We start from the raw sequence: 71,870 nt of genomic DNA, 5'->3' as shown, positions 1-71,870 counted from the left end.
TTAAAAATATATTTTATTGATTTTTTACAGAAAGGAAGGGAGAGGGAAAGAGAGTTAGAAACATCGATGAGAGAGAAGCATCGATCAGCTGCCTCCTGCACACTCCCCACCGGGGATGTGTCTGCAACCAAGGTACATGCCCTTGACTGGAATCGAACCCAGGACCCTTAAGTCCGCAGGCCGACGCTCTATCCACTGAGCCAAACCAGCCAGGACTACGAGGGTAATTTTGCAGGATAGATTTTGTTGTTGTTTCTGTTCTTTATAAAGAGAGAATAATGCCCTCGCTGGTTTGGCTCAGTGGATAGAGCGTCGGCCTGCAGACCGGAGGGTCCCAGGTTGGATTCCAGTCAAGGGCCCATGCCTGGGTTTTGGGCTCGGTCCAACGTGCAGAAGGCAGCCGATCCATGATTCCCTCTCATCATTGATGCTTCTGTCTCTCTCTTCCTCTCCCTTCTTCTCTGAAATCAATAAAAATGTATTAAAAAAATAAAAATAAAAATAAAGAGAGAATGAGGAGGATGAGGCACCCTTTGCTCCGGGCGGCTGAACGAAGGACAAGCACGGTGCGGAGGCGCCCGGACCTGCCACATTCTTGGAGACAGAAAACAGGATGGTGGTCTGACCTGGTGCGGGTCACTGTTTACCAGGTCAGAGTTTCCGTTTTGCAAGACGACAGCCTTGGAGGCTGGTTGCACAATAAGGTGAGTGTAGTGAACACTGCTGGTCAAACACTAACCGGGGGTCCTCAAACTGTTTAAACAGGGGGCCAGCTCACTGTCCCTCAGACCGTTGGAGGCCGGACTATAGTTTAAAAAAAAACAAACTATGACCAAATTCCTATGCACACTGCACATATCTTATTTTGAAGTAAAAAAACAAAACGGGAATAGATACAGTATTTGTATTTGCATGTGGCCTGGGGGCCGTAGTGTGAGGGCCCCTGCACTGAACGGCTCGGCCGCCTGGCCTTGGAGGGAGCCTGACCCCGGCCCCTGTGGAGCCGCAGGCCCTGGTTCTCCGTGCACAGCCCCTCGTCTCAGCCGCCTCCTGCAGAGCCACTTCCGGGGTGAGCAGGTGAAACGCAGCAAGAAGACGGGCCACGCCTGATCACCTCTGCAGGCTGCCGGCCCCGGGCTGGGCCAGGCCGGGCTGGGCCGGGCGAGTGTCTCTTCGAAAGGCTCCCCCTCAAGCAGGACTAGGAGCCTGTGGAGCCGAGGCCTTTGCGGGCCCCCCTGCATCGCCCTGGTGTCAGGTTTTGGCCGGAGCCTCTCCCCGAAACCACTAGCCATTTCTTTTAGCCACCCTGGGGCCTCGCCCGTGCATTGGACCAAATGGAAATAATGAAAAAACTTTTTGCAGCAAAAAAAAAAAAAAAAAAAAAAAAAAGTTGCCCTCGCCAGTATTGCTCAATGGACAGAGCACCGGCCTGCTGCCTGAAGGGTCCCGGGTTCCATCAATGTGTCTCTCTCACATCGATGTTTCTCTCTCTGTGTCTCTGCCCCTTCCTTACACTTTCTCTAAAAAAAAAAAAAAAAAAACAATGAACAAATATCCTTAGGTTAGGATTAACAACAAAAGGTTAAGATGGTAAATTTTATGTTATGTGTATTTTACCATGATTTAAAATTTTTTGCTTTTATTTTAACTCCTATTTATAGATTTGTTTTTATTGAATGCTTTTAGGGAGAGAAGAAAGGAGAGAGAGGGGTGGGGAGAGAAAGAGAGAGAAAAAAACATCCACTTGTCCCACTGACTCACGCATCCATTGGTTGATTCCTGTATGTGCCCTGACCGGGGATCGAACCCACAGCCTTGGCGTGTCAGGACGATGCTCTAACCAACCGAGTACCCAGCCGGGGCTCATTCATGTGTTTTGATTTCCAATTACAGTTGACATTCCATATGGCCGTGTGTTAGTTTCAGGTGTACAGCCCAGTGGTGAGAAAACCAGGTACCTTACAGAGGGGTCCCCCCACCCGCCTCCTTCCAGTCCCCAGCTGGCCCCATACGCAGCTACCACCCTGTCACTGACTGCGTTCCCTGTCCTGCACTTTACAGCCCTGTGACTATTCTGGAGCGACCAATTTGTGCTGCTCAATCCCTTGACTACAATTTAAGATTTTTACAAAATGAGATGAGCCCCAAGAGGAAAGTGCAGAACAGTAATAATACGTGGAGACCATCAACTAACCCCGGGCCCCGGAGCGGCAGCTCGCTCTCGGCCGAGGTTAAGGGAAGGAGTGGCCTCGCGACACGCCTGCAGGCCTGGGGAAGTTCACGAAGAGCTGCCGTTCCTGGCTTGCGCATTTCGGACAGCTGCAGCCGTCGCCTGCTGCCCCAGAAGCTGTTCCCTTGCGGGGGACAGTCACCCAGAATTTGTTTGCCTTTCTTAGCAAAACGGTCCCCAAAGATGGTTTTCAACAGGCAGACGTTCTCCCAGAGAAACCTCCCATCAGTTTTCCCGTCGAACAAACCCCAGGGGACCCCCGTCGGGACAGTCCAGTTGCTCTCAGTGAGGAATCGGAGGGGGGGGGGGGGGGGGGGTGGTGGTGGTGGTGGTGGTGGTGGATTTCAGCATCTGGCCAAGAGCGTTTGACTTGTCAACATTTTCCCCACTGTTTTAATTCATCCTTTTTACTTAAGTTTTCATTTCCTGATTTGAGAGAGCGAGAGAAAGGGAGACAGAAGAGAGAGAAACATTGACTTGGCGTTCCACTTATGCATTCATTGGTTGCTTCTTTTAAAAAATATATTTTTTTAATTGATTTCAGAAAGGAAGGGAGAGAGACAGGGATAGAAACATCAATGATGAGAGAGAATTGTTGATCAGCTGCCTCCTGCACACCCCCCATTGGGGATCGAGCTTACAACCCGGGCATGTACCCTGACTAGGAATCAAACCTTGACCTCCTGGTTCATAGGTCAAAAAGCTCAACCACTGAACCACACTGGCTGGGCCACTGGTTGCTTCTTGTGTGTGCCCTGACCGGGGATCGAACCCCCAACCTTGGCATATGGGGACGGCGCTCCAACCAACTAAGTTACTGGCCGGGGCTAATTCATTCTTTATATACAGCTTTGTTTAAATAAGACCCATTGGTTTTCTCCTGTTGACATCCCCCCCCTCCCCTCCCCCTGCCCTCGCTAAGTACACATGATGAGCATAATTGTAACTCCCGTGGGGAGAAAAAAGGGGACATCTGTAATACTTTCAACAATGGGAACAAATTAAAAATAAATAAGGAGGGGAGAAAGGGGGGAAATGGGAGAGATCTGTAATGCTATCAACAATAAAAATATATATAAAAAATCTAAATATGAATAAATAAACACATAGTGGTCCGAAAACCATTTTTGTTGTTGTTGTTGTTATTTGAAGAGTAAGTATGCCTTCCTGTCCAGTCCAGTGCGTTTTCATTTGAATACGATGCGAGTGAGAGGACGCAGCTCTGGGCCCTGCGCATCTCCCTCTCGCCGGAGCCCCGGGTTCGAGCAGCTGCTGCTGTAACAGGCTCTTCTGGTTGAAATCTTCTTAAACAAAACAGTGATATGCTTACTAGCAACGTCTGTGTTCAAAAAAGACGAACCCGGGGCTCGTCCTAGACCAGCGATGGCGAACCTTTTGAGCTCGGCGTGCCAGCGTTTTGAAAAACCCTAACTTAACTCTGTTGATCTTTGCAACCATCGTCAAACAAAGACTTATATTTTTGATATGTATTTTATATATTTAAATGCCACTGAACAAAGAAAAATCAACCAAAAAAATGAGTTCGCATGTCACCTCGGACACGCGTGTCATAGGTTCGCCATCACTGGCCTAGACCGTGTGCTGTCCTTGCCTGCCCCGTGGCCCCTGCGTCCATGTTAGTGAGCGCACACTCTAGGGGAGGAAGGCCCGAAACCAGTTCTTCCACATTGCTCAGTGGAACCGCGCTCATCACCAGGAAGCGCCCTCCGGCCCTGACAGTAACTCACAGGTCTTGTCTCCCGGCATGAAGGAGCCCACCCCACCGCCTGCCTTATTCTCTGGCTGATCCACAAATGGTGTTTTCCTTTTGCTGTTAGTCTCCATCTTCCTTCTGCTTTCAATTTCCTATTTGGAAGAGGCCCGCTTCTTAGAATAAGACAAAAAATGCCTCCTGCAGCCGTTCCCCTTACATTTTTGGCTGTCATGCTTCTCTCCCTTGCCATTAGGATTTCGTCGAATAGTGCTGTAGTTATTTTCCTATTTTAAGCCCCTGCCTGTCTTCTTTCTTAAAAAATAAAACTGATTGATTTGAGAGAGAGAACGGAAGCGGGGAGAGAGAAAGAGATAGAGAAACATCCATGTGTTGCTGCACTTAGTTATGCATTCATTGGTTGCTTCCTATATGTGCCCTGACAGGGGATCGAACCTGCAACTTTGGGGTATCGGGATGGTGCGCTAACCCCCTGAGCTACTCTGCCAGGACTCATCCCCTCCTACTGGGTGGGGATGAGAAACTATAATCAGATTTCTGTTCCACTTCACTCCAGCAGGCTCCCCCTGAAGTGGTCTAAGCCAGGCCCCTGCCTCAGGGCCTTTGCGCTGGCTGTGCCCTGGGCTGGGAAGCCTTCCCTCCCTGGGGAGATCTTCCCTGACCTCTGGCCTAAGACATCGCCCCTGGCTTTACTCTCTCTCCCATGACCCCGAGGTAGCCTGCACCTCAGGACGGCCACTCCAGTCGCCATCCTGTGTATCTGGTGACCACCCACCTCCTCCGCTAGAAGTGAACTTCCAGGTGGTGAGCCAAGACCTCACTCCCAGGCCTCAGAGGCTCCCCAAGGCTCCATGAAAACGTGGGCAACCAATCATGAAGGAAACGCACTGAATGAAACTCTCTCCCTCGCTCTCCGGGCCAAGCCTCTGCCTGCTGGTTTCTATCCGCAGTTCCAGCTCCAAGCACTGAGTCTGGCAAACTGGAGGCCCCCCCGCCCATGGTTACGACACGAGCAAATGCACGAACGTACGAGTGGCTCGACAGAAAATGCAGGATCTCTGCAGCTTGCTGGAGCTTTGTGGTTTCTCACAGGGTGTGAGGGCAGCAGCCAGCTTTGCTTTCCTTGACAAAGCCCGGCTGGTGAAATGCTGTGCGTGAGGCGTTCAGGGGGGAGGGGGGAGGGCTGTCCACTGGCCCCTTCCCCAGCCCGCCCAGCCCCCAGCCCAGTTGTTCTCCGAGATTAGCTGTGTTCAGTCATCAAAAGCTTTCTCACCGTCCCTGCAGGGGCTGGCTTTGCCTGTTGCCATGGAAATGGGAGCCGGGCTGTGGAAATGGAGACAGAACCGCAGAGGGTGGAATTTCCTGGGCTCTGAGGGTGAACGTATGTGGGCTCAGAAAGGTCCCCGCACAGGCGAGGCCTGGGCATCCCACACGCGGCCACTGGCCCCGGGCTGCTGAGCACCTGGGATGTGGCTGGTTCCACTGGGGACGCGTTGTCATTGCAGAATGCGCACTGGGCTTCCAGGAGTTGCCGCCAACAGAGGTGTCCGTCTGAATCCCTCGTTAACACGTCTTGTGTTGCTTCGTGCCACTTACTTTACTATTATTGGGTGTGTGGTCACTGGAGAGTGTAGAATTAGGTAAGGGACTGGCAGTTGTGGCTGTTACATTAGACTCTTTTTATGGATTTGAGAGAGAGGAAGGAATGGGGAGAAGGAGAGAGGGAGAGAGGGAGAGAGAGAGGGGGGAGAGAGGGAAAGAGAGAGAGAGAAAGAATGTGAATTTGTTGTTCCACTTACCTATGCATTCATTGGCTGATTCTTGTACGTGCCCTGACCGGGGACTGAACCTGAAACCTTGATGTATAGGGATGAGTGATAACCAACTCCGCTCCCTGCCAGGGCCACATTCGCCTATTTTTATTGAACAGCCTCTTCTAGAGCATGTGGGAGTGAATGAATGAATGAATGATCCTTGATCAAAACGAAGACTGCGGCCTGGCCAGCCTGGCTCAGAGGCTGAGTATCAACCTATGAACTAGGAGGTCACAGTTTAATTCCTGGTCAGTGCACATGGAATGTTTCTCTCTCTCTCTCTCTCTCTCTCTCTCTTCCTCTCTGAAATCAATAAAAACACATTTTTTTAAAAAAAGAAATTCCTTTGATTGTATAAGATGCGACTATTTCACCCCGCCGATTACTAAACCTCATTTGAGATAGTGGTTCTCACGTCCGTTCACGTCAGCAAATTTCACGTTCTTTCATTCCTCGCTGTTGATGGGTAGACTGTCTTGAATAAGGCGTCTCCCGCCCATGATTGCAAACACCTTCTCTTGTGTGATACTGTGTGGGGCTCAGAACAGAGCTCTCCCGCCGCGGGCAGTCACACCCCCCCTCCCTGCGCCCAGAGATTCTTCAGGAAGGCCCCCCCCCCCCCCCCCCGTCGCTCCATGTTGCAGGAGGGGTTCTGGCCAGCCCGGCATGCAGTTGGGAGACACATGTCTAACTAATTGGAAACGTGTGGTCCCGGAAAAGAAGCAATTCGGGGTGGCTTCCTGGGCCAACCATCAGATTGCGTTTCAGGTCAAAGACGCTCTGTGGTTAGTGAGCCCCGCGCTGGGCTGCGAACCACACGGCGCGGACTTGCCTCCCCCGCAGGAAGCCTCGGACTTTCTTGGAAAGAATTCAGCCTTGGCCTCTGTTTCGAAGACACGAGTTTCCAAATCATGAACGTACTGCACACTGGCGATCCCCTCTCCGGGCTGTTCTCGTCTGTGTTCTCTCTTAGCTTTCGTTTTTTGTTTGTTTGTTTGTTTGGGGGGTTGGGGGTGAAACTCTGGCTTCCCCGTGTTCTGAGACACTGGGTGCCTGTTTCGGGGGTCCCGGCCCCAAACTGGTGCCTGTGTGTGCGCACTGGCCATGCGAGCGTGCGCAGCCATCTGGTTCCGGATACGCTCGGTTGAACCAAATTACTCGGGGCACTAAATCACGGCCGTGTCAAGACCAAGAATTGCAGGTCCGTGCCTTTGGGCACACACGTGGAGGCAGGTCTGTCCAAAGGAATCATCTGCATCTTCCTACGGGCGGAATGTGAGAGAGTCCAAACATCCCACAAATCAATCTTAGCAGCAGCCCCTCCCCCAGCGGGCGCCCCCACCGTCCCCAGGGCTGCCTCTGCAGACACTCTAGACAACCCATCACGGTGGGGAACTGAGTCTTTGCTTAGGGGGTGGAAGGGATCCATCGGTGTGATTTAAAAGGGTGGGAGGGCAAGATCCAATCACCCTTTCCTCCCAGGCCTGTTACGTCTGGGGGACGGGACGTCTTTATATTTATGTGCATACAGGTGTGTCCACATACAGAATCTCCGATGATCAGTCAGAGACAAAGGAGGTGGCCAGAGCTCTGGGCTTCAGGGATCACATTTTTCTTCCCTGATCCGACAGCCCAATGAAAATCTATTGGCTCCTTTTTGCTGCATTTTCTAGTCTTTCCTTCTGTGCACATCGCAGCGTACAGCTGTCCGTGAAATGGGCATGGTCCTTCATTCCCCATGGAACGTCTTTTCGGTTTACTCCATGAGCATTTCCACCTCATGAAACAGACTTTCAAACATGGCTTCATCTGGAAAGACGGAAAGAGTTTGCCATCCTCCCCCCCCCCCCCCCTTTTCTATCAGGTCATTTTATTGTGGAAAATAAAGACATTGAACATGAGCGTACACTCTTATTAAATGTTTTAAGTTATTGATTGATTTTGGGTGTGTGTGTGTGTGTGTGTGAGGGGGCGGGGGGGGGACACAATGCTTTGTTTGGATCAACCCCTTAGCATATGGGGTGATGTTTTAACCATCTGAGCTGCCCGGCCAGGGAGAAGGGTAATATCTTTGACACACTGGGTTAAGTGAACTCTAGTATTAAAATTAATTCCACCATCTCTTTTTATGACAAAAAGAGAATAAAGAGAGTGAGTAGCCACAGCTGTTAGCAAACTGGGGCTCCTCCGACACGGCCTGGGTCGCTGCAGGAAGGATTTGGGCCCAACCTCAACACGCAGGGGAGGCTCAGATGGCAGCGACCTCTCCCCCGGGAGCCGCCTAGTCCTTGAGAAGAAGTCTGAATGTCAACATCTGGCCCCGCTGCCAGATAAAACCTCAGTTCAACAACCCGCCGCGGAATGCGCCCTGATTAACGAGCTACACGCTGGACTGCAGTCCAAGCAACATATAGACCTGCCATCCGGCCCGGGAAGGGCCCGGCTTTCTCGGAAAGAGCACAACCCACCAGTGTTCCTCCATTTCCGCCCGCGAGAAGCAGCCAACACTGGCCGTCTGTTCCGCAGGCTGCGGACCTGCCGCCATCACTCACCGCCCCCCATCACTCACCGCCCCCCATCACTCACCGCCCCCCTCCCCGCTCGGCCCCTGGGCCAGTCGTCAGGCTTGGTCGGGAGGGTGTGCGGAGGGCGGCTGTGGGTGAACGTTGGACACTGTGCTGCACCGCGCCAGCCTATGCCCACGGAAGAAAACTCTGAAATACATTCGGAGAGACACTAAGTAGATAAGAATTCACTGTTTTATTTTTTAATGACGACTTTATTGAGGTATCATTCATGCCATGCAATTCGCCCATTTCAAGTGTACGATTTCAATGGTTTTTAGCATATTCAGAGTCGTGGGACCATTACCCAAACCAATTTCAGGGCATATGCATCACCCCAGGAAGGAATTCTGTGCCTCCCAGCAGCCTCTCCCCATCTCCTCCCAACTCCCCTGACCCTATGCAACATACGAACCTACTTTTTGTCTCCGTAGGTTTTCCTATTCTGAACCACACAAAGTGTGACTCTTTTTAAAAATATATTGTGTATTGATTTGAGAGAGAGAGGAAGGGAGAGAGAAAGAGAACCATTGATTAGCTGCCTCCTGCGCACCCTCTACCGGGGATCTAGCCCACAACCTGGCACGTGCCCTGACCGGAAATCGAGCGGGTGACTTCTTGGTGCACGGGACACACCACCTGAGCAATATATATGACTTTCCTTTTTTTTTGGGGGGGGGGGGGGGTTCCTAAACGCAATTATTTTTTTAAATATTTTTCAATTACTGTTGACATTCAATATTATTTTAGTTCCAGGTGCACAGCATACTGGCTAGACATTTACATGATCCATGAAGTGATCCCCCCAAGAAGTCTTGTACCCACCTGGCACCATACATAGTTATTACAACAATATTGATTACATTCCCTATGCTGTCTTTACATCCTCTTTCACGTAGCTTGATGTTTTCTAGTTCATCCACGTTGCAACATGTATCAGTACTTCATTCCTCTTCATAGCTAAATAACATTCCATTGTATGGACAGGCCAGTTGTCTTTTCAGTTAGCACAAATACTTAATCTTGCCACTCAAATGGTATCAAGAAGCCAACTTGCATGTACTATCTACCAGCATCTTCCCACTTTCTCTTCCTGAATAACAACAAGGTCTTTCACATCCCTTTGAGGGTCTGCCTGAGTAAAATTTCATTTATAAAACACAAAACAGCCGAACCGGTTTGGCTCAGTGGATGGAGCGTCGGCCTGCGGACTGAAGGGTCCCGGGTTCGATTCCGGTCAGGGGCATGTGCCTTGGTTGCAGGCACGTCCCCAGTGGGGGGCGTGCAGGAGGCAGCTGATCGATCTCTCTCATCGATGTTTCTGGCTCTCTGTCCCTCTCCCTTCTTCTCTGTAAAAAATCAGTAAAAAAATAAAAAATAAAAAAAACACAAAACAACAGAAAACTTTAACACTGAAGGTGTGGTGCTATTGTTTTGATAATATTATTTTTATTTGTAAAGCAATGTGAACGATTATTGTAGACAGACCACATTTTATTTGTCAGTTTATAAGTTGATGAGTATTTGGGTGGTTTCCAGACTGTTATGAATAATGCTGCGATCAACATCCAACCTTCCTATCACCACTTCAAGATTTTTTTCCTCAGGTATTTGCAGACCCAAAATCTTGTCCTTTTTTCTTTTCATGCTTGTCAATTACATAAACATCAAATGACTTGCCCGGCCAGTGTGGCTCAGCTGGTTGGGTGGCGTCCTGTGGACCAGGAGCTCGCCAGTTCGATTCCAGGCAGGGCACAGGCCTGGGTTGTGGGCTCCATCCCTGTGGGGGGGGGGGGGGGGGCACGCAGGAGGCAGCCGATCAATGATTCTCTCTCATCGTTGATGTTTCTCTCTCCCTTCCTCTCTCTGAAATAAAAACATATATTTTTAGAAAAGATAAAGTGACTTCTCCCGTGGATTTGCTGTACCCTTTTGGGATTACCATGAGATGGACAGGCTTTCACCTTTCCTTGCGTCTGACTTTCCCGTCTGCGTTCCGATGTACGCACATTTCTCCATTTGGACGTTCCCCTCTTTCTTGGGGACTAATTACAAACTGAATCGGCGTAGAATGCCTTTGAATGGCTGCACATATGGCAACCATTTCCCCCTCTGTCCACATCTGTCATTTATATTTCCCTCCACTCCGTGTGCAAATGTCCAACTGCTATGGAGTCACCTGTGTCAGCACTTTTGTTTATGCGCCTTAACTTCAGCATTACTGTTGGCATTGCCTCGGCCACCCCAAGATCACACCAGTAGTCACCTGCGCTGTCTTTCGATGAGAGAGGCAAGGACACCACCACTGGCCCTTCTCCAACCTAAACACTGCCCTCCCACCCCGAGCAGAGTCAGTCTCTCTCCCCGCCCCCCCCCCCCCACTCTCTCTAAAAATCAATGGAAAAAAATATCCTGGGGTGAGGATTAACAACAACAAAAATGAAAAGCGGGTCAGAAGGGAACGACATCTCTGACTGGACACCCACGTCCCTGGGAACAAGCGGAGTGTCAGCCAACAGAGCCCTCAGTTCAGTGCCCCCCGTGGAACCCCAGGCCGGGCTCCAAGCAGCGGAGACGCCGCCATCTAAACTCTTCTCCCAAACGGCACAGACCTGGCCACAGCCGTGGGGACCTCTACCTGCAAACCACGCACAGACTCATCCTGCTTGTGTCTGCAGGTCACATGTCCTGCCCTGTCAGCAATCACTTCGGGGCGGTGAGGTTGTTTGGGGGGAAGGGGAGTGGAAATCCTTCCCTTTTCTTTTCTTTTCTTTTTTAAAATATATTTTTATGATTTCAGAGAGGAAGGGAGAGGGAGAAGGAGATAGAAACATCAATGATGAGAGAGGACCACTGATCAGCTGCCTCCTGCCTGGCCCCTATTGGGGATCGAGGAACATGCCCTTGACGGGAATCAAACCCGGGACCCTTCAGTCCATAGGCCGATGCTCTATTCACTGAGCCAACCAGCCAGGGCCCTTCCCTTTCCTTATTTCCTGGTTCTCTAACGTTCAGCTTTGATTCCAGAATACACTAAGGAGCTAAGTTTCTGTAATTAGTGCACAACAAAAAATGAATCAAAACATGCGACGCAATAATATACAGATGACGGGCCATAGAATTGATTTTATTAACCAGTCACCCCAATAAATTTTTTCAAGCCAAAGAACTTATTTTTATTGCTTCCCCCTTTGTGCCTGTTTAAATTAAGTCCACACACACAGACACCTCTCCTCGCAGGGGTTGTGCGCCTTTCTGCGTAACCACTGTCCGTGCTGCTATCTAACTATTATACCTGTTTTGAATAATAGTTAATAACCTTGTGGAAACACGGCCTCACAGCAAATAATTCACCGCCTCTTATTATGGGTTGAATAGTTTCCCCCCAAATTCATATGCTGAAGTCCTCACTCCCCGTCAGTATCCCAGAAGGTAATGACTTGGAGATGGGTTGTTGTTGTTTTATTGTTGACATTAGAGAGAGAGAGAAAGGGAGAGAAACATTGATGTGAGAGCAAAACATCCATCGGCTGCCTCCTACACGCCCAAACCCGGGGATGGAGCCCGAAACCTTGGCACATTGGGATGAGGCTCCAACCAGCGGAGCTGCCCGGCCAAGGCGGAGGTGGGTTCTTCACGGAGGCAGCCGAGCTAAAAGGAGGTCACTAGGGTGAGTCCTAACCCAGTAGGGTTGGTGTCCCTGTAAGAGGAGGAAATCTGGGCACAGACATGAACAGAGGGACGACGAAGTGAAGACACAGGGAAAAGACCACCGTTCACAAGCCCGGGGCAGAGGCCTGGAACACATTATTCCCTCACAGCCCGCGGAAGCAGCTAACCCCGCCGACCCCGTGACCTCAGACTTGCAGCCTCCAGGCCTGGGAGGCCGTGCGTTTCTGTGGCCCTTTGTTTCAGCAGGCCTTGCAATAAATACGCTTCCCCGACCAGAGTGCGCCCCCCCCCCCCCCCACCCCCCAATGCCCTCCTACGAATTCTGGAGCTTATTTAAGCTGACGAGGAACTGAATCTTTATCTAAAGAGCAACTGAATCCATTGACATGTTTTAACCCAAGAAGTCAACATGGGTGCCTTATCTTTCTTTCTTTTTCTTTTTCTTTTTTCATTTGTTGATTTGAGAGAAAGATAGAGAGAAACATCAATTTGTTGTCCCACTCATTTATGCATTCATTGGTTGATTCTTGTATGTGCCCTGACCGGGGATCAAACCCACAACCTTGGCCTATCGGAACGACACTAGCCAACTGAGCTACCTGGCCAGGGCTGGGTGTCTTTTCTTTTTAAAGAAAAGCCCACGTTGGCACCAATGCGGATGAAAAGCCAGGACTTATGGATGGAGAAGGACAGTTGAAGACACGATATTTTGCTGGATCACCGGAGAGGGAGGAGGGAGACCCAGACGAGGAGGGGCAGAGCGAAGATGGGAGACAGGTCTGACCCAGGAGATGCACAGGAGGCCCTGGGAACGGATGGGGTGTGGCAGGTGGGAAGCGAGGACTCAGGACCTGTGATGGTCAGTTTTATGCGTCCAGTGGGCTCGTCTCTGGTCCCAGGTCATTCAGTCAGACTCACTCGGGTGTTGCTCTGAGGGCATTTTGTAGATATGGTGGTAAGTGCCTATAACCAGTAAGAAGATTTCCCTTGAGTCTGTGGGTGGGCCTCATCTGATCGCTTGAAGGCCTGGAGAGCAAACACTGAGGTTTCCCTCCAGAAGAAGAAATTCTAGCTCTGGCCGGTGTGGCTCAGCTGGCTGAGCATCATCCCATGCACCGAAAGGCCATCGGTCTGATTCCCGGGGCTGGACATGGACCCAGGTTGTGGGTTAGACCCCTGGTTAGGATGCATGCGGGAGGCAACCGATCGATGTTTCTCTCTCATCAATGTCTGTCTGTCTGTCTCTCTCTCTCTCCCCCTCCCTACTTCCTTCCCCATCCCTCTCTCTCTAAAACACATTTTTTAAAGAAAGAAGAAGAAATTCTGCCTCAAGACTGCAACATCCACTCCTGCCTGAGTTTCCAGCTGGCTGGCGGGCCGGTCCCACAGATCTAAGACTTGCCAGACCCACAATCATGGGAGCCAATTCCTTAAAATGAGTTCCTTAAAAAAACAAAACCTAAACAGATATAGATAGGTAGATAGATAGATGTAGATACTATATCTATATAAATCTACACACACACTAAACTTGTATTCGTTTGCTTGGGTTGCCTGATAAAGTTTAAGCCACAGGCGGGGTGACTTACACAACAGAAATGAATTTTCTCCCAGCTCTAGAAGTCTGAGATCGAGGGGTTGGCAGGGGTTGCTTCTCCTGAGGCCTCTCCTTGCCTTGCAGATGGCCGAGTTCGCCCTGTGTCCTCACATGGTCATCCCCCTGTGTGTGTCTGTGTCCAAATTTTCTCTTACAAGGACACCAGTCATGTTGGACGAGGGCCTGCCCGTAGGAACTTATTTTACCTTAACTGCCCCTTTCAAGGCTCTGTCTCCAAATACTGTTGCATTCTAAGGACCCCAACATATGAATCTTGGAGGGACGCAGCTCTGTCCACATGCTATGGGTTCTGCGTCTCCCCGAGAACTCTGACCCGGCCTGGAACGTACGCCATTTCTGCATTAGTGAGCCAGGTGGGCAGCCTCCCTCCGTGAGAAAGGGGAGGATTTGAAAGTGTAATGGGTTCCACTCAGCTGGGCAGAAACCCCCTTAGGAACAGGAAACAGCCTTGGTCTATCTCGGTGAATGGAAAATGTTTTTCTAGCATTTCACTCTTCAGAGAAAAACAACAGAACGCCCAGCCTCCACACAGCTCCGTCTCTGGGCCTCATTAATTCCCTAGAAAGAACCGGTGGAAATGGAATTACTGGGTCAATGGGGATGCAAGGGCCCCGTGACTTGCTGGTATTCCTGAATGTTATTCCAAGTCAGGCGGCTCAGCCATAATCCCTGCTTCTTTGCGGCTGAGTTTCTAGTCAGTCATTTTCACTGCATACACAGGCCCAAACATTTTTACCTGAAATTGAGGCTATCTATATTTTTTCTGTTTATCATCCAATTTTTATTTTTTACTCATGAGGATGTCCCCGTGACATAAAATATTTCTTGAGAATTTTTATTGCATTTGCAAAAGGAGAGAAATTCGTAATTTTATCCTAATTATAACTGTGCTAAGTTCTTGTTTGATAGAACATTCTTGTATTTTACAGTTTCATTTAGGAGTATTTGTTCTCACAAACATGCTGTGATAGTCCCCTTCTGTCTACATCTTTGTGCATTTGGGCTGCATTAATTAATAGTCAATCCATTGCAGCATTGTTTACAATAGCCAAGATGCGGAAGCAACCTAATGCCCGTTGATAGACGAACGAATAAAGATGTGGTACCTATATACATCGGAATACTACTGAGCCACAAAAAATAATGAAATCTTACCATTTGCAACAACATAGATGGACTTAAGAGTGTACGTACTTTGCTAAATGAAATAAGTCAGATAGACCAAGACAAATACCATATGATTTCACTTATGTGTAGAATCTAGAAAACAAAATAAACAAACAAGCAAAAGAGAAACAAACTCCTAGATACAGAGAACAAACTGATGGCCATCCGATGGGAGTAGGTTGGGGGAACTGGGTGAAAAAGGTGAAAGGGATTAAGAAGAACAAATTGGTAATTATAGATTACCGGTCACAGGGCTGTAAAGTACAGCACAGGGAACCTTATATAATAAAAGGGTAATATGCAAATTGTCCCCTCGACTGGGAGTTCGACCAGGGGGCAGGGTCAGTCCGCCAGCCACCCGGGGCCCCTCCACCTGGGCGGCCCTACCCCCAATCTGCCCCCACACCCCGATGGGGGTGGGGCTGGCCCGCGGCCCCTCCCCCCGGCCGGCCCCACTCCCAATAGGCCCCCCATTCCTATCAGGGTTGGGGCTGGGTGGCCAACCTCCTGTGTCCCCCTCCCCCGGCCCACCTGGCCGATTGGCTCCAATTGGGGCAGGCAGCTAGACCCCACCCGTGCATGAATTCGTGTACCAGGCCTCTAGTATAGTCAATAATATTGGAATAACTACCTATGGAGCCAGGTTGAGAGATCAGACTTATCAGGGGAATCACTTCTTAAGATATATAAGCGTCTAATCACTATGTTGTACGCCTGAAACTAATATAACATTGTATGTCAACGGTAGTTAAAAAAATAAATGGCGCCCTGGCTGGCATGGCTCAGTGGTTAGAGCATGGGCCAGTGCACTGGAGGGTCTGGGTTCCGTTCCCATCAAGGGCACGTAATGCCCACAGACAGATGAATGAATAAAGAAGATGTGGTGCCTATATACATCGGAATACTCCTGAGCCACAAAAAATAATGAAATCTTACCATTTGCAACAACATAGATGGACTTAAGAGTGTACGTACTACGTTAAATGAAATAAGTCAGATAGACCAAGACAAATACCATATGATTTCACTTATGTGTAGAATCTAGAAAACAAAATAAACAAACAAGCAAAAGAGAAACAAACTCCTAGATACAGAGAACAAACTGGGTTTCAGGCTCAATTCCCGGCCTGGTCAGGGCACATTTGGGAGACAATCGATTGATGTGTCTCTCTCACATTGATGTTTCTCTCCACGCCCCACCCCCCACAACACCCCTTTCCACTCTTAAAAATCAATGGGAAATATGACCTTGGTGAGGCTCAACAAGAATAAATGTAAAAAAAAAAAAATCAATTCATTGAATGGGATTCGCAGAAAGACTAACGCAGACACAGGCAGGAAGGTGGTCGGCAGAGGATGGAGGGCGAGGCCAACATTTTTTTTTTTTTTAAGCAGAAAACCTGCTCTGCTCACTTTTTAAAAAAATATTTTTTATTGATTTCAGAGAGGAAGAGAGCGGGATAGAGAAAGAAAAACATCCATGATGAGAGAGAATCATGGATCGGCTGCCTCCTGCACGCCCCCTACCGGGGATCGAGCCCGCAACCCGGGCATGTGCGCTTGGCCGGGAATCGAACCCGGGACCCTTCAGTCCGCAGGCCGACGCTCTACCCACTGAGCCACACCGGCCGGGGCGAGGCCAACCTTTTAAATGGGGATAGAAAAGCGCAGTCAGACCGAAGCCAGTTTACACAGCCCACACCCGAGACACACTGTGCCGGGGTCGCCACAGGACCGCCGTCTGGGTCCATGCCGGACCCGCGTCCCCCGGGGGTTCCCTGACGTCATATTGAACTGAAGACTCCCCATCATCTGGTGACGGGGCCACCACAGCTGGAAGGTCCTGGCGCATCGCAGGACCACGCTGTGCCCCCCCCCCACCCCAGCCCACGGATGGCAACACCACAGGCCACATGCCTGGCGGCCTCGCCTGCCCGGGGAGCTGGCACGGACTCCTCCCCTTTCCTAACCGGGAGCACAACCTGCCGCCCCCCCGCCTGCGGTGCCTTTTCTCATCGCGATCGCAAGACGCCTGTCAGTCAAAACCGTTAGGAAAATCGGAAGAAAAAGCGAGTTTCTTACTTACAGACCCGTGAGTGCAGGAGGCACGCCAGGCACACGGCGAGGTTGCCGGGGAGACAGAGGGAGCACGCGCGCGACGCAGGACGCACGGGACACGACGCACGCGCACCACGCACACGCACGACACACGAGACACGACGCACGCGCACCACGCCACGCACCACGCACGACGCATGAGACACGACGCACGCGCATCACGCACGACGCATGAGACACGACGCACGCACACCACGCACACGCACGACACACGAGACACCACGCACGCGCACCACGCACGCGCACCACGCCACGCACCACGCACGACGCATGAGACACAACGCACGCGCACCACGCACGACGCATGAGACACGACACACGCACACCACGCCACGCACGACGCATGCGCACCACGCACGTGCACCACGCCACGCACGACGCATGAGACACAACGCACGCACACCACGCAACCCACGACGCAACCACGCCACGCACGACGCATGATGCATGAGACACGACGCACGCACAACACGCCCCACGCATGCGCACCACCCCTGTTTTCTATTTCTATTGAACACCAACCCATTTGTAGCCACCAGAACCCCCCTTGCGCTGTCTGCTCACCGCAAAGCAAACAAACAAACAAAAAAAAGTGATGATTGCAACAGTCGTGCCTGTGGAACATCGCACGGGAGCACATGGCACCAGGCACCATCCCTAACAGCGAAGATGGACGCATCTGACTCCGTGCATAGTGGACACAGAGGGAAAAAATATAGATGTGCCACCCAAAATAAATAAATAAATGAACAAATGCACCATCATGAAAAAATTCTGTGATTGATGCACAGAGAGTGCAAACAGGTCCCAACAGACCGAGGCTGTAGAATGAAGGGTTGGCCGAAAGTTGGGAAGAAGCTCATGAATCGAAGAGAAAATGCAAAAAATATATATATATATATGCAAAAGCCATCGCACGTGTAAGCCGACACACTTGTATGAAAAGAAAAAGGAGCCGGGCCGGTGTGGCTCAGTGGTTGAGCATCGACCTATGAACCAGGAGGTCTCGGGTTCGATTCCGGTCAAGGGCACATCCCCAGTAGGGAGTGTGCAGGAGGCGGCTGATCGATGTTTCTCTCTCATCGATGTTTCTAACTCTCTCTCCCTCTCCCTTCCTCTCTGTAAAAAAATCAATAAAATATTTTTTTTATAAAAAAAGGAAATCTAGCTTTAAAAAAAGAAAGAAAGAAACGAGCCCTGGCCGGTATGGCTCAGTGGATAGAGCCTCAGCCTGCAGACTGGAGGATCCCGGGTTCGATTCCGGCCAAGGGCATGTACCTCGTTTGCAGGGACCATCCGGGAGGCAACCAGTCGATGTGTCTCTCTTACTTAGGTGTTTCAGTCTCTCCCTCTCCCTTCCACTCTCCCTAAAAATCAATGGAAAACATATACTCGAGTGAGGATTTAAAAAGAAGAAGAAAGAAAGAAAACAAACGAAAAAAGAGATGTCGTTTTCCACCACGCAGACAGAAAAGGATGAAAAAGAATGAATATGTGGTTGTTAGGGTCGCCGAAGGGGGAACGCCCGAGGCCAGAGCGGTGAGGGATGATGCATTTATTAGGTCATCTGGAGCCCAGATGGGCTGAGCCCCCAAATGGCGCCAGTCCCCAAAGACGGGGAGTCGGCGGTTTTAAGGGGCTCGAGGCGGCCTTTTCTGCACAGAGAAATCTCTGTGCAGGTCCGGATCCTGGGAAGGTCCGGAGGGGAGAGATAATGGTCTCAGCTGGTGGAATGTGGTCTCAGCGAAACGGAATGTCCTGTCCGTTGTGAAGTGGCCTGAAGGTCGGTTCCCAAGGGGAGGGGTATCAGATCAATGATCTGATCAGACCTGACAGTGGTGTGGGTCAGGTCAGGGTCAGGGTGGGGGACCGGGTGCATTTGCAGGCTGGTGGGGAAAGTGTGGGTGGGGGTGACAATTGTGATTCCTATTCTATTTTAAATATATTTTATTGATTTTTTACAGAGAGGAAGGGAGAGAGATACAGAGTTAGAAACATCGATGAGAGAGAAACACTGATCAGCTGCCTCCTGCACACTCCCCACTGGAGATGTGCCTGCAACCCAGGTACATGCCCTTGACCGGAATCGAACCTGGGACCATTCAGTCCGCAGGCCGACGCTCTATCCACTGAGCCAAACCGGTTACGGTTGTGATTCCTATTTTAGTATTAAGTTTAGAGCCACGTTTCGTCTGGGAACTTTTTTTATTTTTATTTTTTTTAATATATCTCTATTGGTTTCAGAGAGGGAAGGAGAGGGAGAGAGAGATAGAAACATCAATGATGAGAGAGAATCATGGATCGGCTGCCTCCTGCAAGCCCTCCTACTGGGGATGGAGCCCACAACTCGGGCATATGCCCTTGGCTGGAATCGAACCCGGGACCCTTCAGTCCGCAGGCCGACACTCTATCCACTGAGCCAAACTGGCCAGGGCTATGATGTTTAACTTTGCACATTTTATTTTTTTAAATATATTTTATTCATTTTTCACAGAGAGGAAGGGAGAGGGATAGAGAGCTAGAAACATCAATGAGAGAGGAACATCGATCAGCTGCCTCCAGCACACTCCCCACTGGGGATGTGCCCGCAACCAAGGTACATGCCCTCGACCGGAATCGAACCTGGGACTCTTCCGTCCACAGGCCGACGCTCTAGCCACTGAGCCACACCAGCCAGGGTGAACTTTTCTTTTTTTAAAATCGAAGCTGGAAGACAACATGCCAACAGGTTCGTTCTGGCAGGACGCGCCCAGGTGGGGTCCTGCGGGGGAACAGATGGGAAGCGAGCGACAGAGGAGGCGGTGGGACCATGTGTCCGTGTCCAGAACAGCTGAAGGGAGCTGTGCGTTCCCTGTCGTCCGTGGTTCTCCAGGGGGGGGACTCCTTGCCTCTCCCAGCTGAGGGGATGGGGCGCCATGTGCTCAGCGGCGTTTGACTGTCACCGCTGGGGGAAGCGGGCGCCGAGGCATCTGGCAGGTGGGGGGGGGGGGGGACACGGCTTGCCATCCTACATCCACAAATGTCCAACCCCTGGGCTGCACGCCTGAAACTGACATGACGGAGAATGTCAACTGCAATTGGGGAAAAAAAAAAAAAAAAAGAATTGCCAACAAGAAAAATCATACACTTCCTGGGACAGCCTCTTCCCCCTCCCTCCTCCTCCCTCTCCCCCCAGAAAAATAGTAACGGGCCCAACATGTCAACTTCTGCTCCTGGATCTATGTCCCAGTAAGGGGGACACCCCTTTATTCCCACAAGGACTCAAATACCAAAATGACGTAACCCGGCCAGTGTTGCTCAGTGGTTAACGCGTGGACCTGTCAACCAGGAGGTCACAGTTCGATTCCCGGTCAAGGCACATGCCCCGGTTGCGGGCTCGATAATAGGGGGTGTGCAGGAGGCAGCCGATCTATGATTCTCACTCATCATTGATGTTTCTCTCTCTCCCTCTCCCTTCCTCTCTGAAATCAATAAAAGAATATTTTTAAAATATATTTTTTTGACTTTTTTACAGAGAGGAAGGGAGAGGGATAGAGAGTTAGAAACATTGATGAGAGAGAAACATCGATCAGCTGCCTCCTGCACACCCCCCACTGGGGATGTGCCCGCAACCCAGGTCCATGCCCTTGACCGGAATCGAACCTGGGACCCTTCAGTCCGCAGGCCGACGCTCTATCCACTGAGCCAAACCAGTTAGGGCAATAAAAAAAAATTTTTTTTAAAGAAAGGACAGCTGAGTGTATCCTTACAGATAGACCCTATGCGAGCACGCAGCCCTGGCAGAACGCCCCCCCCCCCCCCATCCTCCCATCCCTCCCAACCCCTCTCAGCTTTATTCTGCAGGCCTTAGAGCAGGGGTCCTCAAACTACAGCCCGCGGGCCACATGCAAATACAAATATTGTATTTGTTCCTGTTTTGTTTTTTTACTTCAAAATAAGATATGTGCAGTGTGCATAGGAATTTGTTCATAGTTTTTTTTTTTAAACTATAGTCCGGCCCTCCAACGGTCTGAGGGACAGTGAACTGGGCCCCTGTTTAAACAGTTTGAGGACCCCTGATTTAGATCAGCGGTTCTCAACCTGTGGGTCACGACCCCTTTGGGGGTCAAACGACCCTTTCACCGGGGTCGCCTACGACCGTCGGAAAACACATCTAGAATTCCATATTGCTTTTGTGATTAATCACGATGCTTTCATGATGTGCAATGTGTACCAATGAAAAGACACCCTGAGTATCAGATATTTACATGACGATTCATAACAGTAGCAACATGACAGTGATGAAGTAGCAACAAGAATAATTTTATGGCCCTGGCCGGTGTGGCTCAGTGGATAGAGCCTCAGCCTGCGGACTGAAGGGTCCCAGGTTCGATTCCCGCCAAGGGCATGGACCTTGGCTGCGGGCACATCCCCAGTGGGGGGTGTGCAGGAGGCAGCTGATCGCTGTTTCTCTCTCATCGATGTTTCTAACTCTCTCTCCCTCTCCCTTCCTCTCTGTAAACAATCAATAAAATATATTTTTTAAAAAGAATAATTTTATGGTTGGGTCACAACATGAGGAGCTGTATTGAAGGGTCGCGGCATGAGGAAGGTTGAGAACCACGGCCTTAGAGCTTCTTTCCCCTGTAAGTTGACAGCGTCCTGGGGGTTTCTCCAATTCCTATCACAACCTCATGAGCAAGGAGCCGGGGATGAGGACCCTTGAGGCTGCAAACCAACGTGGACACACACGGTTCATTCCCACCGAGAGGAGTCTAATCCCACCCCCACCCCCATCTGCAGGCAGGGGCGGGGGCGGGAGGGGCTCAATCATGCATTCTTTCCACAAGCTGGTATCAGGCACCCACGAGACTCACCTGGCATTTTGCACAAACAGACACACGCACACACTGACACCAGGGCCTGGAAAATTCCAGCCTCTGCAGCGGAGCCATCCCCAGCCCCCTCTCCCTTCTTGCTCAAGCTGCAGTTTCTATGGCAACGGCCTTGAGAGCAGGTAATTGCTCTGGAAGGAAGCGGGTTGCCTGGGGGTGGGGGAGCCTCAGCCCCCCTCCCCACCCATCCCCCCTGCGTGCCCCTCAGAACGCGGGGAACTTTGCAAAAAAGTCACCCAAGGGGCCGTGAGGGCCTCCTGGCACCGGTGACATTCGCATGATGGTTTCTTCCACATGCTCCTGGGTTTGTTCTTTTATTCCACAAAATGTGGATCCGCCAGTGGCAGCCGGTGATGCAGGAAAAAAAAGAAAAATGAGGGGGGGAAAACAGGACAGGCGGGCTCTTTGCTCTCAGAGTTGAGATGGGAGCGAGATGTGTTCCTTGGAAGGAGATGTTTTGAGATTCGTCGGGCACATGTTTATGGGAGGATCAGTGCCCGACGGGGGTCGTGCTGGGTGGGCACAGGGGACACATCAGAAAGGAAGGAAGGAAGGAAGCCGAGCCAGCGTGGCTCAGTGGGTAGAGCCCCGGCCTGTGGCCCGAAGGGTCCCCCTGGTGTGATTGGGGTCAAGGGCATGTGCCTCGGTTGCAGGCTGGATCCCCAGTCCTTGTGGGGGCACCTGGGGGAGGCCACCAATCGATGTTTCTGTCTCCCCCCCCGCCTTCCTCTCTCTCTGAAAATTAACGGGAAAATGTCCTTTTGTGAGGAAAACAAAAACCAAACAAAAAAATGGGTAAAACCACTGGCAACCCAATGAGAATCACAGAAATGAGCATTTTTCTTTCTTTCTCTTTATTGATTTGAGTGAGGGAAGGGGGAGGGAGAGAGAGAGAGAGAGAGAGAATCTCATCTATTTGCCGTCCTATTCATTGATGCGTTCACTGGTGATTCTTAGTTATGCGCCCTGACTAGGGCTTGAACCCGCAACCTGGGCGAATCAGGATGATGCTCCAACCCACTGAGCAACCCGGCCAGGGCTGGAAATGACATATTTCCTATGTCCATTGCATTTACAAGAAATGAACGTTTTTTAAATTAAATCTTTATTGTTCAGATTATTACATTGGTTCCTCTTTTTCCGCCCCCCCCCCACAACTCCCCTCCACCCAGCTCCCACCCCACCCTCCGCCCTCACTCCCCACCCACTGTCCTCATCCATAGGTGCACGATTTTTGTCCAGTCTCTTCCCACATCTCCCACACCCCTTTTCCCCCCAAGAATAGTCAGTCTATTCCCTTTCTATGTCCCTGATTCTATTATAATCAACAGTTCATTCTGTTCCTCAGATTATTATGTATTCCCTTGATTTTTAGATTCATTTGTTGATAGATGTGTATTTGTTGTTCATAATTTCTATCTTTACCTTTTTCTTCTTCTTAAAGGATACCTTTCAGCATTTCGTATAATACTGGTTTGGTGGTGATGAACTCCTTTAGCTTTTCCTTATCTGTGAAGCTCTTTCCCTGGCCTTCAATTCTGAATGATAGCTTTGCTGGATAAAGTAATCTTGGTTGAAGAAGTGAATTTTTTAAAAAGCACATGGAGTGTGTGTGGTGGATGGGGGGGCATACACTACAAAATCCATACGTGGGTATTGAGATAAAATGGATATGTTCCAAAAATAGTAAAAATGTCCCGATCTCTTAGAAGAAGAAGAAGAAGAAGAAGAAGAAGAAGAAGAAGAAGAAGAAGAAGAAGAAGAAGAAGAAGAAGAAGAAGAAGAAGAAGAAGAAGAAGAAGAAGAAGAAGAAGAAGAAGAAGAAGAAGAAGAAGAAGAAGAAGAAGAAGAAGGCCACCAAGCTGGCGAGTCCTTGTTCCCCATCGTCCGGCGAGCAAGGATGGAGCACACAGGCGAGCCTCTGTGCGGGCCATGGCTGCCTCTCCCCCCTGTCAACCAGGAGGTTATTCTCGGCTGCGACCTTCCCAGCAAGTCCTGTTTGTCCCTGGGCTTCAGAACTGGGGCCGAGGCCGCCCCCTTTGACCCAGCAAATTCACCTCCGGGCCCGGGCCCCCTCCTCAAACATTCACAGAGGGACAGGGGTCAAGGCGGCCGTGCAGGGAGCGGTCAGTGGCCCGGGAGACCTGAGGGGTTTTGCAAAACAAACATGTTTTTTTGCTCCGTCAAGAAGCTTTGAAGACTCATCTGAACCAGGTCACATTCCTGGCCCAGGCGCCCAGCACACCATCCGGGCGCCCCAGGGGCCCGGCCCTGCGTCCAGGCCCGGGTCCCTGCTGCCCCTGATAGACATTCCGCCGGGGCCCCCAGGACTCCGTGGAGATGAAAATCAGAGGACGTGTCTGCTCTGGCCGCGCATCTGCTGCTGGAATCACCGGGAGAATATGCACCCCGGGCTGTTTTTGAAGGCAACTGGACAGTCTCCAGGAGTGCTGACGGCTGCCTAGCTGCCTACGTGCGCCGGGGAAGAAGCCTTCACGGGGGGGAGCTGAGGGCAGGGGGGCCAGGGGACACGTTTAAGAATGTTTTCTGGGCCCCGGCCGGTGTGGCTCAGCAGAGCAAACTCACCCACACAAACATACCGGAAAAGAATCATTTCTTTTTCTTTCTTTTTTTTAAAAAAAATAAGCCTAAGTATTATGACTTTTTAAAAAATATATATTTTATGGAATTTTTACCGAGAGGAAGGGAGAGGGAGAGTTAGAAACATCCATCAGCCGCCTCCCGCACACCTCCTACTGGGGATGTGCCCACAACCAAGGTACATGCCCTTGACCAGAACCGAACCCGGGACCCTTCAGACCGAGGCAGACGCTCTATCCACTGAGCCACACTGGTCAGGGCAACTTTTTTTTTTTTTTAATATATTTTTTATTGATTTCAGAGAGGAAGGGAGAAGGAGAGACAGAAACATCAGTGATGAGAGAGAATCATGGATCGGCTGCCTCCTGCACGCCCCACACGGGGGGGATCGAGCCTGCAACCTGGGCGTGTGCTCTGAGCAGGAATCGAACCCGGACCCTTCAGTCTTCAGGACCACTGTTCAGTGGCCCCCAACCTTTTTCTGGCCACACCCCACCTAAGCATCTCTAACATCCTGATGCCCCCGCCCCATGACATATAACTCGTATTATTCACAAAGTGAGTTCTAAACGGCCATGAACTTGGTCTAAACAAGCCTCCAGAGAACATGGCACCCGTGAAAGAGAAAAATAAAAGGAGAGGACAGCGGAAGGACTGAGGGAGAAATTAGTAAGAACTTGTTTAAAAAAATATGAGGTGGCCCTGACTGTTATGGCTCAGTGGATAGAGCATCAGCCTGTGGACTGAGGGGTCCCAGGTTCGGTTCTGGTCAAGGGCATGTGCCTTGGTTGCGGGCACATCCCCGGTGGTGGGTGTGCAGGAGGCAGCTGATCGATGTTTCTAACTCTCTATCCCTCTCCCTTCCTCTCTGTAAAAAAAAAAAAAAAAAAAATCAATAAAATATATATTTTTTTAAAAATATGAAGTGATAGGAACAAATAGCAAATAAAGTTTCAAGACATGTCATAGAGAACTGAAATGCATACATATGTCCCAATGTATATGTATATACTGAGGCCTCCATAACCGTAAGAAATGCAGAGAATGACCTGTTAGTAACTCATTCTCGAACGGCCCCACCTTGGGAATCACTGGCTGAAGCCTTGGCCTGCGGACGGAAGGGTCCCGGGTTCGACTCCAGTCAAGGGCCTGGCCCCCGGCTGCCGGCTGGATCCCTGCCCCTCCTTTCCACTCTCTCTAAAAACCAATTTAAAAATAACCCCGGGTGAGGAGTAACAACAACAATTTAAAAAGAAAGAAAGAAGAAAGAAAGAAAGAAAGAAAGAAAGAAAGAAAGAAAGAAAGAAAGAAAGAGAATGTTCATTGTGATGTTCATTCATTGGACAAATCCTTCTTCAGCGTCCAGGCCTGCGACGGCCCCGGAGACACCCCGTGTTGCTTTTAACAGCGAGAAAAAAGGAAAGAAAAGACACCCCAGGCCGGTGGTTAGAGCTTTGTTCCCAGACTGGGGGTTCCACCTCTTCGGGCCACATGGCTTCATCCCCGGTCAGATGTGTGCGGGAGGCACCCCTGCACCTCTCTCTCTCTCCCTCTCTCTCTCTCTCTCTCTCTCTCTCTCATCCTCTAAAATCCATTAAAACACGTGTAAGAAAGAAAGGATCAGCCAATGAATGCATCACTAAGAGGATCAACAAATCCGTGTCTCTCCTCCACTCTCCCCCCCCCCCTCCCTTTCTCTCTCTAAAATCAATAAAACGAAAATACTGAAAGGGGGAAAAAGACACAAAAGACACAGCCTATAAATACCCACCAATGAGAAAAGGGGGGGAATTAATTTTAATGTGAAGCCTGTTTCTGCAGTGGAACATGAGGAGCGGTTTAATGGAGAGAGAGAGAGAGAGAGAGAGAGAGAGAGAGAGAGAGAGAGAGAGAGAGATTGGGAACACGTGGCAGAAAGAGGGGCTGAGATAAGACCCCCCCCACACACACCCCGTTTCTCTCAGCCCCCCGACTCCCCGTCCAATCATTTTGGTTTCGAGCCAGAATTCGGGCGGCACGTGTGCGGTTCTCCCCGGAACCCCCAGCCGCCGGGGGAGGCCATTCTGGGGGTTCACACAGATTTGGGGAGGGCGGCGGGGGGGGGGGTCCCCACAGACTCCCGGGAGCACCTGCTTGGCGCTCGGCCACCGGTTCGGACCCCCGCCCGGTCTCAGGGAGGAAACTGGAAATTTCCAGTCTCCGCAGACCTGCCTTCTGGGGGGCCCCCCTCTCCTTCCCGCTCCTGGCGGGAGCGGCCGGTGGTTGCCATGGCGACGGCGGGAGCGTGCCTCTGCCTCCCACGTGGCGCTGAGCTGAGCGGAGCAGAGCGCCCCCCACACACGGCCCGAGCCTGGGTGGCGGCCGGGAAGGGGGGGCTGGGGAGGGGGTCTCCCTGCACCCCCGCCTTCTGTGCATCCCCTCACGGGGGTCCCAGCGCCCCCCGAGAACCGTGAACGGGGGTTTGAGCTTTTCAAGCCCCGGGAGCTCGCTCGGTGCAGGATCAGGCCGCCCGGGCTGCTGCTCCGCCCGAGGCCAGGGCCGCGCGGCTGAGAACAGACACGAAACAAACCCACAAAATAAAACAAAAAACAGCCCGGCTCGTGGCCCGCGGCTCAGGGGCGCAGCGCCCCGCTCTGCACCGGGAGGCCGGGGTTCGAGGCCCGGGCAGGGCTCAGGCCCATGCTGAGGTTTCTCTCTCTCTCTCTCTCCCCCCCCCTCCCCTTGCACATTTTAAAGAAAACAAATCAAAGCAACACAGAAACAGACCCTCGTGGCTAAGGCACCCGTGCATCTGGCCCGGGCGAGGAATCATTGGACACAGGGGGGGCCCCCCCGGGCTCCCCGCTCCGGGTGGCAGAGGAGGGGGGGGCCGGGGGAGGGGGGACCAGCCGAGGCCTGGAGGGGGGCTGCTGGGGACTTTGCAGGGGGGTCCAGCGGCCCCGAGGGGCCAGCGCGGACAGGAGGTGGGCGGGAGGTCAGGGGGAGGGAGGGAGGTCAGGGGGAGAAAGTACTGGATTTTAAACATAAACCAGCAAACAAACCAGCATCAGACACAGTGGCGGTTGCGACACAGCCCGGGATGTACAGCTCGGCACGGGGAACGCAGCCTGTCATAGTGTCATAACCGTGTATGTATGGGGGGGGGGGGGGGGCTGGGGGTGTAGGACTCACCTGGGGATCACAGTGCAACATGTGTAATTGTCTAGTCACCACGGTGCACCCCTGGAAATAACATGCTATTGGATGTTCATTGCAATTGGAAAATAAAATTTAAAAAAAAGAAATGGTAAAAATAAAATAAATAATTTAAAAAAAAAAAAAAGAAGAAAGGGTAGCTCAGCCAGTGTGGCTCAGTGGTTGGGCTATGAACCAGAAGGGCAGGGTTCGATTCCCAGTCAGGGCACATGCCCGGGGGCTGCAGGCTCCATCCTCCCAGTGTGGGGGGATCCATGATTCTCTCTCATCATGGATGTGTGTATCTCTCCCCCTCTCCCTTTCTGTCTGAAATCAATAAAATATATATATTGTTTAAAAAGAAATGGTATTGAGAAAAAAAATGAAGGGAAGATAATCCTTGCACCGAGCAAGAGTGAAAGAAGGTGGAGGAGAGAGAGAGAGAGAGAGAGAGAGAGAGAGAGAGAGAGAGACCCTAGCCAGTGTGGCTCAGTGAATAGAACATCGGCCTGAAGACTGAAGGGTTCCGGGTTCGATTCCTGGTCAGGGCACATGCCCGGGTTGCAGGCTCGATCCCGCAGTGTGGGGTGAGCAGGAGGCAGCCGATCAATGATTCTCTCTCATCACTGATGTTTCTATCTCTCCTTCTCCCTTCCTCTCTGAAATCAAAAAGTAAATTTAAAAAAAAGAACAAGTCATAATACTTAGGCTTATTTCTTTTACAAAAAAGAAAGAGAAATGATTCTTTTTCGATATGTTTGTGTGGGTGAGTTTACAAGCACCGCTCCAGACAGCAGGGCTACGAAAGCATAAGGATTTTCCTGGACAAGCACCTCAGTCTACACCCCTCACACCACGCTCCTTGGCTTTTCACGTCCATTCCCAGGCCTGCAGAGTCTCCGATGGGGGCTCCCCATAAATGCCCTCGAGGCTCCCCGGGAAAGTCACTGGACCTCGCAATGTGAGGTCAGGCGGTTAACCCGGGAGCAGAGGGAGACCCCTCTGAGGCTGCTGGGGGGGGGGGGGGGGGGGGGCTGGTCCCCAGCGTCCATGGTTTGGAAATGAGCAGGTGGGCTCCGTTCCCCTGCTTCTCATCGGGCCCTTCCCTTCTGTGAGGGCCAGACAGCGAAGAGACGGGGGACCAGCTACAGTGAGACGCAGTAACCATGTTCTTAAGAGAGGAAGCACATTCGAACCTGGCCAGTGTGGCTCAGTGGATAGAGCGCCGGCCTGCGGACTGAAGGGTCCCAGGTTCCATTCTGGCCAAGGGCAACGTACATGCCCTGTTTGCGGGCTCGATCCCCGGTGAGGGGGATGTGCAGGAGGCAGCCGATCCATGATGATTCTCTCTCATCAAGGATGTTTCTGACTCTCTCTCCCTCCCCCTTCCTCTCTGCAATCATTAAAAAAATATATATTTTTTTAAAAAAAGAAAGAAAGACTAAGTGAAATAAGCCAGTCAATGAAAGAAAAGTACCACCTGATCTCACTCATTTATGGATAATAAAGACCATTATAAACGGATGAACAAAAATAGATACAGAGGCAGAGCTGCCTGGAACAGACTGTCAAACTGCAGCGGGAAGGCCGGGGAGTGTTGGGGGGCAGGAGTGGGGTGGGGGGGGTAAGAGATCAACCGAAGGGCCGAAACCGGTTTGGCTCAGTGGATAGAGCGTCGGCCTGCGGACTGAAGGGTCCCGGGTTCGATTCCGGTCAAGGGCATGTACCTGGGTTGCGGGCACATCCCTAGTAGGAGGTGTGCAGGAGGCGGCTGATCGATGTTTCTCTCTCATTGATGTTTCTAACTCTCTATCTCTCTCCCTTCCTCTCTGTAAAAAATCAATAAAATATATTTTTTTAAAAAAAGAGAGATCAACCGAAGGACTTATATGCATGCATATGAGCATAACCAATGGACATAAGACACTGGGGGTAGGGGCGGCCAGGGGATTGTCAAGGGCAGGGGAAAAAAGGAGACATATGTAATACCCTTTGTAATACTTTAAGCAATAAAACAAAATTTAAAAAAAAAGAAAGAAAGAAAGAAAGAAAGCACATTCTCTCTCACCCCGGCTGGGAGCTGTGCGCCCCGGGGACACGGGGGCCCGGCGCCCGCATGGAATGCGGTCCACCCTCCTGCCTCCAGGACTGCCTGTCATGATGGAAAGATTGACAATCTCCTGGCCTGGCCGACACAAGCCCGGCCCCGGAGGCACCCTCACCACCCTCACCACCCGCAGCCCCTGTGGCCTGTAATCTGGTCTCAGCCCCGGAGGCACCCTGTCCTCCCTGACCACCACCCCCCGCCCAGCCCGCATGACTTGTAACTCGTGCTGATGATTCCCTTGCCTGCTTTCCGTGCCTGCCATTCCTACCTGCCCAGTAACCTTTGTTCTTCTACCCGAGACCAGGAACTGAGTCATGGGGCCAGGCAGCCCGGAGCCGTGGGCTCTGTCCTGGGTCACGTCCCCAGTTAGCAGCCGTGTAGGTGGCTTTGAGCTCAGAGATCGGGAGAGACCCCCGAGGTGGGCTGGGTGCTGGCATTCTCGGAGCCTGTCCCAAGGGCCATGAGGTTGGGGAGAAATTCATTTCCTCCCACCCCCCACCCGCCCCAACCTGACTTCTCATTTGAACTCTGGCTGCACGACCCCCCGAAACAGTGCAGTGTGTCTGGCCGTAGAGGGGAGACGGTGTGTGCAAACGCTCTGACCCGCACGGGCAGGGGAGGCCTGGTTCCCCCGCCACAAACACAGAAGAACACAGAGGAAGGATGTGTGGCCCGGCCGGCCGGCGTGGCTCCATGGCTGAGCATTGACCTACGAACCAGGAGGTCAGGGCACGGGCCCAGGTTGCAGCTCGATCCCTAGTAGCGGGCGTGCAGCAGGCAGCCAGTCAATGATCCCCTCATCGTGGGTGTTTCTATCTCTCTCTCCCTCTCCCTTCCTCTCTGAAATCAATAAAAATAAATTTAAAAAAAGAAAAGAAAAGATTCATGAATCGGACTGTTTCTGACTGTCTCTCTCGGTCTCTATGTCTCTCTGTCTCTCTCTGTCTCTCTCTGTCTCTCTCTGTCTCTCTCTCTCTCTCTCTCTCTCTCTGCAATTCTGTAGCCTTCCCCCCATTCCCGCCAACTGCAGTTTCCATGGCAACAGGCTGAGCGGGGCTTTGTCCTACACCAGGTGAGAGGCAGGCCGTGGGGAGAACAGCCTACAGGCTGGACAGCAAGGTCAGCGGGTGTGGGGGGCTCGGGCCTGCGGGTCGTGCACTGTCCCCCGTCCACCCAGAGGCCCTCGGACGGGGCCTTTCCTGCAGCTGAGCTGCTGCTCCCCTGGCCTTGCTCTGTTAGACTCGCCCGTCTCCCACAGCACGGGAGGCAGGGTCAGGGACTGTATCATTCATTCCCTCTTTCACTCGTTCACTCATTCACTCACTCATTCATTCCTTCACTCATTCATTCCTTCTGTCACTCATTCATTCATTCTGTCACTCATTCACTCACTCATTCATTCCTTCACTCATTCATTCATTCTGTCACTCATTCATTCATTCTGTCACTCATTCATCCATTCATTCACTCATTCATTCCATCACTCACTCATTAATTCCTTCACTCATTCCTTCACTCACTCGTTCATTCATTCCTTCACTCATTCATTCATTCCTTCACTCATTCATTCATTCTGTCACTCATTCATTCATTCTGTCACTCATTCATTCATTCATTCACTCATTCATTCCATCACTCACTCATCCATTCCTTCACTCATTCCTTCACTCTTTAACTCATGCCTTCACTCGCTCATTCATTAATTCCTTCACTCATTCCTTCACTCACTCGTTCATTCATCCTTCACTCACTCATTCCGTCCCTCATTTATTCATTCACGAACCATTGATTTGACCCAACAGTGATGGCAGGTCCCCTTCTAGGAGATGAGGAGGTAGCTGTGCTTTTCAACAAGGATTGGGGGGCGGGCAGTTTTGCTCCCCAAGGAGGAGTTTGAAAATATTTTTTAAAATATATTTTTATTGCCAAAACCGGTTTGGCTCAGTGGATAGAGCGTCGGCCTGGGGACTCAAAGGTCCCAGGTTCGATACCGGTCAAGGGCATATACCTTGGTTGCAGGCACATCCCCAGTAGGAGGTGTGCAGGAGGCAGCTGGTTGATGTTTCTCTCTCATCGATGTTTCTAACTCTCTATCCCTCTCCCTTCCTCTCTGTAAAATATCAATAAAAATATATTTTAAATAAATAAATAAATAAAATATATTTTTATTGATTTCAGAGAGGAAGGGAGAGGGAGAGAGAGATAGAAACACCCATGATGGGAGAGAATCATGGATCGGCTGCCTCCTGCACGCTCCCCACTGGGAAGCCAGCCCGCAACCTGGGCGTGTGCCCTGACCGGGAATCGAACTGTGACCTCCTTCCTGGTTCATAGGTCGACGCTCGACCACTGAGTCACGCTGACCGGATTCTTCTTTTTTAAAGAATAGCTTATTGCACGGCCGGCGTGGCTCAGTGGTTGAGCGTCAACCTATGAACCAGGAAGGAGGTCACAGTTCGATTCCCGGTCAGGGCACACGCCCAGGTTGCGGGCTGGATCCCCAGTGTGGGGCGTGCAGGAGGCAGCCGATCCATGATTCTCTCTCATCATGGATGTTTCTACCTCTCCCTTCCTCCCTGAAATCAATAAAAAGAAGAAAAAAGGTGAACAAGAACAAGAAGAAAGGGGTGTGGGGGAGAAAGTGATTGGGATGAAAGGGATGGGTGGTCGGAGACCTCACTCAGGTTGTGCTAACTGAGGAGGAGAGAGATGAAGTGATGGGGAGAGAACATTCCGGGGAGAGGGCACAGCATGTGCAAAGGCCCTGGGGTAGAAACACGCTGTGTGCACTCAGAGAAACACAAGGAGGCCCCAGTGGCTGGAGAGGTATTCGGAGGGATAAGGAAGAGAAGGGGTGTGTATGGGGGGGGCGGGGTGAGTATCAACAAGGGCCTCGTAAGATGGTAAGAACCTTGGGACTTATAGTTTAAGGATTAAAGTGACTCCTATACCAGCCGAGCGTTTAGTCTGTGCCGGGCTTTCTCCAGGCCCTGGGGGTCTCCAGGCCGCAGAGCAGGTGTGACCGTTGCTTTCTCACAGCCCAAGGCCACAGGAGAGGGGCAAAGAGCTGGCGCCATCAGAGTCAACTTCCAGAAGAACAAACATTTACTCGGTGACCTCGGTGGGCGGTGGGGCCCCTGGGGCAGGGGCTGGGCCAGGGACAGAGCAGGGGGCCAGGGACAGGGCAGGGGGCCGGCCTGAGGGTGACAGCCGAGGAGAGAGGCAGACGTGGACCTACTGTGCGTGGTGGAGCGAGTCCCAGGATGAAGAGGCCTGTTATGTGCACACCAGGCACGTCAGTGTCGCCTCTAAGTCCTCATCCTTCTGGTCCTGGGGAACGCGTCGCCCACCCACGGCCCTGACGGCGCAAGAAGGATTGTTCCTTGCGAAGTTTTGTTGGATGTAAATACAGTAAAAGCTGCTTCTGTTTTGTTTTTGTTTTTAAAGAGTAGTTTGTAGCCCTGACCAGTGTGGCTCAGTGGCTAGAGCGTCGGCCTGCGGACTGAAGGGTCTCGGGTTCGATTCCGGTCAAGGGCATGTGCCTTGGGTGCGGGCACATCCTCAGTAGGAGGTGTGCAGGAGGCAACTGGTCGCTGTTTCTAACTCTCTATCCCTCTCCCTTCCTCTCTGTAAAAAATCAATAAAAAACATATATATTTTAAAAAGATAGTTTGTTGACTTTTAGAGAGAGAGAGGAAGGGAGAGAGAGAGAGAGAGAAACATGGACCAGCTGCCTCCTGCACGCCCCCACCAGGGATGGAGCCCACAACCTGGGCAGGTGCCTTGAGTGCGAATCGAACTGAGCCCCACAGGCCGGGCTGAGGGAAAACCTTCCCAGAAGGAATAAAATCAGCCCTAACCGGTGTGGCTCAGTGGATAGAGCATTGGCCTGCGGACTGAAAGGTCCCGGGTTCGATTCCGATCAAGGGCATGGTCCTTGGTTGCGGGCACATCCCCAGTAGGGAGTGTGCAGGAGGCAGCTGATCGATGTTTCTAACTCTCTATCCCTCTCCCTTCCTCTCTGTAAAAAATCAATAAAATATATATATATTTTTAAAAAGGAATAAAATCATGGCTGCTCTCCTCTTTAGCACATCGATTGCTAAAAGCCCCTGAGATTCGAGTCAAGTACAGCTTTGCGGGGGGACTTGCTGATCTAACAGTGATCCTACCTGTGGACCTCAAAGCACCCCTTTTATTTTATTATGTTTTTATTGATCTCAGAGAGAGGAAGGGAGAGGGAGAAAGAGAGAGAGAAACATCAGTGATGAGAGAGAATCAGGGATCGGCTGCCTCCTGCACGCCCCCCGACTGGGGATGGAGCCCGCAACCTGGGCCTGTGCCCTTGACCGGGAATCGAACCGTGACCTCCTGGTTCATAGGCCGACATTCACTCACTGAGCCAGGCCAGCCGGGCAAGCACCCCCTTTTAAAGGAGTCCTTCATCCGCTCACTCATGGACGAATTCCTTGTCGACGCAGCGGTTCTCAACCTGTGGGTCGCGACCCCTTTGGCGGTCGGACGACCCTTTCACAGGGGTCGCCTAAGACCATCCTGCATATCAGATATTTACATGACGATTCATCACAGTAGCGACATGACAGTGATGAAGTAGCCACGAAAATAATTCTATGGTTGGGTCACCACAGGAGGAACTGTATTTAAAGGCCCAGAAGGTTGAGAACCGCTGCAACCCCATGACCTTCGGTCCCATGGGTGTCAGCGGGCGCTTCCTTTCGGGGCGTTGGCAGAGGTGGGGTCTCTGGGCTTTGGACGGGGGGGGCGGGGGGGGGGGCGTCCTGCTTTAACCCTCGTTCTCAGCAACCAGAGGCCCTGTCATTGCACAGCCCAGCCCTCCCCTCCCCGCAGCTGCCTCTGAAAACTTGTTTGTGGACATTCCTTGAGGGCCAGGATGAAGCTGCCTTTGGGGGAAGTAGAATTTTTTAATTTTATTTTTTTTTTTAAATTTTTTTAGAGACAAAAGGACAAAGAGAGAGAGAGAGACATGGATGTTCGAGAGAAACCTGGATCAGTTGCCTCCCAAACACGTCCCCACACTGGGAATCGAACCCACAACCCGGGCATGTGCCCTGACCGGGAATCGAACCCATGACCTCTTGGTTCATAGGTCAACGCCCAACCACTGAGCCATGCTGGCCGAGCCCCCGTGCATTTTCATATGAAAAGTGGACTCGAGCCCGGCCAGTGTGGCTCAGCGGCTGAGCATGGACCTATGAACCAGGAGGCCCGGGTTCTAGGCTCAGTACCCGGTGTGGGGCGTGCAGGAGGCAGCTGATGAGCGAGTCTCTCTCCTCCTTGATGCTTCTCTCTCTCTCTCTCCCTCTCCCTTCTTCTCTCTGAAATCAATACAAATATTTTTAACCCTCCCCCAGGGATATTTTCCCATTGATTTTGAGGGAGAGTGGAAGAGAAAGGGAAAGACAGAGAGAAACATCCATGTGAGAGAAACACATCGATCGGTTGCCTCCCGCAGGAGCCCTGACCAGGGCCCGGGCCCGGGAGGCGCCCGAGACCCAGGTACGTGCCCTTGACCCGGATCGAACCCAGGACCCTTCGGTCCGCAGGGCCGATGATGCGCTATCCCCTGAGCCAACCGGCCGGGGCAATAAAAATATTAAAAGAAAAAAAAGAAAGAAAGGAAGGAAGGAAGATGTACGTGACCAGCTGCGGCCCAGCCCGCAGCCTCCGGAGTTGACGATAATCCTCCCACCCGGAGGGCCCTGGCTGGAAGCTGATAACCTGGTGTGTTTTCCTTGAACATGATCCCCCCCAGGCTGTTGCCGGGGAAACCATGGGGCCAGGGAGTCAAGGAGGAGGAGGAGGGAGGCAGGAGCCTCTGAGACTGGAATGTCCCAGGACTCGGCTAAAGGTTGTGTGTGACCTCACCGTCCCTGTCCAGCTTGTAGCAGGGGCTGAGGGGGTGCTTGTGGATGAATGAATGAATGAGTGAATGAGTGAATGACTGGGAGTCAAGGAGGCATCCTGTGGTGGCGGGGGGCGGGGGTCACAGACCTCATGTGTGCTTGAACCCAGGAAGTTCTTCTTCTCATTTTGGGGGTGGACATCGATGTAGTCAGCATTTGAATTCTTTTTTTTTTTTTTTTTTAAACTAGAAGCTGGAAGTATTTGCACTACATGGTTTTAGGACAGTTTTCTCAACCCCAGTATTCTTGATGTTTTGAGCCAAATGGTTTTTTAAAAAATATATTATTTATTTTTTACAGAGAGGAAGGGAGAGGGATAGAGAGTTAGAAACATCGATGAGAGAGAAACAGCGATCAGCTGCCCCCTGCACACTCCCCACCGGGGATGTGCCCGCAACCCAGGTACATGCCCTTGACCGGAATCGAACCCGGGACCTTTCAGTCCGCAGGCCGACGCTCTATCCACTGAGCCAAACCGGTTAGGGCCCAAACGGCTTTTTAAAAAATATATTTTATTGATTTTTTTACAGAAAGGAAGGAAGAGGGATAGAGAGTTAGAAACATCGATCAGCTGCCTCCTGCACACCCCCCACTGGGGATGTGCCCACAACCCAGGTACATGCCCTTGACCGGAATCGAACCCGGGACCTTTCAGTCCGCAGGCCGATGCTCTATCCATTGAGCCAAACCGGTTAGGGCAGCATTCAAATTCTTTCATCCACCTACTGGCTTACCCACCCGCCCAGCTGTATTATTTATGTTTTTTTTATTCTCTGTATCTTTTTAAAAATATGTTTTCCCTCCCCGGCCGGCGTGGCTCAGTGGTTGAGCATTGATCTATGAAGCAGGAGGTCAGGGTTCGATTCCCCGTCAGGGCACAAGCCCGGGTTGCAGGCTCGATCCCCAGTAGGGGGCGTGCAGGAAGCAGCCCATGGATGATTCTCTCTCATCATGGATATTTCTGTCCCTCTCTCTCCCTCTCCCTTCCTCTCTGAAATCAATCAAAATACATTTTAAACATTTAAAATTAACACTCACACAGACACACACACACACCCATGGAGAGATGCTCGCTCTCTCTCTGCCGTGTGAGAAGACAGCGAATTTGAGGATGATCACCAGGACGCCTCTGTGTGGGTGCCCGACCTTGAACCCCCAGCCCCCAGCACTGTGAGAACCAGGTTTCTGGGGTTGAAGCCGCCGGGTCTGGTATTTTGTGACGATAGGACCTCCGCTCACGCCTCTTTCATGCAGTGCCCGGCCTCCCCGGCCCCCAAAGCCAAGTGGAATTCTGTGTGTTGCCAGGTAACAGAGGGAGAGAATGGTTGCCATGGATACGGCACAATGTGGTCCGGGTCCCAGACACGCATCCCTTTGCACACCGTGGGCTCCGTACGTGCGAGCCATCTGGTTAGCCAGTGGTTTCCCGGGAGCGTCTTGTTCTCGCCCGCGTTTCTCTGAGCTCTCTTCCCATTCAGGGATTTCCCCCAGGAGCGAGGCTGGTCTCTCCGCACCCGGCTCCCCGCAGGTCTTTACGTCTGCCTCGTTTTAACACACACACAGACACACACACAGACACAGACACACACACAGACACACACACAGACACAGAGAGACACACAAACACACACACAGAGACACAGACACACACACACAGAGACACACACACACACACACTCAGACACAGACACACACACACACACAGACACAGAGAGACACACAGACACACACACACAGACACACAGACACACAGATATACACACACACAGAGAGACACAGACAGACACAGAGACACACAGACACACACGCACACAGACACAGAGACACACACAGACACACACACAGACACACACAGACACAGAGACACACACAGACACACAGAGACACAGAGATGCACAGACACACACAGACACACACAGAGACACACAGAGATACACACAGACACACACACGGACACACACACACACAGAGACACACACAGACACAGAGACACACAGACACGCACACAGACACAGAGACACACACAGACACACACAGACACACACACAGACAGAGACACACAGACACACACAGAGACGCACAGACACACACAGAGACACAGAGACACACACACACACAGACACACACAGACACACACAGACACACAGACACACACAGAGACCCACAGACACACAGAGACACACAGAGAGACACACAGACACACAGACACACACACAGACACACACACAGACACACAGACACACAGAGACACACAGACAGACACACAGAGAGACACACAGACACACAGACAGACACACAGACAGACACACACACACAGACAGACACACAGACACACACACACAGACACACAGACACACACACAGACACACAGACAGACACACACAGAGACACACAGACACACAGACACACACACACAGACACACACACAGACACACACAGACACACAATCACACACTCACACAGACGCACACATCTGCTCTGAAATGCCGTGTCTCTTCTCCCCCTGACAGTAAGCCATCTATTTGAAGTAATCAAAGGTTTCTAGAAAACACCTCCTTCATTTGTTGTTGTGGGGGTTTTGTGTGTTTGTTTGTTTGTTTGTGAGATTGGATTTCAAGGGGCAAATCCTTTCAGGCACCGCGAGGAGCGAAATCACTGTCTACTGGCGTAGGGCAAAGACGTGGCCGTCTGAACAAGATGTCTGAGGAGAAATGAGACCCAGTGTCTGATTTTTGTTGGTTTTTTTTTTTTTTTTGCATACGTTTCCCTTTTTCTCGTCTAGGATGTCCCCCTTTGTTTCTGAAAACTGGGGTCGGAATGTTTTTATATTGTTTGGCTTCTTGTCTCTCTCCTTCTCCGTCTCTCTTTTTTAAAAAAAATATATTTTTATTGATTTCAGGGAGGAAAGGAAGAGGGAGAGAGAGATTGAGACATCAATGATGAGAGAATCACTGATCGGCTGCCTCCTGCACGCCCCGCACTGGGGACCAAGCCCACAACCCGGGCCTGTGCCCTGGACCGGAATCGTACCCGGGACCCTGCAGTCCACAGGCTGACGCTCTATCCACTGAGCCAAACCGGCTAGGGCTCTTTTTTATGTTTGCTTTTTTTTTTTTCTTTTTTTAAAAGCTTAAATTATAACGTGAACATGTCCCAGATAGGTCACTAGGTGGCCCAGTACCCAGTGAGCATTTCATAAACACTGGAGAGTATTATTATTGTGTCGTTGCTATTGTTTTGTTGTTGTTACTAGTAGTGAAGGCTGCCAGGCTTAGCAAATAAAAATACAGAATTCCAGTCTAGTGTCACGTTCAGGTAAACTAACAACAATTCTTTCATTTCATATATTTTTTAATTTTTTTTTTTTTTAGAAAGAGAAGAAGGGAGAGGAAGTGAAAGAGAAACATCAGTCCCTTGCCTTACGCGCCCAGACTGCACCCCGACCTGGGATCGGACCAGAGACCCTTGGGTGCAAGGGACACACCGGCCAGGGACCCACTATTTTTCGTTCGCATAACAAAAAAAACAAAAAAAAAAAAAAACCCAGTTCTGTTTGGTTTCAGCGCCGTTTCTTTTGTCCCGGCATTTCCATTGTTATGGTAAACGCATTTCCAACGCCGAATTTCACCGCGTGGACATTTCCTCAAGGGCTGGGTCCGAAACCGAGGCCCCTGAGCCGGAGGGATGTCCTGTTTATTCCGTCTGTAACTCGCCCCACGTCACGTCTTCGCCGGGAGCTAGCAGACAATGCTTTTATGGGGGAGCCTAGAGGCATTTGCATCCGAAAAACCCGTGGCCACAAACACAGCGACACGAAAACAAAGGCATTGGCTTCTGCCGTGTTTCCCGCAGACACACACACACACACACACAAACCTGCATTGAAGCTTTTTCTGCAGGAGAAGATGTCAGCCAGTGGTTCTCAACCTTCCTCATGCCGCGACCCTTGAATACAGTCCCTCATGTGGTGGGGACCCCCAGCCATAACATTATTTTCGTGGCCACTTCATGCCTGTCATGTTGCTGCTGTGATGAATCGTCATGTAAATATCTGATAGGCAGGATGTATGTTCACTGCTACACATGGAACATCATGAAAGCATCGTGATTCATCACAAAAACAATATGGAATTATATATGTGTTTTCCGGTGGTCTTAGGCGACTCCCAGGTTGAGAACAGCTGGTGTAAGTAAACCAAGCGATATTTTTCATAGAGTGATGCCATAGACATAGGTAACATTTTTTTAAGGGAGGTTTGCCTTAAAGGGTCACCAAATTACGATAGACAATTTTCTAATACACTCATTGATAAATAAACACTTTCGGGGAATAAAGATCTGTTTTTTTGATCGCAGTGACTTTTTTTTTTTCTTTCTTTAAACATAAAGGGATTTCTTTACCTTTCCCCACACGGGGACAGTGACTGCTCCGTGAAACCAGCCCCTTAAAACAAAGCCAGATAAACCAAGGCAGGTCTGCCAGGAATCAACGTTGAGGAATTTAGGCCAAAAAAAAAAATTTTTTTTTTTGAAAACTTGGATTATGTTTTTGCTTTGACAGTTTTTTTTTTATTACAGGGCATTACACTCAGGCGTTTAGCAAATTTAGATTTGTTCAATGAAATGAAACTATTGTTACCTTGGGATAAAAAATTTAAAAAAAAATACGGATCAACGCATTTCCCAAACACAGAGACCAGCGTTATATTTCACCCCAAACAGGAGCTGCCCTGAGCGAAGCCTCAGACCGTCCCCCCATCCCAACCCCGCCCCCCCCCAAACCAGAGCCCGCGGCCTCGGAATAGCGGTGCGTCGGTTCACACCGTCTTAGCTCTGTTTTTGCACAAATGCAACGCGGCGCTTCCGAGTTGACATGTTCCAGCCTCAGGTGCAGGAACTAAAGCGGCTCATCTGGAAACGAAATTGTAAAAAAACAAACAAAAAAACAACAACAACACACAGCTGCCTCCGGGCGGGCAGCGCTGAGGGAACGCGTTTGCTTGTTTTCAGCTGAAAACCGTAAGATGGACAAGACGCATCCAACGCGCCTGGACGTGGCTGTGTCCCCAGGCCCATCTGTAAGCAAAGCAACAGTGGAGCAAAGCGAAGGTCTTAAAAAAAAGAGAAAAAAAGGTCAAAAATAAACAAATAAAAATAAAAGGACAAATCGCAACCATAAAGATTTTTTTAAATAAAATAAAAATAAAAGAACAAATCGCAACAATAAAGATTTTTTTAAATAAAATGTAAATAAAAGGACAAATTGCAACAATAAAGATTTTTTAAAATAAAATAAAAATAAAAGAACAAATTGCAACAATAAAGATTTTTTTAAATAAAATGTAAATAAAAGGACCAACTGCAACAATAAAGATTTTTTAAATAAAAAGGACAAATCGCAACAATAATGATTTTTAATAATAATACAATAAAAGGATAAACTGCAACAATATGTTTTAGAAATAAAAATTAAAAGGACAAACTGCAACAATAAAGAGTTTTTTTTAAATTTTAAATTAAAATTAAAAAGGTAAAGAAGAAGCAAAAGCAAGGTGAGTCTCCCCGGGCTGAACTGCTGCCCCGTGAGCACCGATGCGATGTTCTGTTTGTTCTGTTCGTGCGCAGCCCAGGCCCTGACCCGGCCCGATTCCCCCTCCCCGAGCCCCCCCCCCCCCCCCCCCCCCGCCACCTCCCTGCCCGGTCCCCTCCGGTCCTGCGAGGCCTCTCACCGCCCTGGAGCCGGAGAGATCGGGGCCAGATGCGCCCCATCACCCACGAGCCGCCCGGCGCCCTCCCGCGGGGCCTGGGGTGGGGGGTCGGGTGGGAGGCCCTCGGGACACCCCGGTGGGCGCCCTGCAGCCTGAGCGCAGGGAGAGACCCTCCGCCCGCACCCGCGCTCCCAGGTGCCTGCGCACAGGTGGGGCGGGGAGTCCCTCTGAGCGTCCGGTACAGGGAGCCTGGGCTCCAGGGACCCCGCCTGGCCCAGCCAGGACCCAGGGCTCCCGGGAGCTCTCGCTCCATTCATTCATTCATTCATTCATTCATTCCCTCACTCATGCATTCATTCCCTCACTCATGCATTCATTCCCTCATTCATTCATTCATTCCCTCATTCATTCATTCCCTCATTCATTCATTCCCTCACTCATTCATTCCCTCATTCATTAATTCATTCATTTATTACCTCCCTCGTTCATTCATTCATTCCCTCATTCCCTCATTCATTCATTACCTCCTTCATCTCCTCACTCATTCATTCGTTCCCTCACTCATTCATTCATTCCTTCATTCATTCATTCATTCCCTCGCTCATTCATTCATTTATTACCTCGTTCATTCCTCACTCATTCATTCCCTCATTCATTCATTCATTTATTACCGCCCTCATTCATTCATTCCCTCATTCCCTCATTCATTCATTCATTCATTCCCTCACTCATTCATTCATCCCCTCATTCATTCATTCATTCATCCTACTGATGCCGACTGCGCTGGGCGGGCCTGGGAGTGCGGTGGGACCCAGACAGGAAACTGCCTGCCTCCGTGGGGTCTATGCGCCTGTCCTTGAGACTCCAGTCAGCAGAGAGGCCCATAAGTAAAGGAGTAATTTCCTTTTTAAAATTTAAAAAAAGATTACGTTTCCATTACAGTTTACATTCAATATTATTTAGCATTAGTTTCAGGTGGATAGTGTGTGGCATGTAGAGAACAATATAGCCCTGGCCCGTGTGCTCAGTGGTTAGAGCGTTGGCCGGCGGACCTAAGGGTCATGGGTTCGATTCCCGGTCAAGGGCACATACCTCCCTTTCAGGCTTGATCCCTGGCCCCCAGGGTGCGAACTGGAGGCAACCAATAGATGTGTCTCTCTCACATCAATGTTTCTCTCTCTCTCCCCCACTTTTCCCTTTCCTCCATTAAAAAAAAAAAAAAAAAAAAGGCCCTGGTCGGTTTGACTCAGTGGATGGAGTGTCCGCCTGCAGACTCAAGGGTCCTGGGTTCGGTTCCGGTCAGGGGCATGTACCTTGGTTGCGGGCACATCCCCAATGGGGGCGTGCAGGGGGCAGCTGGTCGATGTTTCTCTCTCATTGATATTTTTTTTTAAATATATTTTATTGATTTTTTACAGAGAGGAAGGGAGAGAGATAGAGAGCTAGAAACATCGATGAGAGAGAAACATCGATCAGCTGCCTCCTGCACATCTCCTACTGGGGATGTGCCCGCAACCCAGGTACATGCCCTTGACCGGAATCGAACCTGGGACCTTTCAGTCCGCAAGCCGACGCTCTATCCACTGAGCCAAACCGGTTTCGGCTCTCATTGATATTTTTAACTCTACCCCTCTCCCTTCTTCTCTGTAAAAAAATCAATAAAATGTATATATACATATATTTTTAAAAGTATGGCCTAGCTGGTTTGGCTCAGTGGGTAGAGGATCAGCCTGCGGACTGAAGGGTCCTGGGTTCAATTCCTGTCAAGGGCATATGCCTGGGTTGTGGGGGTCGATCCCACGCAGGGGGTGTGCAGGAGGCAGCAGATCAATGATTCTCTCTCATCTTTGACGTTTCTTTCTCTCTCTCCCTCTCCCTTCCTCTCTGAAATCAATAAAAATATTTTTAAAGAATAAAAATAATTGCCCTAACTGGTTTGGTTCAGTGGCTAGAGCGTCAGCCTGCGGACTGAAGGGTCCTGGGTTCGATTCTGGTCAAGGGCACAGGCCCAGGTTGTGGGCTCCATCCCCAGCAGGGGGTGTGCAGGAGGCAGCCGATCCATGATTCTCTCTCATCATGGATGTTTCTATCTCTCTCTCTCCCTCTCCCTTCCTCTCTGACATCAATAAAAGTATATTTTAAAAATAAATAAATGATAATAATACTGTGATGAGTACGCATGGTGCCATGTGGGTCCTAGACTTACTGAAGGATCGCTTCGTAAAGGGTGTGCTTGTCTGAAGGAGAGATTTCTAACAGCGGCCCAGGCCCTGGAGGACGTACAGCGAGCTGATGTGATCTGGATCAGGCTGTGGTCCAGGGGGGTCGGGCTGGGAGGCACGCAGGGGCCAGGAGGGGCCGGCCGGTGCAGAGGCCGGGAGGGAGGACGGCTTTGCACATCTGAGGGAGGAAGTCACAGGCGGGGCTGTGGAGCGGGGCTGGGACCCCTGGCTACTTATTAGATGCACTAGTGAAAAATAGTTTTATTATATATTTTTATTAATTTCAGAGAGGAGCCCTGACTGGTTTGGCTCAGTGGATAGAGCGTTGGCCTGTGGACTGAAAGGTCCCAGGTTTGATTCCGGTCACGGGCACCAAAAATAAAAAATAAAAATAAAAATTTCAGAGAGGAAGGGGAGGGACAGAGAGAGAGAGAGAGAGAGAAACATCAGTGATAAGATAGAATCCTAGATCGGCTGCCTCCTCCACGCTCCTGCAAGCCTGCAACCTGGGCCTGTGCCCTTGACCGGGAATCGAACCCGCAACCTCCGGGTTCCTGGGTTGACGATGAGCCGATGAGCTGATGAGCCGCTGAGCCACGCCAGCCGGGCAAGGCCTCATTTTCCGTAATTCACTCGCCGCTTCAGAGACGCCCGGCTCCAAAGACAGTTCTGTTCTGACGTCCCCGGGGGTGGGACTGCGACTATGCATTTTGGGAGGGAAACCAGCATCGCCCTAGTATTGGCTCTATATTTCCTACTCTGCAACACTCTTTCTTTTTATTTTTTTAAAACATATTTTATTGATTTTTTTACAGAGAGGAAGGGAGAGGGACAGAGAGTCAGAAACACCGATCAGCTGCCTCCTGCACACCCCCCACTGGGGATGTGCCCGCAACCCAGGCACATGCCCTTGACCGGAATCTAACCCGGGACCCTTCCGTCCGCAGGCCGACGCTCTACCCACTGAGCCACACCGGTTATGGCTCATCTTTGATATTTGCGATGCTGTGGCGATGCTCTTTCTTTTTAAAAAATAGTTTTTTTTTTTTTACTCGCGCGTCTGATAAATGCTCAGAGCGCCTGCAGATGTGAGTTCAAGGGGGAGCTTGGAAGGGAGCTTGTGCGGTGGCCCCAGGTGGAGGCGCTTCCAGTCCCTGCACCCCAGCCTGGACCACCGAGGCTGTCACCATGGAAGCTGTTACCATGGAAGCTGTTACCATGGATACTGTCACCGTGGAAACCATCACCATGGAAACCGCCTCTGCTGGATGAGGAAGGGGAGGGAGGGAGCGGAAGAATGAAGGGAGGGAGCCCCTGAGGGTGGAATGTTCCAGAATCAGGGGGCCAAGCCCTCAGCCCAGCACACAGCAGGTGCTTCATGAGCGCTTGTTGGAAAGAGAAACGGGTGTCTGTGGGGTGTAGCCGGCTCCCAGCGCAGCTGGACTGAAGCAATGAACTCGGATGCAGGGCCCGGCTCCCTGGAATGTGTGGGCAGAACCAGGACTTGGGGGGCCATCCGGGGTGTGCGTGCTGCTTTCGCAGGGTGTGTCCTGGGGCGCCAGGAAGGTTCTGGAAGCTGTCGGCTGGGAGGGTGGAATCCGTGGATGAAGAACCCAGATCCGCTACAGGGCGCCCCGCCCACAGCTACCCCCACACACTGTGTGGTCTATGGTGACGTCTTCCCAGAGTGGGAGGGTGGGGGTCTTTTTGTTTTTTAGTTGATTTGAGAGAGAGAAACAGCCAGAACCGGTGTGGCTCAGTGGATAGAGCGTTGGTATGCAGACTGAAGGGTCCCAGGTTCGATTCCGGTCAAGGGCATGTACCTGGGTTGCGGGCACATCCCCAGTAGGGGGCGTGCAGGAGGCAGCTGACCGATGTTTCTCTCTCATCGATGTTTCTAACTCTCTATCCCTCTCCCTTCCTCTCTGTAAAAAATCAATAAAATATATTTTTTTTAAAAAAAGAGAGAAACATCATTTGTTGTTCTACTTATGGATGCATTCATTGGTTGATTCTTTTTCTTTTAATATATTTTTATTGAGAGGAAGGGAGTGGGAGAGAGAAATAGAAGCATCAATGATGAGAGAGAATCATTGATCGGCTGCCTCCTGCACGGGTGTCTCTGGGTTCGGCTGAGCCCACAACCCGGGCCTGTGCCCCGACCGGGAGTCCAACCGTGACCTCCTGGTTCTTAGGTCAGCACTCAACCACTGAGCCACACCAGCTGGGCTGATTTTTTTTTTTCTTTTTAGAGCGAGAGCGAACCACATTGCTTTGCTGTTCCACACATTTACACACTCACTGGTTGGCTCTTGTATGTGCCCTGACCTGGGCTCGAACCTGCAACCTGGACACATCGCGATGACGCTCCAACCAACGGAGGTGCCGGTCAGGGCCTCTTCGCCATGATTTTATTCTCTGTGTCGAGCGCGTGGTCGGGGACACAGGGCAGCTCCATCGGTATTTCTTTCTTTTTTTTTTTTAATTTATTGATTTTTTACAGAGAGGAAGGGAGAGGGATAGTTAGAAACATCGATGAGAGAGAAACACCGATCAGCTGCCTCCTGCACACCCCCTACTGGGGATGTGCCCGCAACCAAGGTACATGCCCTTGACTGGAATCGAACCTGGGACCCTTCAGTCCGCTGGCCGACGCTCTATCCACTGAGCCACACCGGTCAGGGCCATCACCATTTCTTCTTGTTGCTGTTAATCTTCACCGGAGGATGTTTTTTTCCACTGATTTTCAGAGAGAGTGGACGGGAAGGGGAGAGACAGACAGAGAGAAACATGGACGTGAGAGAGAGAGACACCTGGGTGGGCTGCCCCCTGCAGCTGCCCCAGCCAGGGCCGGGGCGGAACCAGCCACCGAGGGGCATGTGCCCTTGACCGGAATCGAACCCGGGACCCTGCCGCCCGGGGGGGGGGGGGGGTGGGCTGACGCTCTACCCACTGAGCTACCCGGCCAGGACCTCTTGGCTCCTCATTTTATTCTCCGCGTCCAGAGCGCAGTGGGGGGACGCAGGGCTGGTCCATCACTGCCTCTGACCAGTCACTAGGCTGAGACCCCGAAGCGCTCGCTGGTGCCAACCAGACACTCAGGATTTCACCCCCGCGTCCACCGGGGCTCCCCACACCCGCCTCCCCGCGGGGGCTGCCGGTGACGCAGGTGCACGCGCACGAGATGCGCGCAGGAACCTCTGACGCACGGTCTCCCCGCCCGGCTCCCCACCCGGCCCCCCTCGCAGGGGCTCCCACCTTCTCCTGAAGGATGCGGGGAGCTCCCGCCGTTGCCACGGAAACCTGGAGGCGCGGGGCGAAGCCTGGTGCAGAGAGAGGAATTTTCCAGGCTCTGCAGGGAGAGAGTGGGTTCAATCCTGGGACCCCCCTCTTTTCTCTCTCTCTCTCTCTCTCCTCTCTCTCTCTCTCTCTCTCTCTCTCTCACATACATACATCTGCCCAGCTTTCTACCATGTATAGATCACATCTATCTCTACCAATTTATCATGTACCTACATCTGTCTATTAAACTTCACCATCCAGGTCGCTCAGTAACCCCATTTATCTATCTTGTATTTTCCTATTCATATATATGCATCTCCCTAGCTGGTGTGGCTCAGTGGATAGAGCGCCGGCCTGTGGACTGAAGGGTCCCGGGTTCGACTCCGGTCAAGGGCACATGCCCCGGTTGTGGGCTCGATCCCCAATGTGGGGCGTGCAGGAGGCAGCTGATCCATGATTCTCTCTCATCATTGGGGTTTCTTTCTCTCTCTCTCTCTCCCTCTCTCTTCTTCTTTGAAATCAATAAAAATATTAAAAAAAAAAAAAAGAAAGGAATGAAACTAGCCCTGACCGGTGTGGCTCAGTGGATAGAGCGTCGGCCTGCGGACTGAAGGGTCTCAGGTTCAATTCCGGTCAAGGGCATGTACCTGGGTTGCGGGCACATCCCCAGTGGGGGGGTGTGCAGGAGGCAGCTGATCGATGTTTCTAGCTCTCTGTCCCTCTCTCTTCCTCTCTGTAAAAAATCAATAAAATATTAAAAAAAAAAAAAAAGAATGAAACTAGCCCAGTGATGGCGAACCTTTTGAGCTCGGCGCGTCAGCATTTTGAAAAACCCTAACTTAACTCTGGTGCCGTGTCATATAGAGAAATTTTTTGATCTTTGCAACCATAGTAAAACAAAGACTTATATATATTTTTTTTAAATATATTTCTTTATTGACTTCAGAGAGGAAGGGAGGAGGAGACAGAGATAGAAACATCAATGATGAGAAAGAATCATTGACCGGCTGCCTCCTGCACACCCCCCACTGGGGATCGAGCCCACCACCCAGGCACGTGCCCTTGGCCGGAATCGAACCTGGGACCCTTCAGTCCGCAGGCCGACGCTCTATCCACTGAGCCAAGCCGGCCAGGGCAAGATTTATATTTTTGATATTTATTTTATATATTTAAATGCCATTGAACAAAGAAAAATCAACCAAAAAAATGAGTTCACGTGTCACCTCGGACACGCGTGTCAGAGGTTTGCCATCACTGCCCTAGGCATTGCTTCTGGTTGTACTTCCCGGGGCTGGGACAGAGCCTAGGAGACCAAGTGTCTCAGTGGGCACCCAGGGGTGCCTGTACCCATCCAATTATCCGCGGTCACCCACAGTGTCTGCCTGACCGCGTGGGTGCATGTGAGCACATATACTGCGGTGTCACTTAGCATGGATTCCTGATTTCTAATTTCTAATTCCTAATTCCTAATTTCTCTCCGAGTTGGTGGGGGCCGGGGCAGCCGCTCCCCCCCCCCTTATCCCCCCACCCCCTGGGCTTTCTGCAAAGATGGTCCCCATGATTCATCTCCACGTGCACCGAACGCGCAGGCCCTCCCAGTGGCGCCAGGCGGGTGTCCTGTCCTCCACTGGTCCCCTCCCTCCTCTGCAGCGACCCCTGCTCAGGCTGTTGCCATAGAAACCGCAGCTGCAGGGCCCGGAGACGCGGAAGGCGGCTGGGACCAGGGGGATGGAGGGCCGAGCGGAGGGGAGATGTGCACATGGTCCAGGGGCAGGCGCCGGAGGCAGGCTCTTCTCTGCATCTCCTGCTGCCCCTGGAGGAGATATAGAGTCTGACCTTGACCCCATGACCTTCTGGACACTCCCCCCCCAGGCAGCCGCCCCCTCGGTGAGCCCTCCATGCACCCCACACCCAGCTGGAGGGGCTGTGAGCCTCTGTCCGGAAGGAGAACGGTTCCCTCTCTCTCTTTTAAGTTGATTTGAGAGAGAGAGACATCGATTTGTTGTCCCACTTATTTTTTTAACATAGATATTTTTATATTTTTAAAATTGATTTCAGAGAGGAAATAAAAGCGTAATGTGCCCTAATCAGTTTGGCTCAGTGGCTAGAGCGTCGGCCTGCGGACTCAAGGGTCCCAGGTTCGATTCCGGTCAAGGGCATGTACCTTGGTTGCGGGCACATCCCCAGTAGGGGGTGTGCAGGAGGCAGCTGATCGATGTTTCTCTCTCATCGATGTTTCTAACTCTCTATCCCTCTCCCTTCCTCTGTAAAAAATCAATAAAATATATATTTTTTTTAAAATCTTGCCCTAACCAGTTTGGCTCAGTGGATAGAGCCTCGGCCTGCGGATTGAAGGGTCCCAGGTTCAATTCCGGGCAAGGGCATGTACCTTTGTTGCGGGCACATCCTCAGTAGGATGTGTGCAGGAGGCAGCTGATGGGTGTTTCTCTCTCCTCTCTATCCCTCTCACTTCCTCTCTGTAAAAAAAATCAATAAAATATATTTTTTAAAAATCTTAATTTTATGTAATCATTTCTTTTTTTAATATATTTTTATTGATTTCAGAGAGGAAGGGAGAAGGAGAGGGAGCTAGAAACATCCATGATGAGGGAGAATCATGGATCGGCTGCCTCCTGCACGCCCCCACCACTGGGGATGGAGCCTGACACCCGGGCCTGTGCCCTGACGGGAATCGAACCGTGACCTCCTGGTTCATAGGTCGATGCTCAACCACTGAGCCACCGCCGGCCGGCCGGGCGCACACAGCAGCCCGTATGCTGTCCCCACCATCCCCCTCCTCAAAAGGGCCAGCAGCCACCACCTCTCGCTAACATCAAGGATGTCATCCCCTTCGTCAATTATACGCTTGTCTAGCCACGATGCCGTACACCTGAAACCCATACAACATAATAGTGAATGTCGGCTGTCGCTGCAAAATAAACTAAAAAATCAACACATTCTACATTAAATGACAAAAAGAAAAATTGTATTAAGTACCTACCTATACTTCCCACCCACCCCACTGAGTCTCACTACTCTGTTTTATTTTTATTTTATTTTTTAAATATATTTTATTGATTTCAGAGAGGAAGGGAGAGGGAGAGAGAGAAACATCAATGATGAGAGAGAATCATTGATTGGCTGCCTCCTGCATGCCCCCTACTGGGGATCAAGCCCGCAACCCAGGCCTGTGCCCTTGGCCGGAATCGAACCTGGGACCCTTCAGTCCACAGGCTGACTGACACTCTATCCATTGAGCCAAACCAGCCAGGGCAACTACTCTCTTTTAAACAGAACAAAGGTCTAGTTCCTTGTTTGGGTGGCTCAGTGGGTTAAAGCATCATCCAGATACACTAAGGAAGTGGGTTCGATCCCCGGTCAGGGCACATACAAGGAACAACCAATGCATGCATCAGTAAGTGGAATAACAAAATGATATGGTGTTTTTTGTTTTTTTTTTTTCTCTCTCCTCGGGGGTGGGGGGGTGGGGGGGGGCGCGTGCAGGAGGCAGCTGATCCATGATTCTCTCTCATCATTGATGCTTCTATCTCTCTCTCCCTCTCCCTTCCTCTCTGACATCAATAAAAATATATATATATTTTTTTAAATTGTTCTCCCAAGACCCAGTTTAACAGACGGGAGACACCGGCCTGGGCCTGGATTCAGTCTCAAACCCGTGCCTCTCCCCCATTCCCCGCATCAAGCTGTTTAGTTCCGTTATCACTGGGTCCTCGCTGATGGGTGGGAGGCCGGCTCCGGTTGCCATGGAAACCTGTGCACTGAAGAATGAGCTGCAGGATTAAGTGTCGGGCCAGGCCTCAGAGCGTGTACGTGAAAATGCAGCGATGGTCATACAACATCGCCACGAATGGCGCTTAGAGACGAGCCCACACGCGCACTCGGAGGCTATGTCTGGGCAGACACACCAGGAACATGTCGTGAGAGAGGGCGAGGGAGAGACTGGTTTCTCCCTTCCCCCTTCTCCTCTGTTAACGTGCACATGTACCACCTTCTCTTTTCTTTTTTTTAACATATATTTTCTATGAGAGAGAGAGAGAGAGAGAGAGAGAGAGAGAGAGAGAGAGAGAGACATCTATCTGTTGTTCCACTCACCTATACATTCATTGCTTGCTTGTCTGTGCCCTGACCGGGGATCGAACCGCCAACCTTGGGGTATCGGGGTGATCCTATAACCGACTGAGCTACCCCGACAGGACTCTGATCACCTTTCCTGGAACGTAAAGATGGCACGACAGGCGTATCCAGAAAAAGTTCAGCGAGAGCCCGGCTGGATGGCTCAGTGGTTGAGCGTCGATCTATGAACCGGGGGATCAGGGTTCGATTCCTGGTCAGGGCCCAGGGTCCAGGATGCAGGCTCCATCCCCAGTGTGGAAATTTCAGAAGCATGATTTTTTTATTCTTGGGCAGCTGGTGATCCTTGGTCCTGGTGAAGAAAGGAAGAAAGAAAGAAAGAAAGAAAGAAAGAAAGAAAGAAAGAAAGAAAGAAAGAAAGAAAGAGAGAGAGAGAGAGGGAGGGAGGGAGGGAGGGAGGGAGGGAGGGAGGGAGGGAGGGAGGGAGGGAGGGAGGGAGGGAGGGAGGGAGGGAGGAAGGAAGGAAGGAAGGAAGGAAGAAAGAAAGAAAGAGAAGGCGCTGGCACTGGCTGGTGCAGCTCTCAGTTGGTTGAGCTTCGTCCTGGGCACAGAAGGGTCACCAGTTCAATTCCTGGTCAGGCCACATACCTCCCCCACATGGATGTTTCTCTCTCTCTCCCTCCTGTTCCACTCTCTCTTAAAAAAAAATCACCCAAGCAGATGTGACTCAGTGGCTAGAGCATGGGCCTGCGGACTGAAGGATCTTGGGTTCGATTCCCGTCAAGAGCACACGCCCGGGTTTCGGGCTGGATCCCCAGTGGGGGGCCTGCAGGAGGCAGCCGATCCGTGATTCTCTCCCATCATTGATGTTTCTCTCTCTCTCTCTCCCTCTCCCTTCCTCCCTGAAACATATATATATATATATAAATTTTAAAAAACATCAGGTGGGTGAAACCATTTGCTACAGGGAGACAGTGCGGGGGGGGGGGGGGGGGGGGCGGTCTGTGATAATCAAAGGATTTCCCTGCGTTTTTGTTTCGTTTTGTATTGCTTTTTCCGTGTTTTGTATTGCTTTTTCCGTGTTTTTATTTATATTTATTTATTCATTTATTTTTGAGAGACGTCGAGCCGTGGCCTCCGGGGCGCGCCCTTGCCAAGAAAACCCAATCCGCGACCCTTTGGTGCTGGGGGCGCACAGGGCCCTGGGCTCCTGCCTTTGTACAGAGAGCCTGTCGGGTTAGACGGCAGGGGGTCTGGGTGCCCCTTATCCCACGGGCTCAGGGCTGCGCCCAGGGGCCCCCAGCCCCGCGCGCACCCCACGGACCCAGGGCACCCCCAAGTCCCGCGCGCAACCCACGGGCTCAGGTCTGTGCCCAGCGGCCCCCAGCCTGGTGCGCAGCAGCTGCTGGGATCAAGGCCGGGCGGGGGCTGTGCGGCCCCAGCGCTTGGGGAGCCCGGGCCCCCCGCAGCTGTCGGGGGGGATTAGCTGTGAGGAAAGCCGATCCTGTGCGCAATGGCTCAGGCATGTCCGCCCGGGGCAGCTGAGCCCAAGGTTCGCGGCTGGGGAAGGTGCAGAGGCCCTGGTTGCTTGAGTTCTCCATGGGGGACCCCGCAGGCGCCCCGAGAAGCAGGGGGCGGGGTGCAGAGGACGCGTGGGCTGCAAACAGGACAGAGAGGAGGTGGCTTGGGGTCCGGGCCCGGTAGCTCAGTTGGTGAGCGCGTCCTCTGGATTCACCAAGGTTGTGGGTTCGACCCGGTCCGGGAACATACAGGAATCCAGCAGTGGCCCTAAGCGGTGTGGCTCAGTGGATAGAGCGTCCGCCTGTGGACTGGAGGGTCCCGGGTTCGATTCCTGTCAAGGGCATGTACCTTGGTTGCAGGCACATCCCCGGTAGGGGGCGTGCAAGAGGCAGCTGATCAATGTTTTTCTCTCTATCCCTCTCCCTTTCTTTCTGTAAAAAATCAATTTTACATATATATATTTAAAGAATCTTGCTGAAACTGGTTTGGCTCAGTGGATAGAGCGTCGGCCTGCGGACTGAAGGGTCCCAGGTTCGATTCTGGTCAAGGGTATGTACCTGGGTTGCGGACACATCCCCAGTGGGAGATGTGCAGGAGGCAGCTGATCGATGTTTCTCTCTCATCGATGTTTCTGGCTCTCTGTCCCTCTCCCTTCCTCTCTGTAAGAAATCAATAAAATATATTTTAAAAATAAAAAAATTAAAATAAATAAAAAAATTTAAAAAAAAATAAAGAATCCACCAATGGATGCATAAGAAGTGGAACAGCAAATCTCTCTCTCTCTCTCTCTCTCTCTCTCAAATCAATAAATACAATGTTTAAAAATTAAAGGCTGCCCCTTCCTGCCTTCTTTCTTTTCCCAGCGGGCAGCAGAGGGGTTTGAAACAGGAGGACTATGTGGTCAGATCGGCAATTTATAGAAAGAGGGATTTGGCTGAGCAACACAGACTGATGAGCAAAAATAGATCCAGAGACAGGGAAGCATCGAACAGACCGTCCAACCTCAGAGGGAAGGAGGGAGGGGGTGGGGGTGGGGGGTAAGGGACCAACCAAAGGCCTCGTGTGCATGCAGATGAGCATAATTAATGGACACAGACAACAGGGGGGTGAGGGCATGCGCTGGGGGGTGGGGGTCTTGGGGAGAGGTCAATGAGGGGGGGGGAGGAGACCTATGTAAGATGGTATGTAAGACTTTCAACAATAACGAATTTCAAAAAGAGAGAGAGAGAATAAATTAATTAAATTAAAATTTTAAAAAGAGGGACTTGGCTTTGAGTAGGAGAAGCAAAGGGCTGGCAGGGGTGTGGTGGAAACGTGTGAAACCATACAAGTCAGAGCCGGGGACCGAGAGCAGGACCAGCCTTCGCACAGCTACCATCACCCCCCCCCCCTCCACCCCACCCCTCCCCTGGCCAGCGGCAGCCGCGGCCCCATCACAGCCCAAAGGGGCTATTTTTAAAGCCGCGTCCAGACAGGGTGGCATTTCATCCAGAAATATCGGCGGAGCTTTAAAAAAAAAAAAACCCACAATTTTTATTTTTAGTTATTTGTTTTTTGATTACTGTTGACATGCAATATTTTTTAAATGGTTATTGATTTCAGAGAGAGAGAAACATGGATTGTTGTGTCACTTATCGATGCATCCATTGGTTGATTCTTTTTTTTTTTTTAAGTGAATGACCCTTCTAATATATATATATATATATATCCCTAACTGGTTTGACTCAGTGGATAGAGCGTGGGCCTGGGGACTGAAGGGTCTCCAGTTGGATTCGGCCAAGGGCACATGCCTGGATTGCGGGCTTGGTCCCCAACAGTGGGCGTGCAGGAGGCAGCTGATCCATGATTCTCTCCCATCATTGATGTTTCTCTCTCCCCCTCTTCCTTCCCCTCTGAAATCAACAAAAATATATTTAAAAATAAATATACTATTAAAAATAAAGAAATAAAAATTGTAAAAATAGAAACCAATAAAAACGCGCAAGTATCAGCGCGTCGCCAAGAAACTAGAACGACAGAGTGGAGAGAGAATGAGGGAAGAGAAGCAGCCGGCCTCCGCCTGCCGGGAGCCGGTCCATCCTTGCTGCTTGACACAGTCGCTGCAGGGAAGAAACATCTGCCCAGCGTATGTTTCAAGGGACCTGGTGTATATGGCATCCTGTTCTTAATATGTTTGCTCCCCTTCTTGGCGCTATGTGTTTTAACCAAGGTCACCTCTCCGAGAAAGGTTGTTTCCCCAGGTGGGGATTTTCCCCTGAAGTTAGGGAGGGAATAAAACCCCTGAACTAAGTGCCAGGCGGGTAGTTAATCACTTTAACTACGAAAAATCACGCTTAAGCTGCATAATCTTTACTCCCTGGAATGGAGATAAGAAACGCCCTAACCGCCGAAACCTGTTTGGCTCAGTGGATAGAGCGTCGGCCTGCGGACTGAAAGGTCCCAGGTTCGATTCCGGTCAAGGGCATGTACCTGGGTTGCGGGCACATCCCCAGTGGGGAATGTGCAGGAGGCAGCTGATCGATGTTTCTCTCTCATCGATGTTTCTAACTCTCTATCTCTCTCCCTTCCTCTCTGTAAAAAATCAATAAAATATATTAAAAAAAAAAAAAAAAGAAACGCCCTAACCTTTGGAACAGAAATTGAGAGGATTAAAATCAACTGGTATAAATACAGATGTAACAAGACCACAGAACACAGAACCTGGCTGGAGAACCTGGAGACAGAACCTGGCTCTGCTGATTTGACTGAACGCTGCCTCCATGTCATTCTTTCTTCGCCGACTCCGTCCACACCCCTGGACCAGCTGGGGCTGGACCCCAACATCCGCCCAGGCCACCCCCAGCAGCATCCCCCACTTTTCCCCTGAGCAGAAGCTGGGAGGCCGGTTCTCTTCGGGCTCTCCCACAGCCTCACCTGGCCCACGTTCTAGCACCATGGATCCTGGAGGCGGGGATAAAGACAGAAACTCGGCAGACGCATGGAGCCTCTTTGGACCAAGATCCTTCCAGAAGTCTGGTTCGGGAGGCTTAGCCACCCAGCCCGACGGAGGAGCCCAGAAGCCTTCTCTAATGGAACTGACGCGCATGCCGGCCACCGAACAAGCCGCCCAAGATGGACCTGCCAGGGATGGGAGGGAAGAAACAGCCGCCTCGGACCCCGAATCTCAAATTCCGTGACTTGAATGTGCTCACACCCACCAGTTTCTAGAGCTTTCTCTTCCAATGGCTGGAGAGAGGTGTCTTTATTGCCCTGGCTCTGACATAAAAAAAAATAAATAAATGAAAAATTAAAAATAAATAAATAAATAAAAAGGAACTCCATGGTATTCGCACGGCGCCCCCTGCTGGTCTTTTTGTGCAGCGCGTGGCATGGCTGTCCCGAGTCTCCAGCGGAGCCGGCACAGGTGAGCCGAGCCCTTGCCATGCGGCGTGAATTGTTTTGTGCTGCAGAGTATAAAAGAGGCCCTGGAAAATAAAAAAAATAACAATAAAGCGACAGAACCTAGAGACAGAACCTAGAGACAGGACTTGGCTGGAGATCCTAGACAGAACCTAGACAGAACCTGACTGGATATCCGAGACAGAACCTAGAGACAGAACCTAGATAGAGAACCTAGGGAGAGAACATGGCAAAAGATCCTGGACAGAACCTGGCTACAGAACTTGGCTGGAGAACCTAGACAGAACATGGCGGGAGGACCTGGACAGAACCTGGCTGAAGAACCTGGCGACCGAACCTGGCTGGAGAACCTAGTGAGAGAACATGGACACAGAACCTGGCTGGAGAACCTGGAGAACCTGGCTGGAGAACCTAGACAGAACTTGGCTGGAGAACCTGGCGACAGAACCTGGCTGAGGAACCCAACTATGATGATCACCTGAATGCTGCCTCCATGTCATTCCTTCTTCGCCTACTCCGTCCACACCTTTGGGGACCCCTGGACCCGCTGGGGTTGGACCCCAACACAACAACATAGATAAAACTTGAGGACATTGTTCTAAGTGGAAAAAGTCAGACAGAGAAAGGAAAGTACTAGGTGATCTCACTTATGTGTAATCTAAAAAAGCTGAACTCATAGAAACATAGCTTAAAATGATGGCTCTAGTGGTGGGGAAAATAGAGAGATGTTGGTAAAGGTTACAAACTTTCAGTTATAAAATAATAAATTATGGGGATATAATGTACAGCATGGTGACAAGTTAACAATACTATATTGTATACTTGAAAATTGCTGTTATTTGCAGATTTTTAATATTTTCTACAACTTCTGTGATAATAGACTATGTTAGTACAGTTTTTGTAACATTATTACATTCAAAATCATTTTTCTTGAAATATTAATGTTTATTGCATGTAAAAATACAAAAAAGTATATTGCTAAGAGAGTATATATTAAATGTTCTCACAATATATACACAATAAAAGGTATACTGTGACGGGAAAAAAAAAAAACAATAAAGCACGCTCTGGAAAATAAAAAAATAAGATAAAAATAAAACACGTGCCCTAACCGGTGTGGCTCAGTGGATAGAGCGTCGGCCTGCGGACTGAAGGGTCCCAGGTTCAATTCCGGTCAAGGGCATGTACCTGGGTTGCGGGCACATCCCCAGTGGGAGATGTGCAGGAGGCAGCTGATCGATGTTTCTCTCTCATCGATGTTTCTAACTCTCTATCCCTCTCCCTTCCTCTCTGTAAAAAATCAATAAAATATATTTAAAATAAATAAAAAATAAAATAAAAAATAAAACACTCCCTGGAAAATAAAAATTTAAATTACAAAAAAACTCGTATTGGATTTCGAAGATGTTGTGTGAGGAGAAGCAGGTGCAATGCCTCGCTCACGCTGTTTGCAATCGGTCACATGTTGGTCGCAGGATCCCCTCCCCAATGCACGGGGCTCAACAGGATGGAGTCTTGGAATTAATCTCACCACTTGCTTTTTAAAAAAATATATTTTATTGCATATAAGCATAACCAATGGACATAAGACACTGGCGGGTAGGGGAGGCCAGGGGATTGTCAAGGGCGGGGGAAAAAAGGGACACATATGTAATACCCTTTGCAATACTTTAAGCAATAAAACAAATAAAATATATATATGTTATTGATTTTTTTACAGAGAGGGATAGAGAGAAACGTCGATAGAGAGAGAAAACATTGATCAGCTGCCTCCTGCACATCTCCTACTGGGGATGTGCCCGCAACCCAGGTACATGCCCTTGACCGGATCGAACCCGGGACCCTTCAGTCCGCAGGCTGACGCCCTACCCACTGAGCCACACCGGCCAGGACACCACCTGCTTTTCTAAGGAGGCTGCTAGGGAGTTTGAAGTGACAAACGTGGCTCACGTGACATGCGCCTTCGTGTCCCACCCGTCGGGGCTGTTACAAATGTGTGTGTAGATGGCTCGGCTGTGGGTACAGCCCGAGAATCGGCCCGGTTAGCAAACTTCACCTCGGCTGGTACCCTGCAGGGACCTACCCCACCCCCACCCCCACCCCCAGCCAGGCTTGGGGCTAATTCCTGGGCCACCCGCTGAGCTGGGGGTCACCCGGGCCCCATGAACTCTGATGCTTGTCCGCAGGTGGCGAGGGGTTCGGAGTGAGGGTGGGGACCCCTCCTGTCAGAGCGCCCCCCTTCCCAGGAATCCCCTCCACGACAGCTCAGGAGCCCCTATTGGAGGCCAGGCTGGGGATCTGAACCCACAGCCCTGGAAAATTCCAGGCTCTGGCATCCCCCCCCCCCCAACCCGTTCCTGTTGCAGCCCCCCACCTCCGGCCTTGCTGGCTGCAGTTTCCATAGCAACGGATGTTGCCGGATGACAGCTCTTGAGACTGAAATCCGCCCAAGGAGCTGGGCAGGGGGGCTTTGTGGGGGAGCATTTGGACCTTGGTACCTATTAGCAGTCCATGCCTCAGGTGGGGGTCTTTGCAGAAAGTGGGGGGGGAGAAGGGTCCATGGGGGTCCCTGCTGCCTCTGTTATAAAGCCTCAGATCACCCCAAAGCAGCGATGGCGAACCTTTTGAGCTCGGCGTGTCAGCATTTGGAAAAACCCTAACTTCACTCTGGTGCCGTGTCACATAGAGAAATTTTTTGATCTTTGCAACCAGAGTCAAACAAAGACTTATATTTTTGATATTTATTTTATATATGTAAATGCCATTGAACCAAGAAAAATCAACCAAAAAAATGAGTTCGCGTGTCACCTCTGACACGCGTGTCATAGGTTCTCCATCACTGCCCCAAAGAGCCAGGGATGTGCGGATGATCGATTAAATTCGCCATCCCTCATCACTCTGGCCTGGTGAGTTCCTCCTTCGGCCACCTAACCCATAGAGCGTCGGCCTGCGGACTGAAGGGTCCCAGGTTAGCTGCTCTCCAGCCCTCCCGCTCATTCATTGAACCATGTGTTTATTCCTCAAATACGTATTTGATGAGATCAACGGTGGATGTGGGTCATTGTGCTAATATGTTGGTTCTCCACCTCAGTGGTTCTCAACCTTCCTAACGCCACGACCCTTTAGTACAGTTCCTCATGGTGAGGTGACCCCCGATTTTACTGTTACAAACTGAACATCATGAAAGCATAGCGATTCATCGCAAAAACAATATGTAATGATATATGTGTTTTCCGATGGTCTTAGGCGACCCCTGTGAAAGGGTCGTTCGGCCCCCAAAGGGGTCGCGACCCACAGGTTGAGAACCGCTGCTCTATCTGTTTTAAACTCCAGGCTGTGTATAAAAGAGAGGGGGGGGGGGGGTAAATAAAAAGCCTGCAAGGCCTCCCTTTATTTATTTTTAGAAAAAACACATATATTTATTGATTTCAGAGAGGAAAGGAGAGGGAGAGGGAGAGGGGGAGGGAGAGGGAGATAGAAACATCCATGATGAGAGGGAATCATGGATTGGCTGCCTCCTGCACGCCCCCCACTGGGGACCGAGCCCACAACCTGGGTATGTGGCCTTGACTGGAATTGAACCCGGGACCCTTGAGCCCACAGGCCAAGGCTCTATACACTGAGCCACACCGGCTAGGGCAAGGCCCCCCTTTAACGATGCTTTTACATCTAAGATGCAGTCGTACAAACCCACGGGCATCGACTTATAACGCGACGGCAGACACGGAGGCGCTCTGGGAAAACAGCCGCCCATACTGTTTTCCATTTGTTGTTGTTAACCCTCACCCGAGGATTATTTTATTTTTATTTTTTGCATTGAGTTTTAGCGAGAGTGGAAGGGAGGGAGGGAGGGGGAGAGAGAGAGAGAAACAAAGACATCGATGTGAGAGGGACCCATGGATTGGTCCCCCCCCACCCCCCGCAGGTGCCCCGGCCAGGCTGGGCATCAGACCTGTGACCCTTCGGTGCTCGGGCGGACGCTCTAACCACTGAGCACACCGGCCAGGGCTTGCTCTCCACTTGGATCTTCTTGCCTTTGTGAACGGTGGGACACTTGGCACGGTGAGTGCATTTGAGTTCCGTGAACGAACTCGTCTTCTGGGAAATGCTGTGCCGTGAAAACCCCACCTTTCTCGTCCCAAGCCTCCCTCCCCCCGCCCCCCCCCCCGGCCTTTTTCTTTTAACAGAAGAGTCAGTTTTGCACCCATTTTTCTACAACTGCCTACGTCCCACCGGATGTGAAGGCAGTGCTGCACGGATGGAAGCCAACCGTCTACGTTTGACTCCCAGCTCCCCCACTTGTGACACGGGGACCCTGGGACACAGTGGTTTCATCTCTTGCTGCCTCAGTTTCCCCAGATTTATTATTTTTTAATGTATTTTTATTGATCTCAGAGGGAAAGAGAGAGAGAGAGAGAAACATCAATGGTGAGAGAGGATCATGGATCGGCTGCCTCCTGCACGCCCCACACTGGGGATCGAGCCCGCAACCCGGTCATGTGCCCTTGACCAGAATCGAACCCGGGACCCTTCAGTCCACAGGCCCATGCTCTATCCACTGAGCCACACAGGCTAGAGCGGTTTCCTCAGCTTTAAGAGGGGGATTATCACCCCTCGGGGTGGCTCGGCTGGCTGGAGCGCCCTCCTGTACACCAAGAGGTCTTGGGTTCGATTCCCGGTGGGGGCGGTACACGAGGCTACCCATGGATGTTCCAGCCTCCCCTTTCCTCTCTGTCTAAAATCGATTTTAAAAATATTCCCTCGGGCCCTAACTGGTTTGGCTCAGTGGATAGAGCGTCGGCCTGCGGACTCAAGGATCCCGGGTTCGATTCCGGTCGGGGGCATGTACCTGGGTTACGGGCACATCCCCTATAGGAAGTGTGCAGGAGGCAGCTGATCGATGTTTCTCTTACATCGATGTTTCTGACTCTCTGTCCCTCTCCCTTCCTCTCTGTAAAAAATCAATAAAATATATTTTTTTTAAAAAATAAAAATAAAAAATAAAAAAAATATTCCCTCGGGTGAGGGTTTCAAACTGAAATGGCCCCGCAGGTGTGGCTCAGTTGGTTGAGTGTCGTCCCGTGAACCCAGAGGCCACCGGTTGGTTTCCTGGTCAGGGCACGTGCCCGGGTTGTGGGCTCGACCCCCATCGGGGGTGTGTAGGATGCTTCTCTCTCTCATGGATGTTTCTCTCTCTCCCTCTCCCTTCCTCTCTCTCTCAAAAAAAAAAAAATCAATAAAAACTGTGGGTCGCGGCTACAGGGTTTGGACAGGTTCAAGCCTCGGACAGAGGAGAGGGCACAGTCCTCTCATGGCCACGTGCCAGTCCCAGCTGGAGGGCAGGGCCCTCCCAGCACAGTGATAGCCAACAGCTGTAGCTGTGAGCGTGAACCCGTGGTCCGAACACGTGGCCCCGCGTGCCTGAGTGATGTGGGCTCGATAGAGCTCAGGTGCCTGTAATTGAGTAGGATCGCAACCCTCGAGAATGTTGTAAACACCTGGGTCACGTCCTTACTTTGCCTCATGGCATCTGCTGTAAAATGAAGACACGGCTGTGGGCGCTGGCGCTGTCTCTCAGAGAAGCAGCGTCTCACCGAGACCCGGCTTTCATTCTCTTGTCTGTCTTTTCTCAATCCTTCACTGCCCCCACTTGGGTTCATGTTTTTTTATTTTTATTTTTTTATATATTTTGTTGATTTTTTACAGAGAGGAAGCGAGAGGGATAGAGAGTTAGAAACATCGATGAGAGAGAAACATCGATCAGCTGCCTCCTGCACATCTCCCATTGGGGATGTGCCCACAACCAAGGTACATGCCCTTGACCGGAATCGAACCTGGGACCCTTCAGTCCGCAGGCCAACGCTCTATCCACGGAGCCACGCCGGCTGAGCTAAAATAAAATAAGCCTCAATGGAGTGGCTCAGTGGTTGAGCGTCCACCTATGAACCAGGAGGTCAGGGTTCGATTCCTGGTCAGGGCACATGCCGGGGTTTTGGGCTCGATCCTAGTGTGGGGTGAGCAGGAGGCAGCCGATCAGTGATTCTCTCTCATCGATGTTTCTCTCTCTCCCTCCCTCTCCCTTCCTCTCCCTTCCTCTGAATAAAAAAATTAATTGAGCCGAAACCGGTTTGGCTCAGTGGATAGAGCGTCGGCCTGCGGACTGAAGGGTCCCAGGTTCGATTCCGGTCAAGGGCATGTACCTTGGTTGCGGGCACATCCCCAGTAGGGAGTGTGCAGGAGGCAGCTGATGGATGTTTCTCTCTCGTACACATTCCTAACTCTTTATCCCTCTCCCTTCCTCTCTGTAAAAAATCAATAAAATATAAAAAAATAAAATAAAATAAAGAAAATAAAACAAAACAAAGGTGAGGCCGCGCCCCGGCTGCACTCGACCTCCTGGGGCCAGTACGCAGGGCAGGGGCCAGGCCACTTGCAGTCACCCCGTTGTCCGTGGGCTGGACCAGGGGCTCCGTGACCGCATCATGCGCCCCCTGCCGGTGGCCGCCGGGACGGGCAGGGGCGCCCCCCTGGCCAGCGCCCCCCAGAGGCTCAGGTCTGGCACCTGGTGCACCTGCGCCCGCAGCGGCCCCGCCCACCCGCCCCACCTCCCGTGACCTCGCGTGATGCTGGGGAGTGGAGTCCCGCATCCTGGCGAGGGGGGAAGGAGTGGGGCCGCTGGTCGGAGCCCGCTGCGCCCTGGGCGAGGCTGCCCCCGGCCGCGCCCCAGGCACCCCCTGTCCCAGGGGAGGTCGAGGTGCCATTGGAGTCTCTGGGGTCGGATCCTGGGCTGGAAACGGGAGGGGCTTTCCCGCCAGGCTTGCGGGTCCCTCCACGTGAAAACGCGGTGGCAGCCCTGGCCGGTGTGGCTCAGTGGGTAGAGCATGGGCCTGTGGACTGAAGGGTCCTGGGTTTGATTCAGGTCAAGGGCTCGAACCTTGGTTGCAGGCTCCTCCCCAGCCCGGGCCCTGGTCAGGATGCCTGCAGGAGGCAACCAATCAGTGTGTCTCTCTCACATGGATGTTTCTCTCTCTCTTTCTCTCTCTCCCACTCTCTCTAAAAATCAATGGGGAAATATCCTCAGCTGAGGATTCAAAAACAACAACAAGGTGCCTCGCTCCCGGGAGTCTGAGTGGCTTCGGGACTTGCATTTCCCTGTGGCCACTGCCCGGGTGAATCTGAGCGAGGGACCCCCCGGGGCACCTGGGGGGGAGGCGGGGGCCAGGGAGGGTGACCTTCTCCGCGGCCCCAGGAGCGTGCGAGGGGCTTCCGAGCGGTGAGGCCGATGTCCGGGACCCTGACTGGCCATTTACTCGCCAATAACGACAGATATGGACGGGCCCGCTGCCTGCTCTGGGCCTCGGTGGGGATTTTGTGCGACTCAAGGGCCTGGAAAAAAATGCCTCTGTGTGTGTGTGTGTGTGTCTCTGTCTCTCTGTCTCTCTGTGTGTGTCTCTCTGTCTCTCTCTCTGTCTCTGTGTGTGTGTCTCTGTCTCTCTGTGTCTCTCTGTCTCTCTGTGTGTGTCTCTCTCTCTGTGTCTCTGTGTGTGTGTGTGTCTCTCTCTCTGTGTCTCTGTGTGTGTGTGTGTCTCTCTCTCTGTCTCTGCATGTGTGTCTCTCTGTCTCTGTCTCTGTGTCTCTGTGTGTGTGTGTGTCTCTCTCTGTGACTCTGTCTCTCTCTGTGTGTGTCTCTGTGTGTGTGTGTCTCTCTCTGTGTCTCTGTCTCTGTCTCTCTGTGTCTCTGTCTCTCTGTGTGTCTCTGTGTGTGTGTGTCTCTCTCTGTGTCTCTGTCTCTGTCTCTCTGTGTCTCTGTCTCTCTCTGTGTCTCTGTGTGTGTGTGTCTCTCTGTCTCCCTCTGCACCTCCGGACCCCACGCCAGCCCCAGTTTCCATGGCAACCGTTTCTGTGGCCGCCAGTGGAGGACCCTTGAGGAGGTGGAATGGTCACAGGGGAACAGCCTGCCCGCCTCCCTCCCCACCCCAACGCGTGCTCGCTCGCGCCTCCAGTCTTTGTCAAGAGGGCTCCTCGGATCGGGTCCTGCAGAAAGAAGGGGCCGGAAAAGAAAAAAGAGGAAAAGAAAGAAAAGAAAAGAGAAAATGGCCAGTGAAGCTCCTGCTGACTCTCACCGAGACCCCAGCCCGCTCCGCAGCTGCCGCAGGTGCGGGGCGCCCCCCTGCCCGTCCCCCCATTCAGCCGCCTGGCGAGGCAGGACCGCAGACCCTTGAGGATAATTGCGAGGAACCCCCACAAAGGAGAGGACCCCCCACAAAGGAATGAAAGCCGGGCCGCCGCTCCCTCCCCGAGAGGCCCACCGGGAGGGTCCAATTAGCCCGGCTCCCAAGCCTGCAGCCTGTCCCCCAGGGCCCCCCCCCGGCCCCCCCAGAGGCGACAATGCCTTGAATGCCCCAGAGGATGGGCCTGGTCTCCCCCCAAATCACAGTCCCTGCCGGGCCGGGAAGGAGTCACAGAGACTGGTTTGGGCGGTGCGGCCTGAGACGGATCCACTGCCTGGTTTGGGGAGCCCCCCGCCTATTCATCCCAATTCAGAACCTCGGACAGGCGCTCCCAGGTTGGGACTTCGCCGGCCAGACACTGTCCAGGCGCAGGTGGCTGAGGGACAGCGCCCTGGCCACCTGCTCCCGCCAGCGGCTGCTTGCTCTTCCCAGGAAGCTGTAGAGCGGCCTTTTCACCGATTGTTGGGGTGTGTGTTGGGGGGGTGTTGTTTTTACAAAAACTCTTTAAAAAATCGTAATTCTAAGTAGATAATGGCGGCGTAGGGAGAAGACTGTGCAGGGCTGTAGAGAGAAGACTTCTAAACCAGTGATTGGCAAACTGCGGCTCGAGAGCCACACGCGGCTCTTTGGCCCCTTGAGTGTGGCTCTTCCACAAAATACCACGTGCGGGGCGCGTGTGTACAGTGGGATTGAAACTTCGTGGCCCATGCGCAGAAGTCGGTATTTTGGGGAAGAGCCACACTCAAGGGGCCAAAGAGCCGCATGTGGCTCTTGAGCCGCAGTTTGCCGACCACTGCTCTAAACCAAGTATGTCAGACTCGGAGGTTAACACGGGCCAAGTAAATGCGGCATGCAGGCCACGGGCCGCGAGTTTGACAGGCTTGCTCTAAACACATCCCTCTTTTATATATAAACTAGAGGGCCGGTGCACAAAAATTTGTGCATTGGGGGGGGGGGGAAGCGGGGGTCCCTCAGCCCGGCCTGTTCCCTCTCACAGTCTGGGACCCCTCGGGAGATAACGACCTGCTGGCTTAGGCCTGCTCCCGGGTGGCAGAGGGCAGGCCCAATCCCTAAGTGCAGCCCCTGGTCAGGCTCAGAGTAGGGCCGATTGGGGAGTTGGGGCACCGCCCCCTGTCATGCACAGAGCAGGGTTGATGGGGAGGTTGCGGTGCCACCCCCTGTCTCGGGAATCGAACCGTGATCTCCTGGTGCAGAGATCGATGCTCACCCACTGAGCCACGCCGGCCGGACCCAAAACTAATTGTTGGATGTAAGTATGTCTCATGCCAGGTTTGTGACATACGTAGACTAAAAACGGGCGTGTGGTTTGTCTGGAATGCAAATGTGACGTGGATCCCGCATGGAATCCGGCAGCCCTACCCGGAGCCCATGCATCTCTCTCTGTGTTTGACGTGTCCACCTGGGACAGCTGCCAGCAACTCCAGGTAGCCATGCTGAGGTCCAGAGGCCTGGGTGGCGCCATCCGGTTCCCTCCCCATCGTTCACCGCCGCTCCCCTGCACGTGGCTGTGGGGCACCCCGATTCTTTTCATGATAAATCTGAACAGAGAATAAACTGCTGTTGCCGGATGGGTGGGGGCTTGGGGGGGCCGAGTGAAAGAGGGGAAGGGATTAAGAAGTACAAATCGGTGGTTACAAAACAGCCAGGGGATGGAGAGTACAGGACAGGGAACGCAGTCAGCGATCCTGTGATAACGGTACGGGCCCAGGTGGGGGCTGCGAAGATCGGGGGAATCGCTTTGTCAGTTACATAAATGCCGCCTCGCTGTTCTGACACCTGAAACTAATATAATATTGAATGTCACTGTCACTGTAAAGTTTTTAAATAATTAAAAAGTTACAGCCCGGCTGGCGTGGCTCAGTGGTCGAGCATCGACCTGTGAGCCAGGAGGTCACGGTTTGATTCCCCTCCGAGCACATGCCTGGGTTGTGGGCTCGATCCCCAGTACGGGGGCGTGCAGGAGGCAGCCCATCCATGAATCTCTCTCATCACTGATGTTTCTCTCTCTCCCTCTCCCTCTCCCTTCCTCTCTGAGATCAATAAAAATATATATATTTTTAAAAGTATAAATCCGCTCTAACCGGTTTGGCTCAGTGGATAGAGCGTCGGCCTGCGGACTGAAAGGTCCCGGGTTCGATTCCGTTAAGCGCATGTACCTGGGTTGCGGGCACATCCCCAGTAGGAGGTGTGCAGGAGGCAGCTGATCAATGTTTCTCTCTCATTGATGTTTCTAACTCTCTATCCCTCTCTCTTCCTCTCTGTAAAAAAATCAATAATATATATATATTTAAAAAGTATAAATCCGAGATGTGTCTATGATTGCGCAAAGGTTACAAGGCAGGCTGGTGGGCGACCGGGAGGTGCAGGCCAGGGAGGTTCCGTGTGATGGGCCAGGGCCTCAATGGGCTCGCTCAGTGCCCTACGGCTGGTTAAATATTTTGAGGGTCGGGCACACGGAGGAGGGCCTGGGATGGCAAAGTGGGAAGAGGTGAGACGGCTGAGTGGGCTGGAGCGAGGAGGTGAAAGCCACATGAAAGGGTGGCCTTTCTCAGCTGGACGCCCTGGGCATCTGGGGCTGGTCATCCCTCGTCGTGGGAGGATGTCCTGCGTCCTGGCCTCTGCCCTCGCACGGACCCTCCAGGTTACCTGTGACACCCAGAATGGTCTCCAGCCCTGGCCGGTGGCTCAGTGGTTAGAGTGCCGGCCAGGCATTGAAGGGTCTCGGGTTCCATTCCTGGTCAAGGGCACGACCTGGGTTGCAGGTTTGATCCCCCCCCCCCGCCCCCCACCCCGTTCTGGGAGCATGCGGGAGGCAACCAATCAATATGCCTATCTCACCTCTCTCTTTCTCTCTCTCTCTCTCTCTCTCTCTCTCTCTCTCTCTCTCCCCCTTCCTCCCTCCCTTCCACTCTGAAAAGTCATGGGGGGGGGGGGGGGACGGGAATATCCTCCTGTGATAATTAGCAACACAAAGTCTCAAGACATTCCCCAAATGCCCACCAGGGGGCAGCATCGCGGCTGGCATAGAACCAAGGGTCTAAATCAGGGGGATCTCAAATTTTAGCTAAATCAGGGGTTGGGTGTGGGGGTGGGAGGTTGGGGTGTTCACAGAACGGCCCCTGCTCTCAATAACACAATTGATTTCCTTATTCCTTTTTTTCTGTCCTTGCTCTTTATGTTTTATTATTTGATTTTGAGGAAAAGAAAAAACATCCTCGATGCACCGAGGCCACAGGCTCGATCCCCGTTTGGGGCCCACGCCTGAATCTTGGGCTCAGTCCCCAGGGCGGGGTGTGCGGGAGGCAGCCGATCGGTGATTGTCTCCCTCATTGATGTTTCTATCTCTCTCTCTCCCGTCCTCTCTAAAAATCAATAGAAAAACATATTTTTTTTAAAAACATGGGTTTGTTATTCCACTGACCTGTGCGTTCATTGGTTGCTGCTTGTATGTGCTCTGACCAGGAATCACACCTAAAACTTTGGTGTAGAGAAGGGGGGACGGGAGCGGCTGGAAGAGGTGAGTGGGAGGGGTTCGGGGGGGGGACACAGGTGATACCTTCAACAATAAAGATTTTAGAAAGAGCCGAGGCCGGTTTGGCTCAGTGGATGGAGCGTCGGCCTGCGGACTGAAGGGTCCCGGGTTCGATTCCCGTCAAGGGCATGTACCTGGGTTGCGGGTGCATCCCCAGTGGGGGATGTGCAGGAGGCGGCTGATCGATGTTTCTGACTCTCTATCCCTCTCCTTTCCTCTCTGTAGAAAATCAATACAATATATTTAAAAAAAAAAAAAAGATTTTAGAAAGAGCCTTGGCCCATGGGGACGATGCTGTAACCAACTGAGCCATCCAGCCAGGACTTGCTCTTTCTCTCTTCCATTCCTTCTTTTTATTTTTATTTTTTTAAAAATATATCATTGATTTTTTTACAGAGAGGAAGGGAGAGGGATAGAGAGCTAGATAGAGAGCTAGAAACATCGATGAGAGAGAAACATTGATCAGCTGCCTCTTGCCGCAACCAAGGTACATGCCCTTGACCGGAATCGAACCCGGGACCCCTCAGTCCGCAGGCCGACGCTCTACCCACTGAGCCACACTGGTCAGGGCTAAACATATCCCTCCTCAGACTGACTTTATGGAACGATCCTAAGCCCGATGGACAGAGTGAAGAATTCAGCATTAATAACGCACATCCATGCAGGCAGAGATTTTCATTATGTGCTTTCTTTCTTTTTAAATATATTTTTATTGACTTCAGAGAGGAAGGGAGAGGGAGAGAGAGAGAGAAACGTCAATGATGAGAGAGAATCGCCGCTGATCGGCTGCCTCCTGCACGCCCCACATTGGGGACCGAGCCTGCAACCCGGGCCTGTGCCCTGACCGGGAATCGAACCGTGACCTCCTGGTGCAGAGGTCGATGCTCACCCACTGAGCCACGCCGGCCGGACCCAAAACTAATTGTTTGATGTAAGTATGTCTCATGCCAGGTTTGTGACATACGTAGACTAAAAACGGGCGTGTGGTTTGTCTGGAATGCAAATGTGACGTGGATCCCGCATGGTATCCGGCAGCCCTACCCGGAGCCCATGCATCTCTCTCTGTGTTTGACGTGTCCCCCTGGGACAGCTGCCAGCAGCTCCAGGTAGCCATGCTGAGGCTACAGCATGGGCCTGGGTGGCGCCATCCGGTTCCCTCCCCATCGTTCACCGCCGCTCCCCTGCACGTGGCTGTGGGGCACCCCGATTCTTTTCATGATAAATCTGAACAGAGAATAAACTGCTGTTGCCGGATGGGTGGGGGCTTGGGGGGGCCGAGTGAAAGAGGGGAAGGGATTAAGAAGTACAAATCGGTGGTTACAAAACAGCCAGGGGATGGAGAGTACAGGACAGGGAACGCAGTCAGCGATCCTGTGATAACTGTACGGGCCCAGGTGGGGGCTGCGAAGATCGGGGGAATCGCTTTGTCAGTTACATAAATGCCTCCTCGCTGTTCTGACACCTGAAACTAATATAATGTTGAATGCCACTGTCACTGTAAAGTTTTTAAATAATTAAAAAGTTACAGCCCGGCTGGCGTGGCTCAGTGGTCGAGCATCGACCTGTGAGCCAGGAGGTCATGGTTTGATTCCCGTCAGAGCACATGCCTGGGTTGTGGGCTCGATCCCCAGTACGGGGGCGTGCAGGAGGCAGCCGATCCATGAATCTCTCTCATCATTGATGTTTCTCTCTCTCCCTCTCCCTCTCCCTCTCCCTTCCTCTCTGAGATCAATAAAAATATATATTTTTTAAAAGTATAAATCCACCCTAACCAGTGTGGCTCAGTGGGTAGAGCGTCGGCCTGCGGACTGAAAGGTCCCAGGTTCGATTCCGTTAAGCACATGTACCTGGGTTGCGGGCACATCCCCAGTAGGAGGTGTGTAGGAGGCAGCTGATCAATGTTTCTCTCTCATTGATGTTTCTAACTCTCTATCCCTCTCTCTTCCTCTCTGTAAAAAAATCAATAAAAGATATATATTTTTAAAAAGTATAAATCTGAGATGTGCTTATGATTGGGCAAAGGTTACAAGGCAGGCTGGTGGGCGACCGGGAGGTGCAGGCCAGCGAGGTTCCGTGTGATGGGCCAGGGCCTCAATGGGCTCGCTCAGTACCCTACGGCTGGTTAAATATCTTGAGGGTCGGGCACACGGAGGAGGGTCCTGGGATGGCAAAGTGGGAAGAGGTGAGATGGCTGAGCAGGCTGGAGCGAGGAGGTGAAAGCCACATGAAAGGGTGGCCTTTCTCAGCTGGACGCCCTGGGCATCTGGGGCTGGTCATCCCTCGTCGTGGGAGGATGTCCTGCGTCCCGGCCTCTGCCCTCGCACGGACCCTCCCAGGTTACCTGTGACACCCAGAAAGGTCTCCAGCCCTGGCCGGTGGTTCAGTGGTTAGAGTGCCGGCCAGGCATTGAAGGGTCTCGGGTTCCGTTCCTGGTCAAGGGCACGTACCTGGGTTGCAGGTTTGATCCCCTCCTCCAGCCCTCCCCCCTTTCTGGGACCTTGCAGGAGGCAACCAATCAATCAATATGCCTCTCTCACCTCTCTCTCTCTCTCTCTCTCCCCCCCCCCCCTCCCTTCCACTCTGAAAAGTCATGGGGGGCGGGCGGGGAATATCCTCCTGTGATAATTAGCAACACAAAGTCTCAAGACATCCCCCAAAATGCCCACCAGGGGGCAGCATCGCGGCTGGCATAGAACCAAGGGTCTAAATCAGGGGGATCTCAAATTTTAGCTAAATCAGGGGGGTGGGGAGTGGGGGGGGAGGAGGTTGGGGGTGTTAACAGAATGGCCCCTGCTCTCAATAACACAATTGATTTCCTTATTCCTTTTTTTCTGTCCTTGCTCTTTATTTTTTATTATTTGATTTTGAGGAATAGAAAAAACATCCTCCCATGCACCGAGGCCACAGGATCGATCCCCGTTTGGAGCCCACGCCTGAATCTTGGGCTCAGTCCCCAGGGCGGGGTGTGCGGGAGGCAGCTGATCGGTGATTGTCTCTCTCATTGATGTTTCTCTCTCTCCCTCTCCCTCTCCCTTCCTCTCTGAGATCAATAAAAATATATATTTTTTAAAAGTATAAATCCGCCCTAACCAGTTTGTCTCAGTGGATAGAGTATCAGCCTGCGGACTAAAAGGTCCCAGGTTCGATTCCGGTCAAGGGCATGTACCTGGGTTGCGGGCACATCCCCAGTAGGAGGTGTGCAGGAGGCAGCTGATCGATGTTTCTCTCTCATTGATGTTTCTAACTCTCTATCCCTCTCTCTTCCTCTCTGTAAAAAAATCAATAATATATATATATTTAAAAAGTATAAATCCGAGATGTTCTTATGATTGGGCAAAGGTCACAAGGCAGGCTGGTGGGCGACCGGGAGGTGCAGGCCAGCGAGGTTCCGTGTGATGGGCCAGGGCCCCACTGGGCTCACTCAGTGCCCTACGGCTGGTTAAATATCTTGAGGGTCGGGCACACGGAGGAGGGTCCTGGGATGGCAAAGGGGGAAGAGGTGAGATGCCTGAGCAGGCTGGAGCGAGGAGGTGAAAGCCACACGAAAGGGTGGCCTTTCTCAGCTGGACGCCCTGGGCATCTGGGGCTGGTCATCCCTCGTCGTGGGAGGATGTCCTGCGTCCCGGCCTCTGCCCTCGCACGGACCCTCCCAGGTTACCTGTGACACCCAGAAAGGTCTCCAGCCCTGGCCGGTGGCTCAGTGGTTAGAGTGCCGGCCAGGCATTGAAGGGTCTCGGGTTCCGTTCCTGGTCAAGGGCACGTACCTGGGTTGCAGGTTTGATCCCCCCCCGCCCCCCACCCCGTTCTGGGAGCATGCGGGAGGCAACCAATCAATATGCCTATCTCACCTCTCTCTTTCTCTCTCTCTCTCTCTCTCTCCCCCTTCCTCCCTCCCTTCCACTCTGAAAAGTCATGGGGGGGGGGGGGGGGGACGGGAATATCCTCCTGTGATTAATTAGCAACACAAAGTCTCAAGACATCCCCCAAATGCCCACCAGGGGGCAGCATCGCGGCTGGCATAGAACCAAGGGTCTAAATCAGGGGGATCTCAAATTTCAGCTAAATCAGGGGTTGGGTGTGGGGGTGGGAGGTTGGGGTGTTCACAGAACGGCCCCTGCTCTCAATAACACAATTGATTTCCTTATTCCTTTTTTTCTGTCCTTGCTCTTTATGTTTTATTATTTGATTTTGAGGAAAAGAAAAAACATCCTCCCATGCACCGAGGCCACAGGCTCGATCCCCGTTT

General features: G+C 51.6%; 1 pseudogene; it reads left to right on the top strand.

Annotated features, from left to right (window-relative positions):
• Nucleotides 1-40,640: 40,640 nt before the first annotated feature.
• On the top strand, nt 40,641-55,648 carry LOC139000230 (putative monooxygenase p33MONOX pseudogene; annotated as a pseudogene).
• The last annotated feature ends 16,222 nt before the right edge of the window (nt 55,649-71,870 follow it).

This window comes from Myotis yumanensis, unplaced genomic scaffold (assembly GCF_028538775.1).
Source record: "Myotis yumanensis isolate MYYU_CA2020_CCGP unplaced genomic scaffold, mMyoYum1.0.hap1 SCAF_23, whole genome shotgun sequence".
NCBI lineage: Eukaryota > Metazoa > Chordata > Mammalia > Chiroptera > Vespertilionidae > Myotis > Myotis yumanensis.
This window is presented reverse-complemented; position numbering and strand designations above follow the sequence as displayed.